Genomic DNA, 63,488 nt, shown 5'->3' with positions numbered 1-63,488 from the left:
CTGATATTTGCAGACTCTATACTGACAGGGAATGTCCCACAGGATTGGCGCATGGCATATGTGGTGCCAATATTCAAAAAGGGGCCAAAAACAGACCCTGGAAACTATAGGCCGGTAAGTTTAACATCTGTTGTGGGTAAACTGTTTGAAGGTTTTCTGAGAGATGCTATATTAGAGCATCTCAACAGAAATAAGCAAATAACGCCATATCAGCATGGCTTCGTGAGGGATCGGTCATGTCAGACTAATTTAATCAGTTTCTACGAGGAGGTAAGTTCTAGACTTGACAGCGGCGAATCAATGGATGTCGTATATCTGGACTTCTCCAAAGCATTTGACACTGTACCACATAAAAGGTTAGTATATAAAATGAGAATGCTCGGACTGGGAGAAAACATCTGTATGTGGGTAAGTAACTGGCTCAGTGATAGAAAACAGAGGGTGGTTATTAAAGGTACACACTCAGATTGGGTCACTGTCACTAGTGGGGTACCTCAGGGGTCAGTATTGGGCCCTATTCTCTTCAATATATTTATTAATGATCTTGTAGAAGGCTTGCATAGTAAAGTATCAATTTTCGCAGATGACACTAAACTGTGTAAAGTAATTTACACTGATGAGGACAGTATACTACTACAGAGGGATCTGGATAGACTGGAGGCTTGGGCAGATAAGTGGCAGATGGGGTTTAACACTGATAAATGTAAAGTTATGCACATGGGAAGGAAAAATGCAAGTCAACCGTACATACTAAATGGTAAAACACTCGGTAACACTGACATGGAAAAGGATCTAGGAATTTTAATAAACAGCAAACTAAGCTGCAAAAACCAGTGTCAGGCAGCTGCTGCCAAGGCCAACAAGATAATGGGTTGCATCAGAAGGGGCATAGATTCCCGTGATAAGAACATAGTCCTACCACTTTACAAATCGCTAGTCAGACCACACATGGAGTACTGTGTACAGTTCTGGGCTGTAACGAGGGGACATCCTCTGCGCCTGGAGGAAAGAAGGTTTGTACACAAACATAGAAAAGGATTCTTTACGGTAAGAGCAGTGAGAATATGGAACTCTCTGCCTGAGGAGGTGATGATGGTGAGTACAATAAAGGAATTCAAGAGGGCCATGGACGTATTTCTGGAGCTTAATAATATTACAGGCTATAGCTACTAGAGAGGGGTCTTCCTCTGGATCAACTTGCGGGATAACAGGCCGAACTGGATGGACAAATGTCTTTTTTCGGCCTTATGTACTATGTTACTATGTTACATAGTCTCTGATAGGGGCACGCAGTTTGTTTCCAGATTCTGGAAGGCTTTCTGTTCTCGCTTGGGGGTTCGGTTGTCATTCTCTTCTGCTTTCCACCCGCAGTCGAATGGCCAGACAGAGCGCGTCAATCAGAATCTGGAGACATATCTGTGCTGTTTTGTGGCGGAGAATCAAGAGGATTGGTGTTCTTTTTTGTCCCTTGCTGAGTTTGCTTTAAATAACCGTCGTCAGGAGTCCTCTGATAAGTCACCATTTTTTGGTGCATATGGGTTTCATCCGCAGTTTGGGACTTTCTCGGGAGAGGGGTCTTCTGGTTTACCTGATGAGGACAGATTCTACTCGTCTTTGTCATCTATTTGGCAAAAGATTCAGGATAATCTAAAGAGCATGAGTGAGAGATATAAGCGTGTGGCAGATAAGAGACGTGTGCTTGGTCCGGACCTGAATGTTGGTGATCTGGTGTGGTTGTCTACCAAGAATATCAAATTGAAGGTTCCCTCCTGGAAGTTGGGTCCTAGGTTTATTGGGCCTTACAAAATCCTGTCTGTCATCAATCCTGTTGCATACCGTCTTGATCTTCCTCAGACTTGGAAGATCCATAATGTCTTTCATAAGTCCTTATTGAAACCTTATGTTCAACCCATTGTACCCTCGCCTTTGCCTCCTCCTCCGATTATGGTTGATGGGAATCTTGAATTTCAGGTCTCTAGGATTGTGGATTCTCGTCTTGTCCGCGGTTCTCTTCAGTACCTTGTTCATTGGGAAGGGTATGGTCCTGAGGAGAGGATGTGGGTCCCAATGACGGACATTAAGGCCTCTCGGCTCATCAGGGCTTTCCATAGGTCCCATCCTGAGAAGGTGGGTTCTGAGTGTCCGGAGTCCACTTGTAGAGGGAGGGGTACTGTCACAACCAGACAGCTGAGAAGCTCTGACAGAGGCCTTTCAGAACCTCCTCCTTGACTTTCTTTGTTGTGGTATTCAGTTCCTCATCTCGTTAGCCTCTCTCAGCTGTCATGTGTTGGACTAATTGCTTCCCTTTAAATTCCTCCCCAGAATGCTTTTCTGGGCGGCTTATACTTCTTCCTGGAGTGTGTGTGCATGCTGATCTTGTTCTCCTGTCTGCTACAAAGTTAAGTGTTGAACATTTATCTGTTATTTTCTGTTTGCTGGATCCCAGGTGACCCTGACTCCCTCCGTATCTTGTGTAGGGAGCCGGTGGTCGTGTCCCCTCACTATTGTAGGGTGCTCAGGGGTTATATAGTCAAGGTACGTGGATATGCAAACTTCCACCATTCGGATCTTTGCATAGGCTGAGCAGCCAGGGAAAGTGCCAGGTCTTCTGCAGGGGTCTCCCTTTGGTTCCCTAGCTTTTGGATCCAGCGAGTCATTTATGCATGTTGCTTTGCCTTGTTTCCTGTACACCGTCTGTGACACACAGATGGTGTTGCAGAAAGCTGGAACTTATAAATAAACATCCGACTGGCTTGATCCCAAACTAAGGAGCATATTGGTGAGCCCTATAAAACCCCTAGAGCTCTCCCTGACTGCTATGCCCATGCAAAGGTCTTTATGGTAGACGATTGCATGCCCACGTACCTAATACTGTGTGACACCTGAAAACCCTATAATAGTGAGGGGACACGACCACCGGCTCCCTGCACTTAATACGGACGGAGTCAGGGTCACCTAGAATCAAGCCTGCAAAGAAACACAAATAAAGGAAAAATACTTATCTGAAGAATCAGCAGCCACAGCCTCCAGCAGTGAACACCTCACCCATGAAGTAGTATAAACCGCAAAGTGAGGCAGTATGGGAGGGAATATAAAGGGAGAGAATTAGTGTAAATAGGTGACAGCTGGGAGAAGGAAAGAAGATGACAAAGTGAAACCAAAACAAAGAATGTCATGCAAGAGGTAAAGAAGAAGGTCTGCCAGACCTTCTCATAGAACTGGCGGTGACAATCAACCTCTGCTATTCCAGCAGGCATGGCTGTCAGAGCGCTGATCCAGCATTTTCCTGGGTCCCTGCTAGGCTTATCTGTTTATCCTGGAGCCTCTCCTTGGGAGCATGTGCATTACTCTTGGCCACAATGGAGAGTAATTGTTACAGCAGAGGTCCGTACCCACTGCCACCTTCCTCCTCCTGACGGACACAGCCCCAGAAGCACTCATCTGGCTCTATTGTCCTCTGTCCCAGTGGTCCAGACCTGCCGCTGACCCGCTACCCCAGTGGGCATAGCCACCAGATAAGTGCTACTCCGTCTACTCCACACAGGCTGACACCTTCTTCCTGCGTGCCTGATCCCCGGACTGATTTTGGATTGCGCAAACTCTGCCTGCCCTGAGAACCAGACATCAGCCAGGATAACTCCCTTAGGATTAGACTCAAGCCAAACTGTTCTGTAGGCACAGTGGATCAATATCCACTATTTCACATTGCCTGCCCTGACCACAGCTTGTTTTCTAAGTACTATTTTGCCTGATCCCTGAGTCCCTTGACCCCCATGGATCAGCAGCCACTGCTCAGAGACTAATCTAAGAGGTAATGGCCTGGTGGTTCCCCTGCAGCAGGGTCCACATCCCTGTACAGAGGTTAAAGGTTGAAGACCAGGGTGGCAATGTCATTAACCCCAACCAAATCTTCTTCAGTTGCAATATGTCAAAACTGGTCTATCATGTAAGATCGCTTCCAATGACAATCTCTACCCGTTTCAAAGAAAGAAAAAAAAAAAGACATGGAGATACAGTCTATCCAGTCTGACAATTTTCTTCCATTATCTTGAATTTGTCTAACTTGTTTTTTAGCTCTGGCACAAATGTTAGACAATATTTGATATACTGAGTATGTTGCATGAAGACACTGGTCCGTCATCGTTAAATGGGTACAAGCCACAATATTCAGCTCCCAATAGCCTGTCTACACTTGATGTGACTCAAGTGATACATTCAGAGGAGGTTCAGAAAGTACTGCAGATGACGTTGTTCTGTGAGCTGCAATGTATCTTATCTATAATGTACACATGTAGCATTAGGCAGCTTTTAGTCCAGGGCAGTTATCAAGAGTCTTGCATGGTATATCCCAGATACTGGATAATACGTAAGTATAGTGGTGAGTAACGTTCCTCACTGGATCTCTAGGTCTAAAACTGTTGTACACACAGCAAGTGCTCTGAATAAACATTATCTAAATTCTAAATTTCTCCCCATATCTCCTTTTGTATTATCTTATGGGAAGCTCCTAAATTCAGAGGAGCCCAGGAGCAGACAAAAACTAAAAAAAGATCATTAGGGTGGGTTTACACATGGCTGATTTTATTTATTTTTTTGCAGAAATTTCTGCAACTGTGCCATTCATTCTGAATGGAACGTGCAGAAATCCGTGTGCTTTTCGGGAAGAATATCGGGATAACACTAGTTCTCGATAACTGCATCATGTAAATGCAGCACCGATCACCCAACAAACGAGCAATAACGAGCGCTATTCCCCTTTCACCCCCATCTGAAAGGCACTTTAAACAAGTGATGGTCAGCGCTCGTTTACTGGCATGCATCTGTCCATGTAGGAGGACCGGGAATCTTCCAAATGTATTGACATGTATGTTGAAGGATCCACAATGTATTGCCGTGTAATAAGAGGATCACACGGCTCAGGTGGAAGGATGTCACTTTTGCATAATATAAAGTCCTTCTTGCAATGCCTCTCTTCCTCTATAGGGGCGCTGCAGGAGATCTGAACACTTGATGCCGGTCTCCTCAACAGATCACATCTGATTGTTGAGAGTCTAAGTAACAAAAATGGGACTGTACAAGCAATATTATTATAATGCTACATTGTGCTTCCAGGCTGGTCACTAGTTTAGGCCACCTTACCAGTTTCAGGCTGTCCTGTGATTATTGCATACATGTTATTATTTTAGATTGACATGCCAGTAAATATGGTCAAATGGACAATGATGGACATTTTCTAGATGCCTGGGTGCTGGTCTCATACGAATATATGAAAAATAAAAATATATCACTCCCACTTTCTAATATGTCATGTCTACAAGAGATTCCCCAGTGACGCAGCTATGAGCACGACTCCACCCAGACGTGCTTACAGCTGCTGTAGTAACTGATAACACGGTGTGAATGACAGATAAGAACATACTCCAACCTCTAGGAACTAACAGAACGCAGTCATCTGCTGAGCTGCAGGTGGGCTCCATAGGAAACATGAAGCAAGGTAAGAAGACAGGTACTTAGGGAAAATGGGTTGGGGTTGTGATAGCGGCATGCTATAGTATTCAGAGGCACAAGGACTTAGGGGACTTTCACACTAGAGTTATTCTTTTCGGTATTGAAATCCGGTAAAGGGTCTCAATACCGGAAAAAAACACATCTGTTTTGTCCTAATGCATTCTGAGTGGAAAGCAATCCGCTCAGTATGCATCCGGATGTCTTCCGTTCCGTCCCTTGTACGGTATTTGACATTACAAAATACCACAGCATGCTGCAGTATTGTTTCCTGGACAAAATCCCGGAACAATACCGCACTTGCCGGATCCGGCATTAATTTCCATAGAGATTTATTAATGCCAGATCCGGTACCAAGTGTTCCATAAATTGCCGCATCGCCGGATCCTGCTTTCCGGTCTGCGCTTGCGCTTTTGATCTTTGTAAAAATTTTAATACTGAATCCGTTATTCCGGATGATACCAGATGAGATGGATCCAGTATTTCACTGGATCCGTCTAACGGATCCGGAAAAAAGAGCTTTCCGTTTGTACACGGCTTGCCGGATCCAGCAGGCAGTTCCGTTGCCTGCCAGATTCTAACAACGCTAGTGTGAATATTAGGCTCCTTTCACACTAGCGTTCGCTGGTCCGCTTGTGAGCTCCGTTTGAAGGAGCTCACGAGCGGACCCGAACGCAGCCGTCCAGCCCTGATGCAGTCTGAATGGAGGCGGATCCGCTCAGACTGCATCAGTCTGGCGGCGTTCAGCCTCCGCTCCGCTCGCCTCCGCACGGACAGGCGGACAGCACGTGCGGAGGCGTGCGGATCCGTGCGGATCCGTCCAGACTTACAATGTAAGTCAATGGGGACGGATCCGTTTGAAGATGCCACAATATGGCTCAATCTTCAAGCGGATCCATCCCCCATTGACTTTACATTGAAAGTCTGGACGGATCCGTCCGAGGCTATTTTCACACTTAGCTTTTTTTAGCTAATATAATGCAGACGGATCCGTTCTGAACGGAGCCTCCGTCTGCATTATTACGATCGGATCCGTTCAGAACGGATCCGATCGAACTCTAGTGTGAAAGTAGCCTTACCCTTACTTTAAAATCTCTCAATCAGTAGAAACTTTTTTCGAACTACAGACCAGAGAGTGATTTGGCTGCAGTAATGCAATATATAATAATATAGCCAAAATGTCCATATACATTACAGGGGAAATGAACCGAAGCATCATAATAACAGAAAAACACATAGAGGTTCACCAGCTTAGCCTTGTATGTGCCAACTATGCTTTTTTGTTTGGGGTTTCCAAAAATTAAAATAAGCTGTTAGGTCTAATTCTAGTTAAGGGGTTGTCTCACTTCAGTAAGTGGCATTCATCATGAAGAGAAAGAAAACTTACTAATGTACTGTGATTGTCCATATTGCCTCCTTTGCTGGCTGGATTCATTTTCCATCACATTATACACTGCTCGTATACATAGTTATGACCACCCTGGAATCCAGCAGAGGTGGACGTGCTTGCACACTGTAGGAAAAATCTCCGGCATCTGTGGTGGCCGGGATTGTGGAAACATGCATAGGCACGTGTGCGCAGCAGCTCCCATCCAGGCCACTTCGTATCTGCGCTGTAGTGATGGTCAAGACCCCTGGAAACGAGCAGTGTATAATGTGATGGAAAAATGAATCCAGCCAGCAAAGGAGGCAATATGGGCAATCACAATACATTAGTAAGTGCCTTGTATTAACTCTGTCTACATGATAAATGCCATTTGCTTGGGTGAGACAACCCCTTAACTAGAACTAGACCTAACAGCGTATTTTAATTTTTGGAAATCCCTAACAAAAAAAGCATAGTTGGCACAGCAGAACAATTGTTGCATGGAATAAAAAAGCAAAGTGTACATGAGATTTCTCTAACACTTTGCTGATATTGTATTACGCTGCAACTTTTCCACACGAAAATCTGCGTGGAAAAACCGCATGTAATCCACATCGTGTGCAGTTATCCTAAGGAAAATGGGTATAGGAAAAAAATTCTTTGTGACTGTTACTTAAAAACATTTCTGCTTCCTGACCATGACATTTAGCTGGTTTCAATTTTTGTTGAACAGTCTTACAGGGAACCGGTCACCACAAAATGCAAGCTGCAGAAATGTTATAGAGCAGGAAGAGCTGAGCAGATAAATTTTTAGATATAGGGAAAAGATTCAGTATAAGGGCTTATGCACACGACCGTATGTATTTTGCAGTCCGCAAAAAATGGATCTGCAAAAAATACGGATGACGTCCGTGTGAATTCCGTATTTTGCAGAACGGAACAGCTGGCCCCTAATAGAACTATCCTTGTCCGTAATGCAGAAAATAATAGGACATGTTCTATTTTTTTGCGGAACGGAAATACGGACATATGGAATCGGAATGCACGTGGAGTAACTTCCGCTTTTTTTGCGGACCTATTGAAATTAATGGAAAAACTAAACGGACACGGAAAGAAAATACGTTCGTGTGCATGAGCCCTTACTTGTAATTCATCCATTTAAGGCTACATTCATATGACTGTATGTATTTTGCAGTCCGCAAAATGCAGATCCGCAAAAAATACGGAGGAAGTCTGTGTGACATCCATGTTGCATCCGTTTTTTTTGGGGGGGGGGATCCATTGTAACAATGCCTATCCTTGTCTGCAAAGCAGATAGGAATAGGACATGTTCTATATTTTTTGCGGGGCTACAGAACGGACATACGGATGCGGACAACACGCAGTGTGCTGTCCCCATTTTTTTGGGACCCATTGAAATTAATGGGTCCACATCCTGTACGCAAAAAAAAGAAATGGACACGGAAACAAAATACATTTGTGTGAATGTAGCCTAAATCCCTGCTCTTTCTGGGCTTAGGAGTCATATGGGAGGTCCTGCTCCAAAGACAGCTACGTCTGTATGCACACTTATACAAAGAAGGCTGTCAATCACTGATTAGGACCGCCCACTGGACTCCCAAGCCCAGAAAGAGCAAAGATTTAAATGAAAAGATTACAAGTTATACTGAATCCTTTCCCACAAAACTATATATCAATCTGCTCAGCTCCTCCTGCTCTATAACATGCTGTCTGATCTTCAAACGCCATGTTCAATGTGACAGGTTTCCTTTTAGTATATGTTGTATCTTGTATTTTATCAGATCGGCCTGTGAGATGTGACCTTCAAGTGTTTCAAAATAATAGTGATCATCGGACCATTGCCCTAAGTAAGGAGACTTGCCTTTTTCTCAGACGAGGGCAAGAATTCACCATCAGTTTGAAATTTCAAGACCTAACTTTAAGACAGGAGGATCTGAGCAAGTTTACCCTCATTACAACAACAGGTGTGTAATAGCACAACCAATCCAGCATTACACTGACCAACAATATAAACACAACACTTTCAGTTTCGCTTCCATTTTGCATGAGCTGAACTCAAAGATCTGAAACATTTTCTACATACACAAAAGACCCATTAATCCCCAATATTGGTAACAAATCTGTCTAAATCTGTGTTAGTGAGCACTTCTCCTTTGCCAAGATAATCCATCCCACCTCACAGGTGTGGCAGATCAAGGTGCTGATTAGACAGCATGAATATTGCACAGGTGTGCCTTAGACTGCCCACAATAAAAGGCCATTCTGAAATGTGCACAGTTTTGCCTTACAGCGGGGGGGGGGGGGGGAGGGGGGGGCAGAAAACCAGTATCTGGTGTGGCCATCATTTGCCTCACGCAGTGCAACACATCTTCGTCGCATAGAGTTGATCAGGTTGTTGATTGTGGCCTGTGGAATGTTGGTCCACTCCTCTTCAATAGCTGTGCGAAGTTGCAGAATATTGGCAGGAACTGGAACACGCTGTTGTATACGCCGATCCAGAGCATCCCAAACATGCTCAATGGGTAACCGGTGAGTATGCTGGCCCTGCAAGAACTGGGATGTTTTCAGTTTCCAGGAATTGTGTACAGATCTTTGCGATATGGGGCCGTGCATTATCATGCTGCAACATGAGGTGATGGTCGTGGATGAATGGTACAACAATGGGCCTCAGGATCTCATCACGGTATCTCTGTGCATTCAAAATGCCATCAATAAAATGCACCTGTGTTCGTTGTCCATAACATATGCCTGCCCATACCACAACCCCACCAACGTGCCAGATGCCATCGAATGTGAGCATTTGCCCACTCAAGTCAGTTACAACGACAAACTGCAGTCATATCCAGACCCCGATGAGGACGACGAGCATGCAGATGAGCTTCCCTGAGATGGTTTCTGACAGTTTGTGCAGAAATTCTTTGGTTATGCAAACCCATTGTTGCTGCAGCTGTCCGGGTGGCTGGTTTCAGACATGGAGGTGAACATGCTGGATGTGGAGGTCTGGGCTGGTGTGGTTACACATGCTTTGCGGTTATGAGGCCGGTTGGATGTACTGCCAAATTCTCTGAAACGCGTTTGGAGATGGCTTATGGTAGAGAAATAAACATTCATTGCATGGGCAACAGCTCTGGTAGACATTCCTACAGTCAGCATGCCAGTTGCACACTCCCTCAAACGTTGTGACATCTGTGGCATTGTGCTGTGTGATCAAACTGCACATTTAAGAGTGGTCTTTTATTGTGGGAAGTCTAAGGCACACCTGTGCAATATTCATGCTGTCTAATCAGCACCTTGATCTGCCACACCTGTCAGGTGGGATGGATTATCTCGGCAAAGGAGAAGTGCTCACTAACACAGATTTAGACAGATTTGTGAACAATATTTGAGAGTAATGGGCCTTTTGTGTATGAAGAAAATGTTTCAGATCTTTGAGTTCAGTTTATGCAAAATGGGAGCAAAACCGAAAGTGCTACGTATATATTTTTGGTCAGTGTATATGTACGAGTCTATTTGACATTGTTGTTCTTTTTTTTTTCTTTGCATGGTTTTATCGTCAGGTCCAAATCCTTCAAAACTAAATAGGACTAAGAACACTTTTAACATTTCCAGCCTTGGTGACAGAAAAACCTGGAGCGCCAGAGTTGTTGACTGTATCCATGGCACGTGGAAGGTATCGATCACTTCACCAGCTGATGCCATCATCGGATATTACTCACTTTTAATCAAAATCAACAGTGGAATCATTGAAGACCTTGGGGAATTCATGATGCTCTTTAATCCGTGGTGTGAAGGTGAGTCTTTGAGACATAGAGAAGTTGGATGAAGACACTTTGGTCACCAAGAATGGGCCACTGAGTACCTACAAAGGGTGCCTCTCTCTGGAGGTTTCACCACTGCATTTTATGGATGAACAATTGATTGTAATGGGCACCATCATTGAAACCCTAGATTGTGGCACATGCCACAATCAATTACGAATATGGGTTCAGAGTCATCATTGAGTATATTTGCACATGCATTGCTAATCAAAGGAAGGGCGCATGTGCAAGAATAAGATTTTCTCGTGAGACTCGCGGCCATTTTAATCTTAGGGAAAATGCAATTTACCTGCTGTAGAGGAACAGACCCTCTACCACAGGTAAATTATTGTGATAAATTTATCGGTAGCAGTACGAACTGATTCACATCATAGGCATGAAGCAATGCTTTCTTTCTCCTGTGGTGGCACTACAAGGAAACTGAACATTTGTTGTTGTGTACCCCAACATAGTATAGCTGACCTCTGAAGGTATCAGCAAGATGACAACTGTGATGAGCTTGTTTTCGGCAGATCCTTCTGACAAGAGAGATTGTAAAAACGTGGACAATCCCTTTAGTGCATAGTCTTGTTCGATATATAAATGTGTTATAGCTATAGCCTCTTTTTTAGATGATCAGGTGTACCTCTATAATGAAGCAGAAAGGCGCGAGTTTGTTCTCAGTGAGGACAGCATCATCTACCTGGGCACAGAGAGTTCTGCTCAGCCTCATCCTTGGCACTTTGGGCAAGTAAGTTTCCAATTAAGCTTGCACACTAAGTTCACCACTTGACAATTATAGTATTTTTAGCAACCTTATAATAAAACACTCTCCATTTTAAAAATGTAAGTTTTACATTTTGTTTATGAAGAGAGCTATAAACAATATAAAGTCATTCGCCAACAAAAATGTGAAATTATTTTTGAATGAATTGGACCTCAGTCGCCCAACATCAGTCTTTCTTACCAATCCCAACACAACCTCATGGGCATGGCTACCTAAGCTGAATGGTATCATTATGCCCTGCTAGGTGCATAACAAAAGTAGGTTAAACCTCACTAACACTGTAACCACTGATTCGCTTCTAAGGTCTAGTTTGTTCATCCCATGGACCTGTGGAACACCAAAAAGGAAGACTTTGAAAGTGATGCGTGAATATTTTCCTCTCTAATCTCCACCCAAAATACATTTGTTTTAGCTGGAAACTGATTTTAACCCTCAATTACCCAAGTGATTATACTGGTCATGAGTTATAAGAACTAAAGCATCTGGAACTGTGCATTTAAATAAAGATGTTGGTTTTGTTAATGTTGAGGTGGACATGACCATATTATTCCACAGTTTGAAGAAGACATTCCCGATATTTGCCTTAAGTTTCTCAATATGAGCCCACGTTATCAGGAGGAGCCAGAAAAACACTATTTGAAGAGAAATGACCCAATCTACATCACCCAAGAAATTGGTGACATGGTGAGAAAAAAATAACTTAGAGCATTAGTTCTAATTACTCCATCAATCCCAAATTTATTTTATATACCTTTATATTGTGTACAGATTGGCAGGTGGGATGAAAGAGACAGAGTAAATTTCATGTGCGAGAATGGAAGACCATCTTATGCATTGCTGAGTAGTGTCCCTATTTTACGTTTATGGTTCCGAGATGAAACTCAGCCTGCTTATGGACATCACTGGGTTTTTGCAGCTGTACTCTGCACAGGTAAGTGTTTTAAACACTTTCACAAACCATAACTAAAGAATATTTTGAGTAAAGCAAAAGTTTCAGAAATATTTTAAAGAGGTCTGTCAGCTATTTTGGTCCTTAGCATCTTGGTAAACTGCTGACAGCAGTAGGTAGATGCTAGGGAAGGCAGTGCAAACATAGCTTTTGTGGAGCTTTTCTCAGGAGTAGTATGAATATGAAGTTTTATTCAGCCAGGTTCATGCAAGTGCCCACAAAGCAGAGCTTCACTGTGAAATGCATTATGGATTGAGCTGCTTCACAGCCCCTCCCTTTTTGCAGATGTAGCATCCAATTAGGAGACCCCTTCAGCTGTCACTCAGCGTAAAGGGGAGGTGCTATAAAGCAACTTAATCCAGAGAGCACTTAACAGTAAAGCTCTGCCTCTTGATGCCAAACATACCTCAAAGTCCACCAAGTCCATTCCATTAGGTCATAATAGCAAAAAAGAACTCTACTAGGTACTAAAGAAGCTGGTTTTGAAGAGTTTGAATAATCGGAATACAGCATTCATTACATGTGACATTTTGTGTTGAACCTGGAGGAACCACTTGCTAAATTAGTATATATTGAGCATTGTTCTTTTTGACCACTTTATTGCAAACACTGAAAGTTTGTGACTTTGGCTAAGAAACATAATTTGCCATGTTGGTTGAATAATTGTGATTGCAACTGTAATTGTTTAAAAACAAAAATCCAAATCCTTCCTCTGGATCAACTTGCAGGATAACAGGCTGAACTGGATGGACAGATGTCTTTTTCGGCCTTATAAACTATGTTACTATGTTACAAACATAATGTATCCTGTGATGTTCCTGTGGATTCAAGATATGACCAGTGGAGGTCCAGCCCCAAGAACTTCCACTGATTAACATAAAAAGGAGGGGGGCCATGATCCCTTTATTTCAACATCTGACACAGCTTCATATAGGCCGAGTTACAGTCCAAAACATGTACACCAGCTTATGGCAGTGAGTCTGGTAAGGGCCACCAAATGCTAGGAAGTCCTACCACCTCTTTGCTCAGATCATACATTAAAAAGGTTTTCCAGGTTCAACATATTGATCACCTATCCTCAGGATAGATCATCAATATCAGCTTGGTGGGTATCAACACTTGGCACCTCACCGATCAGCTGTTTCAGACTGTTTCAAAAACTATGCAGTGTAGTCCACTGTGTAATCTCTCGCTCTGGTATACTGCAACTAAACTTCCATTCACTTGAATTGGAGTTGAGTGGCAGTAGCCCAGCCAGTAACCCGGCCACTGTACTTTGAACGGCGCTTTCTTCTTCCAGCACTGGAGGCTAATTGGCGGGGGTTCCGGGTGTTTGACCACCACTAATCTGATATTAATGACCTGTCCTGAGGATAGGTCATCAATATGTGTACCCAGCCTAGAAAACCTCTTTAAAGGCCTGTCTGAGGGATTACTTCATATCACAATATCACAAGCAACGTACATTGTGTCTGTTATTTAGCCTATTAACTTTCATTGATAACATTTCAAAGGATTCTCCTGGATTTTTTCAGTGTTACGATGTCTGGGGATTCCAACTCGGGTTGTCACAAACTACAACTCAGCCTACGATACGGACCAGAGTCTGCAGAAGGATATATATTATGATAAGAATGGAGCCCGGATTCACAGATCAAGGAATGACAGTCTCTGGTAATGAGTCCTATCTAAAGGCATTTGCATATATAATGGCATAAAAAGTGGGTGTTAAAGGGGTTTTCCGAGTTATTTTTAGACTGATGATCTATCCTCGGATAGGTCATCGAGTGATGACACGTTCATCGGTCACGTGGCCTAGGAGCAGTTCAGAGAATTCAAGTGAATGGGTCTGAGCGCGATATCAACCACGCTGTGGTGAGTTGAGAGAAGGCAGCAGCGTTCACAGGAGCACCAGTGCCTTCTCAAAACAGCTGATCAGCAGGGGTCCCGGGTGTCGGACCTGGCATGAGATGCACCAAAATGCACATGCCACTTAATAATTCAGGTGCACAATCTGCATTCTAAACCAGCTGGGAGCTGGGGCAGTTTTCCGCCATTACATACGCCATAAAACTGGAGTCAGAATTGGTAAACGGGTTGGGCTGCTTAGGGCTTGCCCCATCCCTCGCATTTTCAACAAAAGTGGCGAGTGTAAGGAGCAAACCTGCGACCCCAAGGAATCTTTTCTTCCCTCGGTCTGATTTGCCTGAAAGAAATCACAAAAATTCTTTACCATCTGGACTTTTAAGGAAATTTGGGGCAAATGAAATCAATGTATTCATCTTTACTACTGGCTCAAGAGAAGATATAGCGCCACAGTCATAAACATTGGAACATTCAAAATTATATTTCCAAAAATGAATCCAAAGTTCCCACATAACAGTGTCATGGATCATGTCCAAATAATAGAGGGATGTATAAATAAAACCACAAACCTAGTAATATCACCCTGCAATACGTAAGTAATAGTGTTGATCGAGCATGCTCGGCCGAACACTAGTTCGGCTCAAGCATCTCGATGCTCGGCACATGACGATACTCGGCAGAGTACCGCATGTGCTAGAGCGCGATGCTAGAGACTCCTCCCCGCACTTTTTTTGGATGCTACACAGCCAATAAATGTGCAGGGAGGTACTGGCACGCACTGTAATGCCGTAGCCATGTTGGGTACTGGCATTACAGTGATTGGCTGGCCGGAACGCGTCATTGGGTGCTATAAAGCACCCGATGACACGTGTTCGCCTCAGTCTTAGTCAGGGAGAGCTGAGCATAGTAAGGGAAAGATAGTGTAGGGACTGTTATTGGAAGATTTTTATTACAAAAACTTTTCCGAGACCCAAAAGTCCTTGTAAGGCCTATTGTGTGTGACAGCAGCAATATATGTTTGTAGCTTAACCTGCGCTAAATTGCTCAGTCTTAGGGAGAGCTGTGCATAGGAAGGGACAGACAGTGTAAGGAGTGTTATTGGAAGATTTTTATTAGAAAAACTATTCAGAGACCCAAAAGTCCTTTTAGGGACTATTGTGTGTGACAGCAGCAATATATATTTTTATATAGCGTCTAATAGGCCGATGTGGTCAATTTAATTTTCCGCGCCACATCTCCTGTGTAAAGTGTGCGCATCCCTAATATATCAGTGACATCCAGTGTCTTTTTCCTGAGATGGTGTCCGCTGAGGACAGTTAAATTATCCGCGCCTCATCTCCTGTGTAAAATGTGCACATCCCTAAAATATCAGTGACATCCAGTGTACTTTTTCCGTAGACGATGTCCGTTGCGGACAGTTAAATTATCTGCGCCACATCTCCTGTGTAAAGTGTGCGCATTCCTAAAATATCAGTGACATCCACAGTACTTTTTCTGTAGACGGTGCCCGCTGCAGACAGTTAAATTATCCGTGCCACATCTCCTTAGCTGCGCCATATCTCCAGTGTAAAGTGTGCACATCTAAAAAATATCAGTGACGTCAAGTGTACTTTTTTAATAGACGGTGTCCGCTGCAGACAATTAAATTATTTGTGCCACATCTCTTGTGTAAAATGTGCGCATCCAAAAAATATCAGTGGCATCCAATGTACTTTTTCAATAGACGGTGTCCGCTTCTGACAGTGACATTACCAGTGCCACATCTTCAGTGTAACATATGCACCTAAAATTTTTATCTGTGACATACAGTGTACTTTTTACGTAGACGCTTTGGACAGTGACATTACCGGTGGTACCTCTCCTGTATAACGTTTCCTCATCCCAAATACCTGTGACATTCCCTGTAATTTTTTATTAGCCCCTGGTGACAGCATTGACATTATCTGCCGGATATCTCCTGTGTGACGTTTCCACATCCCAAATACCTTTTAAAAAATATTTTGCGCATACACTTACACATGACATACTTTCAAGCATATATCACATTTAAAATAAAGAAGGCGAGCAGAAAGGGACGGGGAAGTGGCTGTGACGCTGATGGTGCACGCAGAGGCCGTGGCCCTGGGCGCGTTGAACTTGTGCCTGCTGCCAGAGTACAAGAAAAACGGTCGTCCATGATACCTAGCTTTATGTCCCAGTTTGCAGGGTGGCGCAAGACACCACTCTTGAAGTCAGACCAGTGCGACCAGGTGGTCAGTTGGATTGCAGAAGATAATGCTTCTAGTCGGTTAAAGGGGTTGTCCGGGTTCAGAGCTGAACACGGACATACCCTTATTTTCACCCCGGCAGCCCTCCTGAGCCTCGCATCGGAGCATCTCATGCTCTGATGCGCTCCCGTGCCCTGCGCTAGATCACGCAGGGCACAGGCTCTTGTGTTTTCAATAACACACTGCCGGGCGGTAACTTCCGCCCAGCGGTGTGTGCCTGTCAGCCCCATAGAGAGCCACGGTACGTCACCGGAACTCAGAAAAATGCCTTTGCGCTGTGCAATTTAGCGCAGGGCAAAGGAGAGCATCGGAGCATGAACTGCTCCGATGCTCATGTCAGGGGGGCTGCCTGGGTGAAAATGGAGGTATGTCCAGGTTCAGCTCTGAACCTGGACAACCCCTTTAAGCACCACCCTGTCTTCCACCAAGTCCAGTCTTGATACTCCTTCCTCCCACCATGGAGAGTCTGGCCAAACAAGTGATCCCACACTCAGATATTCCAAAGACATCTTTTCCTTGCCATTCCTTGATTTGGCCCTCTCGCCAAGCAAGCTTGAAGAGGGACAGATCTTGTGCCCTGATTCCCAAACTCTTGAGCATCCACAGTCACAAAAAGAATGGCAATTACAGTTTAATGAGGTGGATGATGATAAGACATAGTTGCCAATAACTCAACAGCAATTACTGTCTCAAGAGGTTGAGGAAGAGGATGAAACACAGTTGTCAACCAGTGAGGTTGTGGTTAGGACAACAAGTAAGGAGGATGAGCAGAGTGAGTAAGTGGAGGAGGAGGTGGTGGTGGAGGAGGCGCAAATACCCAGCCACCCACCCACAGGCCATAGCACTAAATGTGCAACTTTCCAAATTACTGGCCCTAGAAATGTTGCCATCTAGACTTGTAGACACTGAGGCCTTCCGCAGCCTGATGTCAGCGGCCATCCAGCGTTACTAAGTCCCCAGCTGCCACTATTTTTCAAGGTGTGCCGTGCCCGCCTTACACCAACATGTGTCACGCAACATCACACATGCCCTGACCAACGCATTACTGGGAAGGTCCACTTAACCATGGACACATGGACAAGTGCATTCAGCCAGGGATGCTACATTTCCCTGACGGCACACTGCGTGAATGTTGTGGAGGCTGGGAGAGAGTCATACCCTGGGCTGGCACAGGTGCTACCGACGGCAAGGATTGCGGGCCCTAAGTCGATCAGGGTTTTTACTAGCACCTACGTTAGTGGCTCCAACCCCCACTTCTCCTTCTCCGCCTCCTCCTCCACTTCCACCTCCGAATTATCCACATGCAGCACCAGTCAGCCATCAGTCGGTAGCTGGAACCAGTGTAGCAATGCAGTGTGAAAGCGGCAACAAGCCGTGCTGAAGCCGGTATGCTTAGGGGACAAACAGCACACCGCCACAAAGCTGTGGCAGTGGATAAGAGACCAGACTGAGCTGTGGCCCTCGCCACTCAACCTACAACCAGGCATGGTTGTGTCTGATAATGGCCGTAACTTGGTGTCAGCTTTGGAGCTCGGCAAGCTGACACACATCCCATGCCTAGCCCACATCTTAAACTTAGTGGTTCAGTGGTTTCCCAAAACCTACCCCAATTTGCCTGAGCTACTGGTGAAGGTGTGCCGCATGCGTGCACATTTCCGCAAGTCATTGACAGCTTCAGCCAGTTTGTCAGCGCTGCAGCAGTGCTTAAAATAGCCAGCTCACCGGCTGTTGTGCAACGTGAGCACCCGCTGGAACTCGACGTTCCACATGTTGGCCAGGGTTTGTGAGCAGCCGAGGGCAGTAGTGGAATACCAGCTGCAACATAGTCGTCGCCTTTCCAGTCAGCTTCCAGTATTCACAAGCGAGGAGTGGGCATGGATGTCTGACCTCTGTGAGGTTTTAAGAAACTTTGAGAAATCAACACAGATGGTGAGCGGCGATATTGCTATTATCAGTGTAACCATCCCACTTCTGTGTCTACTCAAGCACTCGCTGCTCACAATTAATGCCGACGCTTTGCATGTGGAAGAGGTGGAAATGGGGGAAGACATTACACAGGGTGAAAGCCAGACCACCCTCAGTTCGTCTTCTCAGCGCGAATTATACGATAAAGAGGAGGAGGAGCAGGAGACAGTTACCTCCGCTACAGAGGGTAGTACTCATGGAAGTTTAATTCCATCTGTTCTGCGTGGGTGGGTAGAAGAGGGGGAAGAGGATGAGGAGATTGAGAGTGATCCTCCTGATGACGACAGCAAAGTCTTGGCTGTTGGTACTTTTGCAAACATGGCTGAATGACCAAACAAAAAAAATCCTATAGCTGGAAGATGATAAAGATGGTAAATGGTCACAAATTTTGTCTGTGTTGGGTTATTATCTAATATTATCTTATAGGCATTTCCATGTATGGAATGAGTGCTGGATGCAAAGAAGAGATCTCTGGAAAGAATACAGCGGATGGCAGGTTCTTGATGCAACTGCACAGCTGAAATACAGCGGTAAAAACATACACATATTCAATTTAATTAATGGGGTTTTCCAGAAGTTGAAATACCTTTGTTGGAAGAACCCAATCTCTCAAAGGAACCAATGCAGCTTTGGAGGGTTTTCTACTTGGTGCAAAAGAACAGTCACAGACGGATGATAAGTGGATCTCCTTTACTGTAGATGAACTAGCATTAAAAAAAACACACTTTCGGGGATACTCAGGTCTTCTTCATCAGGTTACACTTGAGCAAGTGGGAATTAGTGGGACCTGAGTATCCCGGTTATTTTATTTTTTGCTGATTCATCTACAATAAAGAAAATCCATGGGGCAACCGCTTTAAATTCCATTTCTAACTTGAACAGGACAATGTTTTCTCAAGGAAAGCAATATGTGATAGGTCTCTTCTGCCAGAACAACTATGTCACGTCCAAAGACAATGGGGCTGTTCTACTGAATCCAGGATGCTTTTTAAGAAATGTGATACAATAATATATGTTCAGCTCAAACACTATTGCATATGTAATAATACACTACACTGCAATCAAGAACTTGTGGTAAAGGTATCTTTACAATCGGCTATGTTTCACTTACAGGTGAGCTGTATTGCAGCGGTCCTGCCCCAGTAAGAGCCATCAAGGAAGGTCAAGTGGAGCTAAATTATGACACAAAGCTCATCTTTTCTAAGGTGTATACAGACACAGTGGTCTTGGTAAGGGATTCTCAAGGACGTTTTAGAAAGGCATATAGCAAGATCAGACATGTTGGAGATGGAATCAGCACAAAGAGTGTCGGAAGTGATGCTCAAGATGATATTACCCTAAACTACAAGTATCCGAAAGGTGCGAGGTATTTTTCATAAATTAATAAAATGAATGTATGTATTATTATTATTATTATTATTTCATCTGAAAATATCATCTGCAATGACTGAGACTGCCGAATTGATGTACAGGGTTCCCGGCTACATGAATAGCTGTTGTGCAAAATGAAAATGATAGGGAACTTCAAAAATCTAGATCAGGTCCCAATTGCCAATGAACCATATCAGAAGCAAGAACTGGTGGAGGTCTGTGAGCTTGATTGGCAGGAAGGCGCCTATACCAATACCCATACTCATTTAGGTGCAGAAGATTTCCACCTCTTACAAAAACAATTAGAGGTAGTTCATTTGACTTCAGATAAAAATGTCTCTATACAATAATAACTTTGTAAAATACAGCGCATTATTATAAGTTTTCACTGTTTTCAAGTCAGGTGGTTGCTACTGGAAACAGTCAACATAAGTACTTCCAGACATCTTATAATACAGTAGGACTCTTTTTCCTATATCCCTTTACTATACAGTAACCCATGTAAAGATGTCACTTCCAAGAATGCAAATCACCAGAAAGAAACTGAGCCAGTAAAGAATGCTAGATTTCAGCTGTGAAGCCTGCAGAACCGTCAATGCAGCTCTGGACTATATAACATGCTGTAATTCAGAATCAATAAACAATAGCGCTCCCTGTACACATTACATTATTGTTGGCTGGAGCTGCTCCTGACGCTCCCCTGATACATGATGTTGAGGGAGAGAAGGATTGGAAATGTTGAATTTTAACTCCCGTTCTTTTGTTATCCCAGTAGATAAGCCCCTGCCAGAAATATCTGGTAGAAGCTTTCTCTCCTCTCCCCACTAAGAACAGATGCCAAGTGAGTATGTATATGGGGGAGTCGGGAGAGATAGCGGTTGGCCAATCATTGGCCAAACAGTCAGCGGACAGTTGCTGAAAGTGTATGGGTACCTTTAAAGGAATCTGTCAGTTCCTGTATGCTGCCATGACTGGGGGTAGCCTAGTGCAGTGACATACCTGATGACTACTTTTAAAGTACTGGCCTCCTGAAGACGGCAGCGTCCACCAGCACTGGAAGAGAAAGGAGTCTGATGCCGTACACTGCCACCATTCGACCCTGCCTCCAGATGATGATTGATAGTCTTTTTAGCATGATTTATTTAGTAACAGGCTTTAGTATAGATCAGAATGTATCTAAAATGAACAATACAAAGAACCTTAAAGGGGATCTCCACCTTTTGAACAAATTTCAGGTCCCCCTCCTCCCCGCTGGACATGTGGAGTGAAGCCTATATACCTTCTCCCAAAGCTCAGTTTTGACTCCTTTCATTTGCAGTGCTCCAGTTCCCACTTGTCAACTTGTGGAAGGAGCAGATAAATATACTTTAAAGTCATACTTTTTATTACTATTGGTAGTTTAGCTTAAAGGGGTTGTATAAGACTAACAAAAATGTGTCTTTCTTCCAAAAACAGCACAATTTTTATCCATGGACCGTGTCTAGTATAACTGTTCAGCCTCATCCAATTGAATGAAGCAAACAAAGAGGTGGCTGCTCTTCTCATCACTGAAGTCTATTAGAGTTGCCATAAATGCATTACATCTTTTTCTAAGAAGTTTCTGCCTGTTTAGCATTTTGATAATTGCTGAAACTAATATTTAACCTCATTCATAACAGGTTCTAAAGAAGAACATGAAGCCGTAGAAAGAGCCAAGCAGCTAATGCTTAAATACCATGAGGACACCGATAATAACTTGATGTTCCTCAGCCCGGTCATTTTGTCCATTACATCCAAGAATGAACAGCTGTATGGAGAAGACATTAGTCTTAGTGTGATAGTGAGCAATGTGAGCGGAGAGGAGAAGGATCTCGAGCTTGTACTTGGTGCTCAGTCTGTACATGACTATGGCATCACATGGACACAGTTCTGGAGTGAGAAGTTTCATTTCCATCTTTCCTCAGGGGAAGGTAATTTGGATATGTAGATAATTCTACTTAATCATAAACGGTGCAGAAACATTCGTTTGTAATATTATGAACATTTCTGAATTTGATAGTAAATTTGGACAAAGGCTGGCAAGTCACAATCCTTGGAATTTGTTCTTGTGGTTCCTTGCAATGCTAAAGCCTTTTTTTTTATGGGCAGTCCCAGGCAAGGTAAAATGCTTACTACCTGCATGATCTTACAGAAATTAGTGTCTCTGGAAGGATGAATTACTCTACGTACAAGAAAGAACTTCTGGAGAACAACCTGATGAGGATTACTGCTCTGATGAAAGAACCAAAACATGACCACGGCTGCTATGCTCTGGCAGATCAAGATGTGACTATTTGTAAACCATCCCTGGTCATTCAGGTAGGTCCATATTCCTAGCTAGCAAAAGGGAAGAAAAATTTACTTTTATTTGTTTCACTTAAAATACCCAATGTGAACAAAGACAAACAAATATATAAGTATATATACTCGGGTTTCATTTCAAATATGAGGATGCTGGGGTCGTCTACTCGTTCCCTAATCTCCTATTTAGCATATCCGCTGTAAAGTCTGCCCTAATACTGGCATCAGTGGAGCACTCACCATTAGAACCGTGACCCCAGCCTGTCCTCGAACCTATACCCTACCCTAGCATGCACCCTAATGCTATTGAAATACCATCTAAGCTCCTCCTCCGACACGTTTCGCCTGATTCGGCTCATCAGGGGGTGTGGTGGAGCAGGTCAGGGCAGTGTGGCTAGCCAGACCACAGCCTCTATGACAGGTTAGCCTAGGGTTTAGTCATAGATATTCTCTGCAGTGGCTGAAAGATAATGTCCCGATTCATTGACAACCCACCACTATTTACTTACAGTTCCCCAAGGCAGGATATTTGATATTGGGTTAATTAAACCATGCAACAGCTTTGACCTATATCGTTCTCTTGGGTGTATATAATACAACATCACATACCCAACCTAAAAAAGCTTTTCCATTTTCCTACTCATCTACTAAAGCAATGTTTCTTAGATCTCTTCTTTACTATAACAGATAGCCCAAGGTAGCTGTACAGTTTCAACCGATAACAGCCATGGTTGCTTTATCCAACCCCCTAAAGGAGACTCTGAATGAATGTTTGATAAGAACATCAGGCAAAGGACTGCTGCACTGGAGAGAAGATCTATAGGTACTTAAATGTTGACTTGGGTCTACAGACTTTCCAAAACCAACTCAGCAATGCATTGTGTTACATCTGGTATATGATAACTAGTATTACCGATAACACTATGTAAAACTACTACTTTATAGATGTAAAGATGTGTTACCTGGAGACAAATTACTCTACCCACTTACCTTCATTCCAACACAAGTTGGTGACCAGAGGCTCTATGTACAGCTTCACAGTGACAAGCTTGGAGTGATCAATGGATTCCAAGGCCTACAAGTGTTATCCTGTGATGTTCAAGAGTGTAAGTAACTACTCACTTTGCTACCTAGAGATATATTAAAGATGGGTTGGTCACTTTCTGGTTATTGTTGACCAGCGTGTTTGTGAGATGATTATATGTCACTTACTAATATAGCCTTTATTGAAATTCTGCACCATTTTCTATATTTGCCCCCTTGTTTACAGAGTCTTTTGTGCTGTCCACACAGAGGTCCTGTCCCTAAGATGGCCGCTGGTGGACGGTCATGTGAGCAGGCAAATCACCCCCATGTGATGTCTCCTCCATTCAGACACACTGCACCTGCTCTAAACTCTCAATAGAACAAGTACAGATGGCAACATACTAAATCATCAATAATGATGAAGCAAATGTGTGACAATATATAACAACACCAAATAGACAAAGGGACACACATATAAGAAAATCACAAATTTGTATTAAGTAATTAACATTACAGAAGACATAAAAATAATAATAATAGCAGCAGTAATGCAGACAAGCGCTATGACAAGCAACTCATTTGCCGGATAGAGGGTGTGCCGGATTCTAGTACAGGGGGAACATAAATGCCGGCAAGATTAGAACAATCCCCACTTAATTATAAAGAATCCCTATTAAATACATAAGACTACACTAATATGAGAAATTATGAGGGCCAGCTAGAAAGCACCTCCAACAAAAAAGCCCATAGGCAGTATAACAACAAACATTAGTAGTAATAGCAAGCATGTAAAAACAGCAACATATTACGTAAGATAAATGGGATCACCCGAGGATCAGGCCCTGAACTGAGAAAGAGCGCACCACGATGTACGTTTCGCTTCGCTTCTTTAAGGGGCATATATAGTTGTACTCACTAACCATCTAATAGACCCTAGTTAATGGACATAGAAAGCAGTTCAGCTGTGCACAAAACAATCATTGTATACCAAGCAGGACCTGGTAAAAGCTAGACCAATCAGCGATGGCCGCGTCATCTCGCGAGACAACGTGAAGATGACATCAGCCATCGCATGACCCGCCAAAACCAAGTACAGATGGCAGGTGCAGATTTGCCTGGTCACAAATTGAAAGTACCTAGGCGATCATTAGTGCAGGACATTCTTCTATAATCCAGGACAATTAGCCATTACTGCTGTGGGAAGCCATTTTTCATCCACTTATTACCCAATGAATACAGAAGACAATTTGGTTGTTGTATTGCTGCCATTGTAACGATACTGCCGGTAATATTACCTACCCCAAGTATGCATGTGTGCTAAACAGGGAGAAAGCCGCTGCCACACCAAAAGCATTGGATTTCCTCATGCCTGGCCCTTCCCTCTCCCAACATGTGCCGTGGGGGAGAGTCAGGAGGTCCCACCAAAATTGGGAAGTTTAGACAACATTCATCTAATGTGTAGGGCATGCTGTAGATATAAATGTATGTTCATCAATAAAAAATTAACAAATCCCAAATGTTATTAGGGGACTATTATTTATGCAAGCTGGAAGACAATTGAAGATTTTGAGATCCTACAGTAACTTCATACTGTTTTTCCTGCTGCCCCCTGTGGTAATCTAAGCTTCTGAATGCTGGGGAGGAACCTTATAATTTAGTTCAAAAGCACATTTCAGGTCCATCACAACTGGAGGTGGTTTCCAGTTCATAACATATATTTAAAAAAAAAAGCTAAAAGGATAGTAGCTGCCGGTCTTCCAAATATGGAGAAGTGGATAGCAGTAGGGTAAAGTGCCCATTGGAAATGAAGCTGAAGTGAGATTCCTTGCCATACAGTTCAGGTGTACAGTATATGTCCATGATATCATGTAGAAGTCACTGGGAATTGAGTCATTGTAAAGACATGTTCCTTTTGACAGGGTCTACTCACCACTGGGAGGAATTCCATAAAATGACAGAAGACAGCTCCAGGGATCAATCTTATGATGATGCTCTTCTTTCTCTCGGCATCCGAACATTGGAAACAGTCTTATTTGGGCAAGACGTACCTATTACTATGAAAGTGTCCAACCACAGCCAGAGAAAGAACAATGTGAGCGTGTTCCTCTATGCTCAGTATCTGGATGACAATGGAATTGGATGCCCAAACTTCTGGAACGAACGGTCTGAATTGTCTTTACAGGCAAACCAAGGTAACTTCTCAACAGGCGGGTGCCTAAAACCTCCACAGCATTCTCAAAGAGACACTACTCTGAGGCCACAGAACATTAAAGGGTCACTGAGTTTTCCGAAAACTTTTTATATGTCATAGAGAAATATCAAACGTTTGGATCGGTGGGAGGGAGCCTCATTGCTCGAAAGAGGAGAGAGGAGGGGTTGCATTTCACACTCGTGAGATGGGCTTATAGACTTTCTATTGAGTCAGTCTCACTTGCTCTCCTGCAGGCCAGGAGAGAGCATGATATTTCACAGCTTCTCTCTCCTCATTCTACTGATCGTGTGGGTCTCAGCACTTGAACCCCCAGTGATTGTCTCTATGACAAAAGTTTTCTGAAAACTCAGTGACCCTTTAGGCCCCTTTCACACGGGCGAGTATTCTGCGCGGATGCGATTCGCGAGTTGAACGCATTGCACCCACAAGAAAGTGCGGATGTGGTGCGATTTTCACGCACGGTTGCTAGGAGACGATTGGGATGGAGACCCGATCATTATTATTTTCCCTTATAACATGGTTATAAGGGAAAATAATAGCATTCTGAATACAGAATGCATAGTTAAATAGCGCTGGAGGGGTTAAAAAAAAAATTTGAACTCACCTTAATCCACTTGATCACGCAGCTGGCATCTCTTCTGTCTTCTTTCTTTGCTGTGTGCAGGAAAAGGACCTGTGGTGACATCACTCTGGACATCACATGATCTTTTACCATGGTGATGGATCATGTGATGACCGGAGTGATGTCACCACAGGTCCTTTTCCTGCACACAGCAAAGAAAGAAGACAGAAGAGATGCCAGCTGCGCGATCAAGTGGATTATGGTGAGTTAAATATTTTTTATTTTATTTTTTTAACCCCTCCAGCGCTATTTTACTATGCATTCTGTATTAAGAATGCTATTATTTTCCCTTATAACCATGTTATAAGGGAAAATAATACAATCTACAGAACATCGATCCCAAGCCAGAACTTCCGTGAAGAAGTTCGGGTACCAAACATGCCGATTTTTCTCACGCGATTGCAAAACGCATTACAATGTTTTGCATTCGCGCTGAAAAATCACGCATGTTCCCGCAACGCACCCGCACATTTTCCCGCAAACGCCCGTGTGAAAGAGGCCTTAAAGGGATTCTTCCAAGATAAAAACTTCCACAAGACAGTGTCCATAGTCCCGAATTCCTCAAATGAATGGAGCAGCAGTTGAGCACATGCACCTGCATGTTGCTGCTACTCCATTCATTTTCTACGCGGCAGCCAGAGGTGCGCCATTTATTCAGGGAACTCTGGACCTCATTCTCATGATCGGCGGGGGTCCCAACTGACAGACCCCAAATAGTCTCATATCTTGACACAGCTCTGTTGTAGAGAATCTGTCATCAGGCCCTTATAGAGCTTAGATTTTGATAGTGTTGTGCTTTAGCAGGTACTATTGCGCCCCTGTGTCGCTACGAAAGTCATATGCACGTACAGCACCACTTGGTTGTGGCTGCAACCAACTGGTGCTTTCCAGGCAATCAGACATCATATTGGTGCTATATTATATAGTGAAAGATTCCCATAGTTGGTAACTGTCCCAAATTTGCCGGGACTGCCCCTGATTTTTAGAAACCGTCCCGGCAAATTTGTGTTGTTTTGGGTCGAATATAGGTGTATCTAATACAAACTCCAACCATAAGTGGGTGTTCCCAGGGGGTGTGGCTTAGATGCCCCGATTTTACCAACTGAAAGGTTGGTAAGTAAGGATTCCTTTGAAATAAGGTTTTCTGGTCTAAAAAGTCACGTTTCAAATTCCATTTTAAAGGAATACCGAGTTGATATTTGGGATTCACCCTTGTCTGTGGGCCAATGTAGAGGGTGTCTTCAGACAGCATTTTTGGCTGTGGAGGTCCTGGCATGTCTGAGTATTACAGTGTCCAGATCCTATGGTTCTCTAATGGGCCAGTCTGACCCGATTTACTTGCTATATATGCAAGTGAATGTTCATCAATCATAATAAAGGACCTCTTATACATACCTAATGATCCCTTTACCCATTTCTCACAATAAATTAAATCCCCACTGTACGTTACGTGCATTAACTCATCATTGGTGACTGCAATTTTCTGCCCTTAGACAACACAGTGAAAGCTCAGATTCATCGCCTGGAGTATGCAGTGTCTCCATCAGAAACCAACGTGATCCGACTCATAGCCCTTGTTAAAGATGTGATTGGCACACATTGTGTAAGCAAGAAGCTGATAATACTTAAACCAAAGGTGGAGATCAAGGTAAGCAGTGGCTGCTATAAATACGTTTATGACACTCCAGAATGGGAACATATTAGATATTAAACTCTCCACCTATCGACAGATGCCAAAGGAGGCGTTACAGTACCGTCTCATCACAGTACCAGTCAGCATCACAAACCCACTGGAGGAGAAACTAGAGGGCTGCGTTATAACAGTATCTGGACAAGGACTCATACACAAGGAAAGATCATATAGGTAAGTGGATCTGGTCTAAGACTGACCAAAGATCGCTGTGTATAAGTGCCACCTTGCAAGTAGCTGGGTTCACTGAGCGATTCGCAGGTTAACACAACCACATCCCCAGAATCGAAAAAAAAAATCCAACGCTGGTGGAAATCATGCAATATATTTTTGCCTCAGCCTTATGCCTCCTCCACACGTCAGTGATTTGGAACCAAAACCAGTTGTGGCTCTAAACACAGAACAGGTGCAGATCTTTCCCTTAGACCTTATGTCTGTGGAGGCTCCAATCCTGGTTTTGGCTCACAAAGACTGATGGAAATCGCTGACCAAAACACTGACGTGTGAATGAGGCTTTATTCTGAGATGCTCACTGGACAACTCAGTGTCTTTGGTTTTCCACCCATTAGATATTGGTGATCTATCTTTCCGATAAGTCATAAATATCAGATTGGTGGAATTTTGACACCCAGCACCCCCACCAGTTACCTGTTTTTGGCAGCCACCCAAAACTAAAAAACAACAGTGCCAGAAGCAGTGGACCGTTCTGATAGTAAAGACCTATCTGGAGGAAAGGCCATCAATACCTAAAGGATGGAAAACTCCTTGAAAGGGAACCCGTCACCTCCTATAACCATCCCAAGCCGCCAGCAGTCCCTGCATGTAGCCAGAAGCGTGTTTCTGATGATGCCTTTCTTCCTGAAGGCAGATGCAGCAAAAGTACTGAAAACGTTCCTTTATCCCCTGCCTGGCGCACTTCTCCGCACATGCTTGAAGTCAAGGTTGCAGCGGCCTCCTTACTTCAAGTCACGGTAACCGCGTCCCCTTCGCTGTGACTGACAGCTGACAGTTCGGCTGGCTTTGCCGGACTCTCTGCATAAACGCTGTCAGTCACAGCGAAGGGGCAGGGAAGGGGGCACAGTTACCGTGACTTGAAGTCAAGGAGGCCGCTGCCACCTTGACTTCAAGCATGTGTGGAGAAGTGCGCCAGGCAGGGGATAAAGGAACGTTTTCAGTACCTTTGCTGCATCTGCCTTCCGGAAGAAAGGCATCATCAGAAACACACTGCTGGATACACGCAGGTACTGCTGGTGGCTTGGGATGGTTTTGGGAGGTGACAGGTTCCCTTTAAGCTGTAAATTGTGTATTATATACATCTATCTAGTTATAATAAAAAGATTTCCACCCAAAGCTGACGGTGTCTTGTTTTGCCCAATTCAAATTTCACTATTTTGCACATTGGAATTTAACACTCATTAAGATGCATACACATATATATTAATGCCAAGAATGGCCTAGACCTAAACCGTGTATTAAAACTTCACTTTTAATTCGACATAATGATAAAACGGCTGTGAGCCCTGGCTCCATAGAAGTGAATGGGGCTTTAGTGAAAAACACATTGCATCCGCAAGCAAGTACGGATGCAATGCGTTTTTCACTGATGGTTGCTAAGAGATGTTTGTAAACCTTCAGTTTTTTTATCACGCACGTCAAAAACGCATCAAAACGCATTGCACCCGCGCGGAAAAAACTGAACGCAATCGCAGACAAAACTGACTGAACTTGATTGCAAAATGGCGCGAGTTTCACTGAACGCATCCAGAGCCAATCCGTCATGCTCGTGTGAAAGGGGCCTTAGTGCGAGTTCCCGTTCTGTCCTCCGCTCCTGACAGGATCGCACAGAGTTAGAATTGTGCAGTAGGCCGTCTGAATGAGGCCTAAGGCTAAGTTCACAAGGCAAAATCAGAGGCAGAAAAAAAACTTCTACCGTTTTACACTGTGTGCCCAAGTTTTTACCATTAAGGTCAATGGGGAAACTGTTGTTGTTTTGATTGTGGGTTTAGCAGCTGAAAATGCTGCTGAATCAGTGGCAGATTTCAGCCGTGTGAACATACCCCTAAGGCTAGTTTGTGTTTAACTTATGTTCTTCATATACACACACCAGTAAGCATTGTCTGACGATATTCACAAGCTATTTCCTAACTTTGCATCATCGTTCCGATTTAGATGTGATACTATTGACCCAAATACAACTGGTCACTGCACCATCACCTTTTCTCCAAGCCAAAGTGGAGTCCGAAAACTGCACGTGAGATTTGACTGCAGACAGTTTCGTGATGTGACGAGCTGCCATGATGTAGATGTTCTCCAAACTGATATTCTACCTGTCAAGTGAGGACGAGGAAAAAGCGACCATACAGAACAACCGTCTGCAATATCGTCCTGGACCTAACCTATATAGCTCTGGATCTGAATACTTTTGTAATGTCATGTAATTAAATATTTAGTAAAGCCACTGAGCTATTCAATAAAATGTATCTGTATAGCGACACCTGCTGCTTGTTCTTTTTCTTATTTCTTTGTCCTGCTCACTGAGAAGGTCGCACATGCTCAGTTTCATCCTTCAATGCCTCCTGAGCTGTGATAGGGAGAGAGCTGCAGCAGAAAGGACACAGCCCCTGAGCCGTTGCAGAGAGGACACTGCCCTTGAGCTGCCATCTTGATATAAATCTAGCAGAGCAATGAATGGGGAGATCTCTGGATCCATGTGAGGTACAGAGATGGTCCTACTTTTGTTAGAAAGAGATTGTCATGGACTGAATGATTTTCATTTTTTACATCAATAATAGGATAACTCCTTTATTATGATAGGCCATAACATTATATTTTGAGGTGTCCAAGTAGTGGGAACGGGACAGGGGTCACAACAAAATTTCTCCTGCACAGTGGTGCTCCAGATCTTCATGTGAACAGGTCGTAGTTCCCTGTAAAGCAGGGTGGCCGGGAGTGCTGTCGTCCTGAGGAGCAGTGCTTTACTAGAGAAGAGTCAGTCATTCTGACGATAGGTGGGGGTTTCAGAAGTCACACCCCCAATGATCATTACGTGATTGAATAACTATGGTCTGAAGCATCTTTAATATGCTGAAAAATGTATTTAAGGGGGATTCCCATCTTAGACATTTCTGTTATATTCTGTGGATAAACATCTGATAGATGTGGTCCCACCTCTGGATCTCCAGAACAAAGGTCTATTGACCCCTGTCCCAGATCTGCTGTGAGTGGCATTAGGAGTAACTCTACAGTTTATTTGCATGCCATTTTGTGTGTTAGTGGACCATTTTGCATATAGCTTAGCTCTTCAATAATAAGTATTAGGAAATGGCATTTATAGCAAAATCTTACTGTATCCATAATGGCAAATATGTTCCATGTGTGCGTCATGTGAAGATCCTGAGTCATAGGAACGCTCTGTACAAAACAGAAAGGCTCCGTCGCGTCTAGAGCCGCTCCCCCACAGACTACATCGTGTCTAGCGTGCCCCCTCCCCCATCACAGACTCTGTTTCATCTAGTGCAGCGAGGTGGATGAAATAGGATTCAGAGAATGCTAAAAAGATTTAATTATTTTTTATTTTTTTAAAGATAACGCCTGTGTCTTGCGCCATCCCCCACTTCCTGGCTGGCTGTGTGAGGGCTCTTTCACACAAGCGGGTGCCGTGCGGGTAATCCGCTGCGTGAAAGAGAGCCAAGCCCCGCACTGGACAGCAGAGACACGGAGCACTAACATGATTGATAATGCTCCGTGTCTCTGTGACCTTTTTACTACAAAATCATGGTGACAACTTTATCTCACTGTGATTTTTGTAGTAAAAAGATCACAGAGAGGCACGGAGCATTATCAATCACGTTACTGCTCCGTGTCTCCGCTGTCCAGTGCGGGGCTTGGCTCTCTTTCATGCAGCGGATTACCCGCACGGCATCCACTCGTGTGAAAGAGCCTTGAGATGTCCGTGTGCGGTCCATTCTCCCAAACAGAAACCTAAGGGACCCCATTATAGCCAATAGGATCTCTTAGGCTCTGTTATTGTGGGTTATGTGCCGTGCAGAGGAAATACATAACAGAGCAGAAAAACGGAAATAAATAGCGCTGATGTGAAAGCGTCCCGAGGCTAAATTTGCTAAATTACCAGTGGAAAGGAAACGTTGAGCGAATAGTCTGATCATGCAATATTTCAACCGATTCTACTGCAGTTTGATTGTCATGTCGACACATTCCTACGGGTGTCACCTGCCATCTATCCAGCTGTTTGGTCACATTATACGGATATAATCTTATATTAGTAAGTTTCTCCAATAAGACACAAAAGATGAGAAGGTTTTCTCTCTCTAAGGATCTGATGAACACAACAAGATGGCAATGAGAATTTCAGCTACACAGGTCCAGATATTAAAGCCGAGCTTTATTGACACCTGTTTCTACAATAAGAAATATGAGGCTTCCATCCACGGCACCAGACGTTACCCTACAAACCCTGCACTAAATGACGGGCTGGAAACAGTAGCAGTTTCTCCTGACAACTGGGCTCTCATGAGGACGTGGTGCCTGGGGAGCATCGCAAATCATCCGGAGGAGAAGAGAACACAAAATAAAGCTAGATAAATAATTTTATTTCAGCATGATACAGCGGGCCTGCCTGATAGTTCCCTTAAAGTGCTCCGGGCATGTGAGCTATAGCCTATAGGTATACACAAGCTGCCCCGCTTGGTCTTCAAGCGGTTGATGTCTCCTGATACATGAGACAATCGATGAAGATGAGGAAGCTTTTTCGATATGGAAATAAACAGGTCTGTTTGCACGTGAGAAGTCATAAAACATCCTAGATCTTCCTGCTCCTCAGTCCCATTTCCTTACTTTACTTGGAGGCGACAATGACGTGCATGATCTTATTCCAGCATTGATGTGCGCAAATGTCAGAGAGAATCCTGGGTCAGGCCTTTCACTTTGTTCATATTGTGGTCAACGGCGTTGTGGAGGAATTGGACCCAGTTGGATTCTGTGTCAGGGCAAACATGGCTGGCACTGGAAGAAAAATGTATTAAATGGTTAATCAAGGTCAGCAATTTCTGTAAAATATCCTTATGGCACCTCGATGTGCAAGTTCTTCTATTGTGTTGCCTGTGCTAGAAAGACGAAAGCTCAATTTTGAACGGTTTGCCAAGTGGTCCTCTGATAACAATGGGCTGCTACAGGACAGACATTAAACACTTCAAGAGAGCAGTAAATCTGGGAGGGTTGCCTCATCTCAGATATTGATGGCATATCGCTAGGATATGGTGGCCAGAGGTGGGACCTATCTCCAGAACAGGGTTTCCAAAGTGAACTGAGGCCAATCGTGCATGCTTAGCCACCTTCCGTTCACTGCTGCGGAAGTTCTGAAAACAACCGGGTGCTGGCTCAGCCATTTCCGGCAGTCCCATAGAAGTGAATGGAGAGGTGGCTGTGCATGCGCGGTGCACTCTCCGTACACTTCCCTGGGGCTTCTGAAAATAGCCAAGCATCCTCACTTGCCTGTTTTTGGAACTCCTAAAGAAGTGAAAGGAAAGCATACCATGAATGCGCAGTGCGTTCTCCGGTACTTTCGAGGGCCCGTTCTGGAGGTAGAAGCAGGTTGCTATCTGACATTGGTGGCACATCCTAGTAATATGCCGCAAATGTCTGAGATGAGACACCGCTTTAAACTCTGATGTTTAAATAAACAATCATTTTCATGCGATACACATCTTATACTATGATCCACCCCCACCACGAGCACTTTTACCCCCCCAGTTTATCTCCTTGGAAGATGACTGCTGCTGCTCAGCGCGGTGGACCAGAATATTACCTGTCACTAACATTTAACTCCAACTTTTTGCGCCCTTTCAATTAAAGGAGTTCTCTGAGACTTAGGGCTCATGCACACAACTGTATGTATTTTGCAGTCCGTAAAAAACGGATCCGCAAAAAATATGGATGACGTCCGTGTGCATTCTTTATTTTGAGGAATGGAACAGCTGGCCCCTAATAGAACAGTCCTATCCTTGCCCGTGATGCAGACAATTATAGGACATTTTTTTGCGGAACGGACATACGGAAACGGAATGCACATGGAGTCACTTCCGTTTTTTGGCGGACCCAAAAAAACTGAACGGATGACCTGGAAAACCCTTTTAATTAGGAGTAATACCTCACCAGGACGGCACTCTCCAAGCTCTAAGCTTGCGTCATAGTTGATGACATCTGGGACAGTCCTGTCATCTCGTAGCAAATTTCCCACCTGTACACTGAATGCAGAATGCTACGCAGGAGCAGAATTCACACCTTTTCTCTGTCCTCACTGTTGCCAGGCTTGTGTAATCCCGACAGATGCTGTTACCGGCGATGGATGGGACAACAACAAGACCAGACAATAGTAGAGGTATTGATTTAAAGGGCATCTGTCAGCAGATTTGTACCTATAAACCTGGCTGACCTGTTGCATGTGCGCTTGCCAACTGAAGGCATCTGTGTTGGTGCCATGTTCTTATGTCCCCGCATTGCTGAGAAAAATTGTTTTAATATATGGAAATGAGCCTCTTGGAGCCTTGCCATTACTCCTAGAGATGCCTTCAGGTGCCAAACGCACCGGTCAGCCAGTTTCATAGGCACAAATCTGCTGACAGATGCCCTTTAAGTGTCTGCTCTGCATTCATTGTGAAAGCAGAGGAATTGCTGTGTATGTACAGGGGGTGGCAGGCTGTCAATCAATTGCATGGAGGAGGAGCGATTAGCGCTGAAGATCATGAACACAACACCCAGCGGAGACCTCTCTCCTAATCAGCATACAGTGCAGGCAAAGTAGGGACCAAAATTGTAGAGGTACAGGGGGGTGTTTGGACATAATTAGCATGATTTTTAAACTGTGCCTAACCAAATACTCTGTTTAGGGAGTCAAATGTTGGTAACAGGTTCCCTTTAAGTATTTTACGCATTTTACTGGGGATGTGGTAGTGTTAAGTTTTTATATATGGGCACCAGGATAAACACATTTTGTCTCCCTACTGAAGCTTCTCTTTAATTTTAAAGTTAAAGGGGTTTTAGGTCTCTTCCAAGGCCATGTGACGTCACTTTCATCAGTCATATGACCTAGATGCGGCTCCGTCCCATTCAAGTGAATGGGTTGAGCTACAACACCAACACAGCCACTATGCAATGGACGGTGTTGTGCTTGGTTAACAGCGAGAAGGCCACGGCGCTCAACGGAGCCACGCGGTCTCCTCAAACAGCTGATCAGCGGGAGACCCTGAAGTTGGGACCTCGCTGATCTAATATTGACGAGGAGGAGTCAAAAAACATCAAAAAGAGACCTTGTTATTTCAAGCACTTTCTTCAGCACAGAGGATAACTTCGCAGCCTGAAAAATGGAAGAAAGAGAGAGAAAAGAACAAGTCGTAAATAATAGGAGACAAAAAATCCTGTAACTAAAATACACGAGCACAGGGATAAAGGCAGGAACATAGGTGAGAACGCAAGAATGAAAGAGAGAGCAGAGCACAAGGTATTATGTAGGGGCCAATGAGGAGGACTGAAGGCAGGGAGTACAGAAAGCAATGACTTACATTTAGCCGCACTGCCAGCTGGTTCATAGGAGGGTACATGCTAAGGGCCAGTTCGTCCACACTAGCCAAAGGGAGAAGAATATAAAAACAATAAGTGTCCTAATAATTATAAAGGCCCCAGAGGCACCAACACAATTTACATGGGACTGCAAATTTCAAATAAGTTACATATGAAAAAAAATTGTATAAACATTTCACAAATATATGCATTTTCTTTGCTCTTGGAGTCAAAATGATTTTCCCATTTTCAGTGTCAGAACACAATACTGGATTCGCAAACAATACGACCACGCCTTGACTATCAGTGCCAGCCAGACACCCCGGAGAGAAGGATCACTGTATACATTATACTCAAGTGGTGGATATACAGACGTGGACAAAATTGTTGGTACCCTTTGGTCAATGAAAGAAAAAGTCACAATGGTCACAGAAATAACTTTAATCTGACAAAAGTAATAATAAATTAAAATTCTATAAATGTTAACCAATGAAAGTCAGACATTGTTTTTCAACCATGCTTCAACAGAATTATGTAAAAAAATAAACTCATGAAACAGGCATGGACAAAAATGATGGTACCCCTAACTTAATATTTTGTTGCGCAACCTTTTGAGGCAATCACTGCAATCAAACGCTTCCTGTAACTGTCAATGAGACATCTGCACCTCTCAGCAGGTATTTTGGCCCACTCCTCATGAGCAAACTGCTCCAGTTGTGTCCGGTTTGAAGGGTGCCTTTTCCAGACTGCATGTTTCAGCTCCTTCCAAAGATGCTCAATAGGATTGAGGTCAGGGCTCATAGAAGGCCACTTTAGAATAGTCCAATTTTTTCCTCTTAGCCATTCTTGGGTGTTTTTAGCGGTGTGTTTTGGGTCATTGTCCTGTTGCAAGACCCATGACCTGCGACTGAGACCAAGCTTTCTGACACTGGCTAGTACATTTCTCTCTAGAATTCCTTGATAGTCTTGAGATTTCATTGTACCCTGCACAGATTCAAGACACCCTGTGCCAGACGCAGCAAAGCAGCCCCAGAACATAACAGAGCCTCCTCCATGTTTCACAGTAGGGACAGTGTTCTTTTCTTGATATGCTTCATTTTTTCGTCTGTGAACATACAGCTGATGTGCCTTGGCAAAAACTTCGATTTTTGTCTCATCTGTCCACAGGACATTCTCCCAGAAGCTTTGTGGCTTGTCAACATGTAGTTTGGCATATTCCAGTCTTGCTTTTTTATGATTCGTTTTCAACAATGGTGTCCTCCTTGGTCGTCTCCCATGTAGTCCACTTTGGCTCAAACAACGACGGATGGTGCGATCTGACACTGATGTTCCTTGAGCATGAAGTTCACCTTGAATCTCTTTAGAAGTCTTTCTAGGCTCTTTTGTTACCATTCGGATTATCCGTCTCTTAGATTTGTCATCAATTTTCCTCCTGCGGCCACGTCCAGGGAGGTTGGCTACAGTCCCATGGATCTTAAACTTATGAATAATATGTGCAACTGTACTCACAGGAACATCTAGTTGCTTGGAGATGGTCTTATAGCCTTTACCTTTAACATGCTTGTCTATAATTTTCTTTCTGATCTCTTGAGACAGCTCTTTCCTTTGCTTCCTCTGGTCCATGTCGAGTGTGGTACACACCATATCACCAAACAACACAGTGATTACCTGGAGCCATATATATAGGCCCAATGGCTGATTACAAGGTTGTAGACACCTGTGATGCTAATTAGTGGACACACCTTGAATTAACATGTCCCTTTGGTCACATTATGTTCTGTGTTTTCTAGGGGTACCATCATTTTTGTCCATGCCTGTTTCATGAGTTTATTTTTTTACATAATTCTGTTGAAGCATGGTTGAAAAACAATGTCTGACTTTCATTGGTTAACATTTATAGAATTTTAATTTATTATTACTTTTGTCAGATTAAAGTTATTTCTGTGACCATTGTGACTTTTTCTTTCATTGACCAAAGGGTACCAACAATTTTGTCCACGTCTGTATGCTACAGTAAGATAAAAGGGTGAAAACTGATATAAGCGCCCCTCCAAAGCCTTTCCTGAGATTTTGAGGCTAACTTTGTAAAAATAGAAAAAGTAATAAATGCAAAAGAAAAAATGTATAATAATAATAATTAATAATAATAATAAAGGGGTTTCCTGGGTTATGGATACTAATGACCTATCCTTAGGATAAGTAATCAATGTCAGATTGGTGGGAGTCCAGCACCCAGGTCGATCAGTTGCAACAACCACTGGCACCAGCACAGAGGGCAGAGCAGGAAGCACACCTCCGTCCACTGTGTAGTGGCAATGCCCAGTTACTGTAGCCCAGCAATCATTCACTTGAATGGAAATTCTGCTTCCATCTCCGTCCTCTGTGTCAGTTTCAATGTCAGTGGCTGCTGTGAACAGCTGATCAGAGGGGGTACAAGGTGTCGGACCTCCGTCGATATATTAATAACCTATCCTAAGGATAGGTCATCAAAATCTATAGCTCAGAAAACGCCTTTACAAAAAAAAAATATATACTTTAACGGTCCAAACAAGACTGAAATATGAGCAAGAGTTTAAAAAGCATATATATATATATATATATATATATATATTTATTTTAACATATGAGTGTTGTCATTAGACAGTAAATAATATAAAGCGGTCTCTTGATACCTGGGGCTGACCTCCTGGGTAATATCTCCCAGGTCATCTAGCTGTGCCACTTGTTCTGATGTCTCCACCTTGCCGTGGGCCTTTAGGGTACCAAGCACCTTCTTCAGACAAGCTTTAGAAGCCTTCATTAGACCTAAGCAGGGGGCTATAAGTCCGCGATCAGCTTCTGACCAGTATGTGTCCTGGTTACCCCGAGCACCCATATCATCATCGTCTAAGACGTCACTGAAAGGATCGTCTCCCCCTGCCAAAGCCTGCAAAGAGAAGACACCTCATATACTAAGATTAATTAAACAGAATTACATTTTGGTTATCTAGTCTTTTTAGACGCTGAAGATATTTTTGGAATCGTATATTCTATGGGATACACAAGGATACACCTAGGCTGCAATATTTGGTGTAAAAGCCAGATGGCTACAGAGGGGACGTCATGTATATAAAGGAATTTCCTTGCTTAGGTTCTCACGTGTTAGAGTATCTTAATTGTGAAGACATATAGATTGCTGGCAGAATCCTATTGGCTCGTTTGTATTTTTTCAGGCTGTAAGGATAACACCCAGGGTTTTGCTTACTAAAGGCAATCTTCTGCCGTTTGGGGTCAGAAGAGAGAGAGAGACTCAAACACCATCATAAGTCATGTCTTCTCATTCTTTTACCCCTAGACGGAATTTTGAGATTTGGAGCATCATAAACAACATGGTTGGATCCCTTGTTTGGGAATCATACAAAAATCCTACCATGACACGTGATAAGAACGGCTTATACAGAAATGTGTTTGCGTGGGCACAATTAGCAATCACCATCAGGATGCGGCCACCCATGGCTGTTGGCAGACAGGTAAGAAGTTATACATCCCTTACTCCTCTCTTGCTGGATAATTAGAAAGGAGAGAAGAGAAAGAAGTGCTGTGTACACTGTCAGCTGTGGTTGCAAATTCCAGCGCCTAACTGCAGCAGGAAGAGCAGCTCTGAAGCACTAAATGCAGAAATACTGTACAGAGTAAGGCTACTTTCACACTAGCGTTTTTTTTGCGGATCCATCATGGATCGGCAAAAACGCTTCCGTTACAATAATACAACCGCCTGCATCCATCATGAACGGATCCGGTTGTATTATGTCTTCTATAGCTATGACGGATCCGTCTTGAACACCACTGAAAGTCAATGGGGGACGGATCCATTTTCTATTGTGTCAGAGAAAACGGATCCGTCCCCATTGACTTACATTGTGTGTCAGGACGGATCCGTCTTGCTCCACACCACATTGTGGACAGAAAAACGCTGCTTGCAGCGTTATTCTGTCCGCCATAAGAGCGCAACCAAACGGAACAGAATGCATTTGGTACACTCTGTTTCGTTCAGTTCAGTTTTGCCCCATTGACAATGAATGGGGACAAAACTGAAGCGTTTTCTTCAGCTATTGAGATCCTATGAAAGAACTCAATAGCGGAATTGAAAACGCTAATGTGAAAGTCGCCTAAGAGAACAGGAATATTCATGCGTGCATCTAACATTTCACTTTATAAACTTTTTAAGACAACACAGAAGGTTATTACATCAGAGGCACAAAGGATAAATCATTCTCCCCTAGGCAATGACATTCAGCTCTGTCTGATAAAACCCAAAGCAGAAACGTGTTTCCGTTCTACATCTACGAGATAAAAAGTTGTATGACTGAAGCAGGTATTCGGTAAATGCAGGGCTTTTTTTCTGGCGGAACGCACCGGAACGGCGTTCCGCTACCTTTTGACATCGCAGCCTGCCATGCTCCAACATCGCAGGCTGCGATGTATCAGCGGGGAGGGACTGGGAGGAGGAGCTGGGGGCCGGTGCGTTCACTGTGCTCCGGCCCCGTCGCTCCAGTACAATTATAAAATGTGTAATTAAATTAATAATGATTCATGCTGCCCCCTCTGTAGTATAACATTCAATATATCCTACTCACAGGGTTACTGTTATATCGTAATGCAGGCCGGCCGGGCAGACGAGCGGCAGCGTGACTGACTGACGTCACGTGCCTGCTCGGCCTACTTTATGAATGAAGCAGGAGGCGCAGGCACGTGACGTCAGTCAGTCACGCTGCCGCTCATCTGCCCGGCCGGCCTGCAATACGATATAACAGTAGCCCTGTGAGTAGGATATATTGAATGTTATACTACAGAGGGGGCAGCATGAATCATTATTAATTGAATTACACATTTTATGACTGCACAGGAGCGGCAATGGGGGGTCTGTGGATGGCACTGTTATGGGGTGGGGAGGGGTCTGTGGATGGCACTGTTATAGGATGGGGATCTGTGGATGCCATCTACAGATCCCCCATAACAGTGCCATCCACAGATCCTCCACCCCATAACAGTGCCATCCACAGATCCTCCACCCCATAACAGTGCCATCCCCAGATCCCCCATTAACAGTGCCATCCCCAGATCCCGCATTAACAGTGCCATCCCCAGATCCCGCATTAACAGTGCCATCCCCAGATCCCCCATTAACAGTGCCATCCCCAGATCCCCCATTAACAGTGCCATCCCCAGATCCCCCATTAACAGTGCCATCCCCAGATCCCCCATTAACAGTGCCATCCCCAGATCCCCCATTAACAGTGCCATCCCCAGATCCCCCATTAACAGTGCCATCCCCAGATCCCCCATTAACAGTGCCATCCCCAGATCCCCCATTAACAGTGCCATCCCCAGATCCCCCATTAACAGTGCCATCCCCATCTGGGGGGTTTCTTTGCTGGGCTGGACTTTTATAGCCCTCCCAAATTTTACTTGCATCCCTGTTCTCTAAAGGGGCAGTTTTAGGGGGCGGTCCGTTCCACCACCTTTTCTCTGCGAAAAAAAGCCCTGGGTAAATATGTATAGCTATATGCACACACACCCTACGTAAAGATGAATAACAATTAATACAATGCAGTAGAGTACATGCCAGCAGGATCAACCCTATTAACCCAGCCATGATGCCTGGTCGGGCTGGCCCTGCTGTACAGAACTTTCTTTCCCTATTGCAAATATGAAAATTAGGACTTAAGTGCACCAAGGGTGGGCTCTAGCCACTCAGTGCACTTTAGCTCCTCCGCTCTGCTTACCTGGACACTTTCCCTCTACTTGGTTGACATAGTCAGGCATTCAGGTGAAGGAGGAAGTGTTCGGGGAAGAGGAGCTAAGGTGCACCAAATGGCTAAGGCCTGCCCTTGGTGCACTTAAGGCCTAATTTGCTCCTAAATACAGCAACGGATCAAGGGATGAAAAGTACGTTTTTAATCAGCAGGGTCAGTCCTACTAGATATTATAGCTGGTTTGACAGGGTCGATCCTGCTGACAGATGCCCTTTAAACATATCCTATAACTGGTATTGGAGAAAAGCAGACTTACCTCTTCCATCTCTTCTAGCGCATCCTTCACAACGCCCAGATAACCTGATATTATCCCAACTACGGCTGCACGGTTATCTGTGAAGGTAGGATGGAGATGGACAGTTTAACAGGACGTTCCCACTGAGAACCAGGACTATATCTATAGGCTTGAGATCCAACCTGATCATCTGCTGGAATGCAGACGAGCGTGTCCGGATGCGTTCAGTGAAAACTGCGCGATTTCTCAAACAAAGCCATTCAGTTTTGTTTGCGATCGCGTGCAGTTGTTCAGTTTTTTCCGCGCAGGTGCAATTTGTTTTACTGCGTTTTGCACGCGCGTGATAAAAAACGGAATGTTTACAAACGACATCTCTTAGCAACCATCCGTGAAAGATCGCATGCAAGCAAGCAAGTGCGGACGCGATTTTCATGCAGCCCCATTCATTTCTATGGGGCTGGCATTGCGTGAAAAATCGCTTTATACAGAACATGCTGCGATTTTCACGCAACGCAAAAGTGCTGCGTGAAAACAACCGCTCACAGACCCATTGAAATGAATGGGTCCGGATTCCGTGGGGGCGCAATCACACATTGCACACGCAATTGTCCAAGACAATGAAAAACTTCCCCAAAGCCAGCATTTGTGTTAAAACAATAAGCTCCTGTATTCAACCATTTAACCCCCTCCTACATCCAGCGCTCCTTTCATCTCCAGTCTATCTTTACATACCCCACGTGACCGCTGCAGTCAGTCATTGGCCGCAGTGGTATGCGGCAGGGGAGTAAATGGTTAAGTACAGAATTTTGTATTATTGTAACACAAGCCTTGTCCTCGGAGAAGCTTTGTCATTATCTTGGACAATCCCTTTAAGTTAGAGCCATTTGTTGACTTACCTTTAGGGATCTGTGCAAAATTATCACAGGCTTCCCATACGCTGCCTGTGGATACGAGCTGCGCCTGCGACAAACTAAAATGAGATCAATGTGAGGAGAAGGCTCAGTAACCATGGGGGCCAATGGTGACTCCTTACGAAGATGTCAATCACTTACCTCTGAATGCGGGCGCTCAGGATGACATCAAGCAGCTGCATGGTGCCTTCTATCACATCTGCCACCGCTTCTCTCACTGTCTTGCGTAATGTGGTACCTGGGCAAAAATGAAACCTATTCTTAGCATTTTCATAGCAGAAAACATTCGGCCCGTTTTGGGTTCTGTTCGATACCAGCGCATTCCTCGTCCCATCCCATTTTCATGATTCTCACACATTTTCCCATTTCCTTACTAAAATTGCAGCACCTATAGAGATGCCCCGTGTAGGATCACGCACACAACCGTATTTGTTTTGTGGTCCACAAACCGTGGAACCGCAAAACATGGATGCCGACATTATGCGTCCCACACTATTGTAAGAAGGGTGCCACATGGGTCCTTATCTGATCCGCAAAAAAATGCAGATGCGGACAAAATTACAGTCATGTGCATGAGGCCTAAAAATAATAAAGAGAACACGAATAGGCTCCATACTGGGGCTCCACAGCAGCTGCATGGTCTGTTTCTTTTTTATTTGCAACCTCAACATATTTTAAAGGGTTTTCCAGTCAGTCATATGGATGATCTGTCCTCAGTACGAGTTCAGTGGGGGTCCGACACCTTCACTGAGCAGTTGTGTCTACTGTGTAGTGGATGTGATGGCATCCATTCCCTGGTTAGTCGTCACCACCGCAGGCTGAAAACGGATTATTGGTGGGGGTGCCAGGTGTCGAACCCTTACAAATCCGATGACCTTACCTGAGCTGCTATTAACAACATTTAGAGCTGTGCAGTACAGTAGCCAAAAGACTGGACAGACTCATCAGCTTCTATAAGAGAATGTCGAGGGCATACTTTGTGACCTGTACAGAGATCATTGTACTGGGAGAGGGAGAAGATCAGCTGTGACCATTATGAATGGCAGAAAGAGGTGTTCTCTTTCATTGCAATCCTGCCTATTATGATAAGGAGATGACTGCTACAGAAGGGTTAGCATAATTGTATGCTTAGTGGCCAGTGTGAAAAGTGCAAGACTGGGTAGGCCAAAAATGGCAGCGGGTAAATATAGATGCACATCTAATCAGAACGCTGATTTCGGCATTTCTAGGGACATATTGAATTTTTTTCGCCACATAAGAGTCCAAAGTGGGGGACAAATGTCACTGCGTCTTATATGGGGCGAATACCAATGAGCGCTTCCATTACAGAAACGCTCATTAGTACCGGAGGACCGTGAAGCGGTGAATGCAGCGCTCCCCGGGCTCTGTACTCACCGCTTGTCCTCGCGCCAGATCACAGCCGACGGCAGGAAGAAGAGAGGGGGCTGGAGGTAAGAGCTGCAGCGTCCAGAGCAGCAGAGGCAAGTGGAGTTTATATTTTATGTGATCTGTGGCTGGGGGCTGAATAAAAGAGATATGAGGCATGGGGCTGATATGAGGCATGGGGCTGATATGAGGCATGGGGCTGATATGAGGCATGGGGCTGATATGAGGCATGGGGCTGATATGAGGCATGGGGGCCGTAATTAAATTGGAGCTCTTATCTGAGGGTCTTATTAACATTGGGGGGGTCTGACTGGGGTTGTGAACTGAGGTCTGATTAACATTGGGGGTCTGATCTGAGGTCTAATGAAATTTTTTTTTTTTCTTATTGTCCTCCTCTAAAACCTAGGTGCCTCTTATAGGGCGAAAAAGGTGGTAATCCTCGACTGCTCACCTTGCTCTTTTGGGAGAGAATAATACAAAGTGGAAGCTGCCAGAATAGCATTGAGAAGCCCGTCACTTAGCTTCTGACAGTCCTGTGACAAAAGGAAAAAGTATTACTTACAAATCTACTAATAATAATTACAGTGAAATGTGTCCTACCCGGAGACCTCACAGCATTGCACCCTTCAAAGGGAACCAGGAAGCACCACTGGGACCTCTGCCATTCAGCAGTTTGAGAAGGCACCAGCTCTTCCTAGGCCAGTGATGTCATGTACATTGGTTCCATGGCCTAGGCGGAGGTCAGCCCCATTGAAGTGAATGGAGCAGAACTGCAATACCAAGCACAGGCACTACACAATATGTGGCGCTGTGCTTGGTGAGCAAGGAGAAGGCCGCGGAACTCACCGGAGCACCACTGCCTTCTCAAACAGCTGATTAGCGGAGGTCTCAGGTGTCAGACTCCTACCGATCACCTATCCAGAGGATATGTCATCAGTATAAAAGCCTCGGAAAACCCCTTTAATGGCAGCACAATGTTAGTAAAATGTACGCTGTACACAACAATAATGCCACCTGCAAGTATCACACTGATGGAGGGCACAATCTTTCACACCACTGATCGCTCATCAGTGGTCTAAGAAACTGCTTTTGTGCAAATGAGCCTATAACCCACATAATACAATTAAGTTTTACATTTTCATTTACTAGTATTTTATGGTTTAAAGGGGCTGTCCCACAAAAAATATTCAACTTTTTTTTAAACCAGCTCCTGGATCTGAATACTTTTGTGATTGCATGTAATTAAAAATTTAGTATAGCCAGTGAGTTATTCAATAAAATGTATCTGTATAGCGCCACCTGCTGTCTGTTCTCTTCCTTATTACTTGTCCCACTGAAATGCTTGTACCAGCCCAATCTTCTGTTAAAAGCTGTGGCGGTTACAGGGAGAGAACTGCAGCAGAAAGGACATGCTCCCTGAGCTGCGATAGGGAAGGAGCTGCAGCAGAAAGGACATGTCCCCCTGAGGTGCAGCAGAAAGGACAGCCCTTTCAAGAGAGTTGAAGCAGAACATTTGGACAATGAATGGGGAGATCTCGGGATCCATGTGAGGTACAGGGCTGGTTGATGTCCGGTTTTACACCAATCATAGCATAACCCTTTTGAGTGTCCCAATTCAGAGCACATATTAAAAGGGTGGCCTCGGATGTGGTAAATTTTTCTACCGCAAATTTGGCCACAGCTGCAAAAATCTATATGCGTTACATGCAGATTATGATGCAAATTTGCCACAGACTTTTGGGGCAAATCGTGGAACAAAAACGTGCTACATGAGAATCCATACCAACCCTCCAGCAACTCTCTCTCCCTGCAACACAGCAGCCAATCCGCAGAAGTCAAACCAGTCAGCTGTACAAATTCCTCACAACCTCGGACAGACTTCGAGCTGCGGTTACCACTAATTGCCAGGCCTCTCCTGCGGCTCGGAGGTACACATGCGATAGCTCCCTTCAAGTCCCAGGAAAAGCATGAAATCTACAAACTGCAAACAGCACATGGATGCAATCTGTATGCTGTCCACATCCATGCGGCCGGCCCGCAAATTATTGGACCTCACAGATTTTTGTCCGTTTTGTCTTTTGCAGAGACAAAAATAGGCTTTTTTTTACAATGGGTCGCGCAAAAATTGCAGGATGCACACTGACCGCATCCGTATTTTGCGGATCCCCGATTTGCAGACCGCAATATGCATATGGTCGTGGACCCCCGCTGGTCAGCTGATTGAGAAGGCACCGGCGCTGTCGCCTTCTCACAGTTTACCAAGCACTGTGCCGTACATTGTATAGCGGTTGTGCTTGGTATCGCGCTCAGCCTCATTCACTTATATGGAGCTGAGCTGCTCCTAGGCCACGTGACCGATGAACATGTCGTCACTGGCCTAGGGAAAGTTGTGAGAAGGCATCGGCGCGCGCAGGAGCGCTGGTGCCTTCTCAAACAGCTGATCGGCGGGGGTCCTGGATGTCAGACCTCCACTGATCAGGTACTGATGACCCATGAGTAAAATCTCAGAAAGCCCCTTTAATTGTAACATCTGTAATTGCTATAGGATGCCAATTACATTCTGGCGCCAAAATAAAAGCTGACGTTATTAACTGGGTGGCAAAAGAACAAAGAAATCTACTGCCCAAAAAAGCTTCATGGTTGAAAACTTGATTAGATAAGTGGTGACAGAAGCCAGAACCCACCATTACCGACCAGAAATCAATGGCACTTCCACCAGTGGACTCACCTCTTCTGATGGCAACGGGGGCTTGGAGTAAGCCAGGCTGATTTTGGTGGCTTCCTGAGAAGTGGCTTTAAAGGCTTGTTCTATAAAGAAGCGGCACATTTATAAGGGTTTGATATAAAGCATACAATTCTCAATAAAATTTATGAGAAAATGTGTAAAATGAGATGAAGTCTGTGTAAAGGGCCATGAAGATTACAGACATCCTGGGTCTATCTTTGTCCTGCAGGTCGGGCCACCGCCCTTCATCTTGAGCCCCCTCCTTCATGTAGATGCCAGAAGAGGCTTTATATCTGACAACTCCATTCCCATGATCACGTTTATTCCATTTTTTTAATAAAAACTCTACGTTACTAAACCTGCCCTTTTTATTTTAAACTGTCCATGTGGAGCAAGCAGAGCAGCTTACATTACAGGGTGTCTGCTATAGGACAGAGCCCTCTAAGGCTGGCTTCAGACAAACGTGTGTGTGGTCCGAAAAACGTGGTCCATGTGACGGCTGCATTTCCCGTAAAACCATGGCTCACTTGACCTGAAACCACTGAACTGTGCTCACATGAGGCAGTTGGTTAGTCAAGCCGAAGTCGGTCTGTCTGGGTGGTCTGTCTGAAACTGTCTAACGGAGGCACCTACAAGACACCCCAGGAGGACACAGTAGGAGCACTCGTATTCTCTGTATGGTCCCTATTAAAGGGACTGATCATCCAGAGGGTAAGGCATGCTATATGTATGTTGCCTGTCTCCAAGAACTAAAGCAAGCCAAGGATGCTCAATGTGACTTACCTTTAGTCACCATCATGCACTGACACAGTTTTGGTGATCGCGGGGTGCCGATATGTGTAAAGGCCGGCTGGGATCTGGCGTAGCCCCCAAGCCAGCTTAGAGTATTTTCCAGCAGGCTGCACCTCTCTAGCGCAGCCTGCTGGTCAATGTTAGTAAAGCATTCACATTAAAATGCACTATTAAAAGCAATCAAAAGATTGCCTGTTATAGTCCCCTTGTAGTGGTAAAAAAAACACCTTTTCTGTGAAAAAAATAGCAAAAAAAAAAATCTTCCCAATATGTTTGGTATTGCCGCGTCCGTAACAAAACGCACTACATAAATATCATGTAAACTATTCTCTACATTGAACACTGTAAAAAGAAAAAAAATTACATAATTGATCATTTATTCTTAGTTGCCACTGAAAAAAAAAAAGAACTTAATAGGGGTATTCCGGTAAAGTAACTTACTTTTTGAAAAACTGCAAGCTGTGACCCCACCAGAACCCATACCTGTACATATAACCAGAGCTTCAATTTACCCTGCACTCCATTTGTCTAGCTTCTATGTGAACATGATCTTCCCTCACAAAACTTCAAAGACTACAATCCCCCCAATCCCTAGCTTTCCTGCTGTGAGTGTTGCTGTTTACTGATTGGCTGCCTGATATACAGTCCGGTCACGCCCCCTCTACTCAGTAATCAGCAGCACAATGACACGCCCTTTGTTTCACAAGACAATTAGCTAGAGAATTGATAGCAGCACACTGAGCATGCCCGACCTAACTACAGGTCGATGCCATGGTAATGTATGAGGAAACACAGGAGGTAGCAGAGGAAGAAAACTACTGAACGGTAAATATGTGAAATATACATTATATTAGGTGATTGATGATGAATTAGTCTACAACATAAGTTATATTTATGGCAACCGGAATACAAGCCATCAAAAGGCGTAATTTACTCCAAAATGATGCCTATAAAAACTACAAGTCAGCCCGCAAAATCAAGCCTCACACAACTCCATAGAAAGAGAAATAAAAAAGTTATAGGTCTTGGGATGCAGCGATGCAAAAAGATTTTCTTCCTTTTAAAAAAAAAGAGGTTTTATTCCACAAAAGTAGTAAAACGTAAAAAAATAAAAATATATGTATTTGGTATCACTGTAATCGTACTGACCCAGAGTATAAAGATATTATGTTATTTATTTATACCGAAAAATGAACGCCGTAAAATTTTTACGTAAAAACTCAGTGGCAGTATTGCTGTTATTTCCTATATCTCTCCCAGAAACAGTTAATAAAAGTTAATCAGAAAGTTATGTGTACCCCAAAATGCCGCCATTAAAAACTACAACTTGTCCCGCAAAAAAACAAGCCCTCATACAGCTATATAGACGGAAAAATAAAAAAAAGTTATAGACGACGATGTTATAGACGAGGGTTTTTATACGTGTGTATTTTTATTTTATTTTTAACACAGTGTGTTCCAATGGATCTACATTGGTAAAGTCTTTAGCCCAACAACGGGTTGAATTTAAAAATGTGTGTTCTGTATTTGCACAGCGCGCACGTGTCCCTTTTTTTTTTTTTTTAATCATCCCAATTTCAGCAACATAAAACTGCAAAAGAAAAAAAAAAAAAGAAAAAAACTGTCCCAATTTCAGCAACATAAAACTGCAAAAGAAAAAAAAAAAAAAAACTGTTAGGCCTCTTTCACACGGGCGAGATTTCCGCTCGGGTGCAATGCGTGAGGTGAACGCATTGCACCTGCACTGAATCCTGACCCATTCATTTCTATGGGGCTGTGCACATGAGCAGGCCCCATAGAAATGAATGGGGTCTCGTGAAAATCGCAAGCATCCGCAAGCAAGTACGGATGCGGTGCCATTTTCACGCACGGTTGCTAGGAGACGATCGGGATGGGGACCTGATCATTATTATTTTCCCTTATAACATGGTTATAAGGGAAAATAATAGCATTCTGAATACAGAATGCATAGTACAATAGCGCTGGAGGGGTTAAAAAAAAAAAAATATTTAACTCACCTTAATCCACTTGTTTGTGTAGCCGACTTCTCTTCTGTCTTCTTTTGTGAGGAATAGGACCTTTGATGACGTCACTGCGTTCATCACATGGTCCATCACATGATCCATCACCATGGTGATGGATCATGTGATGAGCGTAGTGATGTCATCAAAGGTCCTTTTCCTCACAGAACAAGACAGAAGAGAAGCCGGGCTGCGCGAGCAAGTGGATTAAGGCGAGTTAAATGTTTTTATTTTATTTTTTAACCCCTCCAGCCCTATTGTACTATGCATTCTGTATTAAGAATGCTATTATTTTCCCTTATAACCGTGTTATAAGGGGAAATAATACAATCTACACTACAACTAACCCAAACCCGAACTTTTGTGAAGAAGTTCGGGTCTGGGTACCACAGTCAGTTTTTTATCACGCGCGTGCAAAACACATTGCACCCGCGCACTAAAAACTGAACATCGGAACGCAATCGCAGTCAAAACTGACTGCAATTGCATTCCTACTCGCGCGGGTTTGCCGCAATGCACCGGGACGCATCCGGACAGGCTCGTCTGCAAGGGGCCTTTACAGAGGACCTGTCACCTCTCCTGACATGTCTGCTTTAGTAACTAGTTGCATTCCCCCTGTAATAAGAATTCCGGAGCATCTCTTCTTAGGCTCCATTCACACATCCGTAACGTGTTTTGCAGATCCGCAAAACACGGACGTCGGCACTAATAGAATATGCCTATTCTTGTATGCAATTGCGGACAAGAATAGGTCATGTTCTATTTTTTTTTTCAGGAACGGAAACGGATGGGTCCGCAATTCTGTTCCGCATGAAATTGCGGACGTGTGAATGGGGCCTTAAAGACTCTATTATTACTGCTAGTTGAAAAATGCATTGCTAGCAGTCTGCTGCAATAAAGATCCAGCTGGGTGTTACCAGTTGGGGGTGTGTCCCTGCACAGTCTGACACTGGCAGCACTGAGTGATTAGTGTCAGACTGTACTGGGACTGCTAGCAATTCATTCATAACTTCAAGCAGAAATAATGCCCAGGCACCTCATACAGATTATACTTACACCCACGTCGCTCCTGATCTTCGCACGGAGGCGGCGGCGGCCTGCTATTAGCTTACATGCTAGGGAGGCTCGTCCCTGTCGTGGCCTGCTATTGGCTACGCGGGTGCTTGGGACCGGGTAAGTATATTGTATACGAGGTGCCCAGGCATTGGGGGGCGGAGGGGGGTCATTATAGGGGTTGGATAACCCCTTTAAAAAATATATATACAACGGGAAACACAATATGGAAACCATTGTTTTTACATTATTTTTTTTTGCATCTTTTACATGCTCCTCACCCAATGTATTCCAGAAGAATGCAGGATTAAAGTTATTGTTACTTTCCTTGGATTCTCCATCTGTAAAACACAAACAGGACACGACAGATGAGTATATACAGATGACGGACCCCCACGGGCAGATTTACCATTGAGACAGCACCCTGGTCCTTCTCCCACGTGGCACTGCTGAGGATTTCTGCCACCTTGCCCCCAAAAAACAAGAGTAGAAGTGGTAACAGAGGGCACAGCGGCCTGAGTACTGAGATGGTAAGCACTCCTAAATATTTCCTTAGGGGGTGTCCCCCTTTTTCTACTAGGATCGTATGGTATAATGAATCTCCCAAAAACAACGTAAAAAAAGACTGCTCCACTCCAGTCACTTCTGTGGGACTGCTTAAATAACCGAGCACTGTGCTCAGCAGTCCCACAGAAGTGACTGGAGGGCTCGCATGCGCAGGGGACTCGGAGACCCCGCTTTCATCATTGGAGCGGGTACCAGCCATGATATATTTGTCTAATGCAGGGATGGACAACCTGCGGCTCTCCAGCTGTTGTAAAACTACAATTCCCACCATGCCCTGCTGTAGGCAGTCTGGGCATGCTGGGAGTTGTAGTTTTGCAACAGCTGGAGAGCCGCAGGTTGGCCATCCCTGATCTAATGGATAGGTGATAATTGTTGTTTATGAGACAACCCCTTCGCGACTCCCAGGTCTTTAAAGAGAGCACACCCTCCGGAGCAAACACAGCACCATAGCTACCAGGTGTCTCTAATCGGCGGTAATGCCGATCGCGGACATTTAACCTCTCAAATACCATGGTCAAATGTGATCACGGCATCTGAGAGGCCAAAAACCGGGAAGCGCATGCTTGCCAGGCAGGAAAGCCTCCGCCTGGCTGAGATCAGGGAATATGTTCTATTGCAGTAATAAACCAGAGGCTATGGCTACTTTCACACTTGTGGCAGAGTGATCCGGCAAGCAGTTCCATCTGCACGCAAGCGGACAGAATTTGCATCCAGATCCGTCTTACAAATACATTGCAAGAACGGATCCGGCTCTCCGGATGTCATCTGGAGAAACGGATCCGTTATATATATTTTTTCACATTTTTACGGGTCTGTGTCAATGCCGGAAGGACAGATCCGGCATTGCGGTATTTTGAATACTAATACACTTGAATGTAAATTAAAGGGACACTGACAGGGCCAATAAGCATATTGAGGTCTATATATGTCACTACAGGTCTTATACAGGGTATTACAATCATCTAAGTATCCCCCCTGTCCACATTATACAAACAGTAAACTTTAAGTTTTATAACCTGCTCCAACGGTCTGCAATCTGCACAAGGGGCGGTGTTTCACTTCTCTTGCGCCCAGCCAGCCTCCCCCAACTGCCGCTTTGAAGCGCTGCCCAGCTCATGAATATTCAGTTTGCTGGGCGGCTTCTGCGGTCCCCGCTCTGAAGCGCTTCGCTTAACAGTGCCCGGCGCATGCGCCCGGATCTTGTGAAGTCCGGTACAGTAAGCGCCGCCCAGCTCATCAATATTCACTTCGCTGGGCGGCGCTTACTGTCCCCGACTTCACAAGATCCGGCGCATGCGCAGGGCACTGTTCAGAGCGGGGACCGCAGAAGCCGCCCAGCAAACTGAATATTCATGAGCTGGGTGGCGCTTTAAAGCGACAGTTGGGGAGGCTGGCTGGGCGCAAGAGAAGTGAAACGCCGCCCCTTGGGCAGATTGCAGACCTTGGAGCAGGTTATAAAACTTAAAGTTTACTGTTTGTATAATGTGGACAGGGGGGATACTTATATGATTGTAATACCCATTATAAGACCTGTAGTGACATATATAGACCTCAATATGCTTATTGGCCCTGTCAGTGTCCCTTTAATGCCCGATATGCTGCGGTATTTCCTCCGTCCAAAACGCTGTTCATTGACTGAACTGAAGACATCCTGATGCATCCTGAACTGATTACTCTCCATTCAGAATGCATGGGGATATGCCTGATCAGTTCTTTTCCGGTATTGAGCCCCTAGGACGGAACTCAATGCCGGAAAAGAAAACCGTTAGTGTGAAAGTGCCCTATACTAGGTTTGTAGGCTTATTACTTGTATTTAACAATTCAGGCCTGCAGGTGGCAGCACTGCATTGGAATATACAGATTCTTGTACAGTATATTGTAATAGACAGAATTCCATTACTTTATACAAATGGTAATCTAATGATTGCATGTTGGAGTCCACTTGAGGGCCTAAGAAAAAAAATAATAAGTAAAAAAAAAAAAATTACATTTAAATATAAAAAAAAAATATATATATATATATATATATATATATATATATATTTATATACATATATATATATATATATATAAAAATTTGAATCAACCCTTTCTCCAAAATAAAAAAAACAATAAAAAAATAATTATAGGCATCGCCATAAAATATAAAAAAATAATTATCCCATATGGTGAACGGCGTAACTAAATGGACGATTCAGCGCTTTTTCATCACGTCACCTCCCACACGAAATTGAAAAAAAAATCACATACTCATACACACCCAAAATGGTATCAGTACTACAGATCGTCCTGCAAAAAATGAGCTCCCACTTATCTCCGTAGACACAACTATAAAAAAGTTATGGGCGTCAGAACATGCCAATGAAAAGGAAAAAAAAAATTCAAATTTTTTTTATTTTTTCCAGTATTAAACCACAAGAAAAACTATACAAATATGGTATCGCCGTAATCGTCCTGACCTGTAGAATGGAGGGAACAGGTGGGTTTTACTGCGTTGGGAATGCTGTAAAAACAAAACCCATAAAACTATGGTGGAACTGCGTTTTTTCCAATTCCACCACACTTGGAATTTATGGCGCGGGGAATAAAAAAAATGGAACACAAAAACGGAAAATCACCATGTCAGAAAGGGGTTAATAAATGAAAGACTCCATCCACAAAGCACAGTTGAGAGAGGTATCAAGATCTCTGCTTGCAGTCACAGAATAAGAACCTTCATCTTTTAGTCCTAGGCTGCACTGTCTGCATATAAGACCACACTGCTCTGAAGCACAGCAAGCAGAGATCTTGGAAGCCACAAGGTATAGAATGGAAAGTATACCGTCATTATAAAGAATAGCATTTATCTGCTGAAACCGTCTACATAAAACATTATTAATAATGTAATATAGGTCCTTATAGCAAATACATTAGTAACAGATAACGATGATGGGCACTCTATGCACTGGATATGACAGTAGTTGTTATTAAACGCAGCCGAAACCGCGTCATGTGACTGGCACACATGCACCGCCCCGCCATGTCTCATACATGGACGGAGTAAAGCGGGAGGACTACGGACTCGCCTCGCAGTTTCTCCTGTATAGCGCGAAGATTCTCCAGCAATTTCCGCAGCGGCTCCATATCGGCCCGGAACTATAAGGCACCTGTCACAGGCACCTAGGGAAGGGTTTGACTGTAACACCCAGATAACGCTACCATAGAGCGGCGCAGACGAGGCGGTAACCATAGAGACGCTGTTGGGAAAAAAAAAAAAAGATTTGCACCGCCCTCACCCTGTGGAGGACTGAAAACCGTGTCATTTATTCAATGGCATAGGGACATTCTGCCCACTTTACCCTGGCTCCCTTGGTCTCAGAGTGATGCCATAGCACTGCCCTTCTTGTGCCCTGGTGGAGAACGTCGTGTGAATGATGAGGCTGAGTTACATACCTGCATACCTTCCAACTTTTTGGATGGTCACAGACGGACCCTTATGGTTCAATGTGCAAAAGATCAATTTTCCTGCTTATCTGAACATTTCTATCGTTTGTTTTTGTTTTTACACAATAGCGCCATATTTTGAATCTGAATATAGAAATTTCAATTGCATCAACTAATAAAATAATATACAAGGAGTGCTCTATAGGGTTGCCACCCAGGCGGTATTTTAGTGGCCCTGCCAATGCCGGTAATTTTTTTCCTGGTATTTTCCTATAAGGACTGTTACTAATGAGTAGGGATGAGCGAACTCGAACTGTATAGTTCGGGTTCGTACCGAATTTTGGGGTGTCCGTGACACGGACCCGAACCCGGACATTTTCGTAAAAGTCCGGGTTCGGGTTCGGTGTTCGTCGCTTTCTTGGCGCTTTTGTGACGCTTTCTTGGCGCTTTTTGAAAGGCTGCAAAGCAGCCAATCAACAAGCGTCATACTACTTGCCCCAAGAGGCCATCACAGCCATGCCTACTATTGGCATGGCTGTGATTGGCCAGAGCACCATGTGACCCAGCCTCTATTTAAGCTGGAGTCACATAGCGCCGCCCGTCACTCTGCTCTGATTAGCGTAGGGAGAGGTTGCGGCTGCGACAGTAGGGCGAGATTAGGCAGATTAACTCCTCCAAAGGACTTGATTAACTGATCGATCTGCAGCTGTGGATCATTGAGCTGCTGATCCTCAATTGCTCACTGTTTTTAGGCTGCACAGACCGTTTGTCAGTCTCATTTTTCTGGGGTGATCGGCGGCCATTTTGTGTCTTGTGGTGCGCCAGCACAAGCTGCGACCAAGTGCATTTAACCCTCAATGGTGTGGTTGTTTTTTGGCTAAAGCCTACATCAGGGTGAAGCTGTCACACCAAGTGCATTTAACCAGCAATAGTCTGTTCATTTTTTGGCCATATACAAAATCAGGGGCAAGCTGCGCCTGTCACCAAGTGCATTTAACCCTCAATGGTGTGGTTGTTTTTTGGCTAAAGCCTACATCAGGGTGAAGCTGTGACACCAAGTGCATTTAACCAGCAATAGTCTGTTCATTTTTTGGCCATATACAAAATCAGGGGCAAGCTGCGCCTGTCACCAAGTGCATTTAACCCTCAATGGTGTGGTTGTTTTTTGGCTAAAGCCTACATCAGGGTGAAGCTGTCACACCAAGTGCATTTAACCAGCAATAGTCTGTTCATTTTTTGGCCATATACAAAATCAGGGGCAAGCTGCGCCTGTCACCAAGTGCATTTAACCCTCAATGGTGTGGTTGTTTTTTGGCTAAAGCCTACATCAGGGTGAAGCTGTCACACCAAGTGCATTTAACCAGCAATAGTCTGTTCATTTTTTGGCCATATACAAAATCAGGGGCAAGCTGCGCCTGTCACCAAGTGCATTTAACCCTCAATGGTGTGGTTGTTTTTTGGCTAAAGCCTACATCAGGGTGAAGCTGTCACACCAAGTGCATTTAACCAGCAATAGTCTGTTTATTTTTTGGCCATATCCCAGTCTAATTCTGTCACTAAATCCATACCGGTCACCCAGCGCCTAAATACTAGGCCTCAAATTTATATCCAGCTAAATCTGTCCCTAGTGCTGTAGCTGGGCGAGTTATTTAGTGTCCGTTCAAGCACATTTCTTGTTCTGGGTTGAAATGCAATTCCCAATTTAGCAATTTCATAATTTAGTGGTTCCTGCTATATCAGAGCTATTTGAAATCTATCCCAAAAAGGGTATATAATATTGAAGGTGCACATTGGGTCATTCAGAATAACTTCACACACACCCGCTACTGTGTATTTCCAAGTCTAATTCTGTCACTAAACCCATACCTGTCACCCAGCGCCTAAATACTAGGCCTCAAATTTAAATCCCTCTAAATCTCTCGTTACCGCTGTACTGTTGTTGCTGGGCAAGATATTTAGTGTCCGTCAAAGCACATTTTTTGTTCTGGGTTGAAGTACAATTCCCAATTTAGCAATTTCATAATTTAGTGGTTTCTGCTATATCAGAGCTATTTGAAATCTATCCCTAAAAGGGTATATAATATTGAAGGTGCACATAGGGTCATTCAGAATAACTTCACACACACGCTTCTGTGCATTTCCAAGTCTAATTCTGTCACTAAATCCATACCGGTGACCCAGCGCCTAAATACTAGGCCTCAAATTTATATCCCGCTAAATCTCTCGTTACCGCTGTACTGTTGTTGCTGGGCAAGATATTTAGTGTCCGTCAAAGCACATTTTTTGTTCTGGGTTGAAGTACAATTCCCAATTTAGCAATTTCATAATTTAGTGGTTCCTGCTATATCAGAGCTATTTGAAATCTATCCCAAAAAGGGTATATAATATTGAAGGTGCACATTGGGTCATTCAGAATAACTTCACACACACCCGCTACTGTGTATTTCCAAGTCTAATTCTGTCACTAAACCCATACCTGTCACCCAGCGCCTAAATACTAGGCCTCAAATTTAAATCCCTCTAAATCTCTCGTTACCGCTGTACTGTTGTTGCTGGGCAAGATATTTAGTGTCCGTCAAAGCACATTTTTTGTTCTGGGTTGAAGTACAATTCCCAATTTAGCAATTTCATAATTTAGTGGTTCCTGCTATATCAGAGCTATTTGAAATCTATCCCAAAAAGGGTATATAATATTGAAGGTGCACATTGGGTCATTCAGAATAACTTCACACACACCCGCTACTGTGTATTTCCAAGTCTAATTCTGTCACTAAATCCATACCGGTCACCCAGCGCCTAAATACTAGGCCTCAAATTTATATCCCGCTGAATTTGAATACAATACATTGGGCCAAATAATATATTTGTTGTTGTGGTGAACCATAACAATGAGAAAAACATCTAGTAAGGGACGCGGACGTGGACATGGTCGTGGTGGTGTTAGTGGACCCTCTGGTGCTGGGAGAGGACGTGGCCGTTCTGCCACATCCACACGTCCTAGTGTACCAACTACCTCAGGTCCCAGTAGCCGCCAGAATTTACAGCGATATATGGTGGGGCCCAATGCCGTTCTAAGGATGGTAAGGCCTGAGCAGGTACAGGCATTAGTCAATTGGGTGGCCGACAGTGGATCCAGCACGTTCACATTATCTCCCACCCAGTCTTCTGCAGAAAGCGCACAGATGGCGCCTAAAAACCAACCCCATCAGTCTGTCACATCACCCCCATGCATACCAGGGAAACTGTCTCAGCCTCAAGTTATGCAGCAGTCTCTTATGCTGTTTGAAGACTCCGCTGGCAGGGTTTCCCAAGGGCATCCACCTAGCCCTTCCCCAGCGGTGAAAGACATAGAATGCACTGACGCACAACCACTTATGTTTCCTGATGATGAGGACATGGGAATACCACCTCAGCATGTCTCTGATGATGACGAAACACAGGTGCCAACTGCTGCGTCTTTCTGCAGTGTGCAGACTGAACAGGAGGTCAGGGATCAAGACTGGGTGGAAGACGATGCAGGGGACGATGAGGTCCTAGACCCCACATGGAATGAAGGTCGTGCCACTGACTTTCACAGTTCGGAGGAAGAGGCAGTGGTGAGACCGAGCCAACAGCGTAGCAAAAGAGGGAGCAGTGGGCAAAAGCAGAACACCCGCCGCCAAGAGACTCCGCCTGCTACTGACCGCCGCCATCTGGGACCGAGCACCCCAAAGGCAGCTTCAAGGAGTTCCCTGGCATGGCACTTCTTCAAACAATGTGCTGACGACAAGACCCGAGTGGTTTGCACGCTGTGCCATCAGAGCCTGAAGCGAGGCATTAACGTTCTGAACCTGAGCACAACCTGCATGACCAGGCACCTGCATGCAAAGCATGAACTGCAGTGGAGTAAACACCTTAAAACCAAGGAAGTCACTCAGGCTCCCCCTGCTACCTCTTCTGCTGCTGCCGCCTCGGCCTATTCTGCTGCTGCCGCCTCGGCCTCTTCCTCCGCCTCTGGAGGAACGTTGGCACCTGCCGCCCAGCAAACAGGGGATGTACCACCAACACCACCACCACCACCTCCGTCACCAAGCGTCTCAACCATGTCACACGCCAGCGTTCAGCTCTCCATCTCACAAACATTTGATAGAAAGCGTAAATTCCCACCTAGCCACCCTCGATCCCTGGCCCTGAATGCCAGCATTTCTAAACTACTGGCCTATGAAATGCTGTCATTTAGGCTGGTGGACACAGACAGCTTCAAACAGCTCATGTCGCTTGCTGTCCCACAGTATGTTGTTCCCAGCCGGCACTACTTCTCCAAGAGAGCCGTGCCTTCCCTGCACAACCAAGTATCCGATAAAATCAAGTGTGCACTGCGCAACGCCATCTGTAGCAAGGTCCACCTAACCACAGATACGTGGACCAGTAAGCACGGCCAGGGACGCTATATCTCCCTAACTGCACACTGGGTAAATGTAGTGGCAGCTGGGCCCCAGGCGGAGAGCTGTTTGGCGCACGTCCTGCCGCCGCCAAGGATCGCAGGGCAACATTCTTTGCCTCCTGTTGCCACCTCCTCCTTCTCGGCTTCCTCCTCCTCTTCTTCCACCTGCTCATCCAGTCAGCCACACACCTTCACCACCAACTTCAGCACAGCCCGGGGTAAACGTCAGCAGGCCATTCTGAAACTCATATGTTTGGGGGACAGGCCCCACACCGCACAGGAGTTGTGGCGGGGTATTGAACAACAGACCGACGAGTGGTTGCTGCCGGTGAGCCTCAAGCCCGGCCTGGTGGTGTGTGATAATGGGCGAAATCTCGTTGCAGCTCTGGGACTAGCCAATTTGACGCACATCCCTTGCTTGGCGCATGTGCTGAATTTGGTGGTGCAGAAGTTCATTCACAACTACCCCGACATGTCAGAGCTGCTGCATAAAGTGCGGGCCGTCTGTTCGCGCTTCCGGCGTTCACATCCTGCCGCTGCTCGCCTGTCTGCGCTACAGCGTAACTTCGGCCTTCCCGCTCACCGCCTCATATGCGACGTGCCCACCAGGTGGAACTCCACCTTGCACATGCTGGACAGACTGTGCGAGCAGCAGCAGGCCATAGTGGAGTTTCAGCTGCAGCACGCACGGGTCAGTCGCACTACAGAACAGCACCACTTCACCACCAATGACTGGGCCTCCATGCGAGACCTGTGTGCCCTGTTGCGCTGTTTCGAGTACTCCACCAACATGGCCAGTGGCGATGACACCGTTATCAGCGTTACAATACCACTTCTATGTCTCCTTGAGAAAACACTTAGGGCGATGATGGAACAGGAGGTGGCCCAGGAGGAGGAGGAGGAGGATGAGGAAGAGGGGTCATTTTTAGCACTTTCAGGCCAGTCTCTTCGAAGTGACTCAGAGGGAGGTTTTTTGCAACAGCAGAGGCCAGGTACAAATGTGGCCAGCCAGGGCCCACTACTGGAGGACGAGGAGGACGAGGATGAGGAGGAGGTGGAGGAGGATGAGGATGAAGCATGGTCACAGCGGGGTGGCACCCAACGCAGCTCGGGTCCATCACTGGTGCGTGGCTGGGGGGAAAGGCAGGACGATGACGATACGCCTCCCACAGAGGACAGCTTGTCCTTACCCCTGGGCAGCCTGGCACACATGAGCGACTACATGCTGCAGTGCCTGCGCAACGACAGCAGAGTTGCCCACATTTTAACCTGTGCGGACTACTGGGTTGCCACCCTGCTGGATCCACGCTACAAAGACAATGTGCCCACCTTACTTCCTGCACTGGAGCGTGATAGGAAGATGCGCGAGTACAAGCGCACGTTGGTAGACGCGCTACTGAGAGCATTCCCAAATGTCACAGGGGAACAAGTGGAAGCCCAAGGCCAAGGCAGAGGAGGAGCAAGAGGTCGCCAAGGCAGCTGTGTCACGGCCAGCTCCTCTGAGGGCAGGGTTAGCATGGCAGAGATGTGGAAAACTTTTGTCAACACGCCACAGCTAACTGCACCACCACCTGATACGCAACGTGTTAGCAGGAGGCAACATTTCACTAACATGGTGGAACAGTACGTGTGCACACCCCTCCACGTACTGACTGATGGTTCGGCCCCATTCAACTTCTGGGTCTCTAAATTGTCCACGTGGCCAGAGCTAGCCTTTTATGCCTTGGAGGTGCTGGCCTGCCCGGCAGCCAGCGTTTTGTCTGAACGTGTATTCAGCACGGCAGGGGGCGTCATTACAGACAAACGCAGCCGCCTGTCTACAGCCAATGTGGACAAGCTGACGTTCATAAAAATGAACCAGGCATGGATCCCACAGGACCTGTCCGTCCCTTGTCCAGATTAGACATTAACTACCTCCCCATAACCATATATTATTGGACTCCAGGGCACTTCCTCATTCAATCCTATTTTTATTTTCATTTTACCATTATATTGCGATGCTACCCAAAGTTGAATGAACCTCTCCTCTGCCTGTGTGCTAGGCCTAAATATATGCCAATGGACTGTTGCAGTGGTGGCTGACATGAAGCCTGATTCTCTGCTATGACATGCAGACTAATTCTCTGCTGACATGAAGCCAGATTGTCTGTTACGGGACCTCTCTCCTCTGCCTGGGTGCTGGGCCTAAATTTATGACAATGGACTGTTGCAGTGGTGGCTGACGTGAAGCCTGATTCTCTGCTATGACATGCAGACTGATTCTCTGCTGACATGAAGCCAGATCCTCTGTTACGGGACCTCTCTCCTCTGCCTGGGTGCTGGGCCTAAATTTATGACAATGGACTGTTGCAGTGGTGGCTGACGTGAAGCCTGATTCTCTGCTATGACATGCAGACTGATTCTCTGCTGTCATGAAGCCAGATTGTCTGTTACGGGACCTTTCTCCTCTACCTGGGTTCTGGGCCTAAATTTATGAAAATTGACTCTTACAGTGGTGGGTGACGTGAAGCCTGATTCTCTGCTATGATATGAAGACTGATTCTCTGCTGACATGAAGCCAGATTGTCTGTTACGGGACCTTTCTCCTCTGCCTGGGTTCTGGGCCTAAATTTATGAAAATTGACTCTTACAGTGGTGGGTGACGTGAAGCCTGATTCTCTGCTATGATATGAAGACTGATTCTCTGCTGACATGAAGCCAGATTGTCTGTTACGGGACCTTTCTCCTCTGCCTGGGTTCTGGGCCTAAATTTATGAAAATTGACTCTTACAGTGGTGGGTGACGTGAAGCCTGATTCTCTGCTATGATATGAAGACTGATTCTCTGCTGACATGAAGCCAGATTGTCTGTTACGGGACCTTTCTCCTCTGCCTGGGTTCTGGGCCTAAATTTATGAAAATTGACTCTTACAGTGGTGGGTGACGTGAAGCCTGATTCTCTGCTATGATATGAAGACTGATTCTCTGCTGACATGAAGCCAGATTGTCTGTTACGGGACCTTTCTCCTCTGCCTGGGTTCTGGGCCTAAATTTATGAAAATTGACTCTTACAGTGGTGGGTGACGTGAAGCCTGATTCTCTGCTATGATATGAAGACTGATTCTCTGCTGACATGAAGCCAGATTCTCTGTTACGGGACCTCTCTCCTCTGCCTGGGTGCTGGGCCTAAATTTATGACAATGGACTGTTGCAGTGGTGGCTGACGTGAAGCCTGATTCTCTGCTATGACATGCAGACTGATTCTCTGCTGACATGAAGCCAGATTCTCTGTTACGGGACCTCTCTCCTCTGCCTGTGTGTGTGCTGGGCCTAAATATATGCCAATGGACTGTTGCAGTGGTGGCTGACGTGAAGCCTCATTCTCTGCTATGACATGCAGACTAATTCTCTGCTGACATGAAGACAGATTCTCTGTTACGGGACCTCCCTCCTCTGCCTGGGTGCTGGGCCTAAATATATGCCAATGGACTGTTGCAGTGGTGGGTGACGTGAAGCCTGATTCTCTGCTATGACATGCAGACTAATTCTCTGCTGACATGAAGCCAGATTGTCTGTTACGGGACCTCTCTCCTCTGCCTGTGTGTGTGCTGGGCCTAAATATATGCCAATGGACTGTTGCAGTGGTGGCTGACGTGAAGCCTCATTCTCTGCTATGACATGCAGACTAATTCTCTGCTGACATGAAGACAGATTCTCTGTTACGGGACCTCTCTCCTCTGCCTGGGTGCCGGGGCCTAAATATCTGAGAATGGACTGTTCCAGTGGTGGGTGACGGGAAGCCAGATTCTCTGCTATGGAACCTCTCTCCAATTGATTTTGGTTAATTTTTATTTATTTAATTTTTATTTTAATTCATTTCCCTATCCACATTTGTTTGCAGGGGATTTACCTACATGTTGCTGCCTTTTGCAGCCCTCTAGCTCTTTCCTGGGCTGTTTTACAGCCTTTTTAGTGCCGAAAAGTTCGGGTCCCCATTGACTTCAATGGGGTTCGGGTTCGGGACGAAGTTCGGATCGGGTTCGGATCCCGAACCCGAACATTTCCGGGATGTTCGGCCGAACTTCTCGAACCCGAACATCCAGGTGTTCGCTCAACTCTACTAATGAGCGCTTCTCATTAATGCAGCCTTTGCCAACCCCCCACTTATGGTAAAAAAAAAAAGAAAGAAATCACCTCCTCCATTTGATGGCACAGCGGTGAACACTCGCTACTGACTGGATGTGCAGGACAGGAGCTGCGAGACGTCATCAGCGCAGTCCTGTCCTGAGCCTCCAAGTCAGCAGCGAGTGTTCACCGCGGTGCCATCATAGAGGAGGTGATTTCTTTTATTTTTTTTGCACAGAGAAGAAATGGGGGCATTACTATTACTGGGAGGCACTAATGGGGGCATTACTATTACTGGTAGGCACTAATGAGGGCATTACTAGTACTCGGGGCATTACTAGTACTAGGGGGGCACTAATGGGGGCATTATTATTACTAAGGGGCAGTAATAGGGTCAATACTATTACTGGGGGCACTAATGGGAACATTACTATTATTCGGGGGCACTAATGGGGCATTACTAGTACTGGGGGCACTAATGGGGGCATTATTATTACTGAGGGGGCAGTAATGGCATTACTATTACTGGGGGGGCACTAATGTGGGAATTACTATTACTTTGGGGCACTAATGGGGGCATTATTATTACCAGGGGTATTACTATCACTGGGGGGCACTATTGGATCATTACTATTACCGGAGGCATTATTATTATTGGGGGATACTAATGGGGGCATTACTATTACTGGGGGGCACTAATGGGGGCATTTCTATTA

The 63,488-nt window shown here is 44.8% G+C and overlaps 2 protein-coding genes across 2 annotated transcripts; one reads left to right on the top strand and one right to left on the bottom strand.

Moving 5' to 3' along the window:
* Positions 1–5,392: 5,392 nt before the first annotated feature.
* Positions 5,393–30,257, top strand: LOC122942378 (protein 4.2-like). The gene is made up of 17 exons (XM_044299955.1): positions 5,393–5,494; positions 8,674–8,856; positions 10,450–10,683; positions 11,322–11,440; positions 12,032–12,160; positions 12,245–12,407; positions 13,961–14,099; positions 18,950–19,053; positions 19,637–19,882; positions 21,553–21,843; positions 22,065–22,231; positions 22,905–23,028; positions 23,152–23,319; positions 25,159–25,431; positions 27,567–27,721; positions 27,804–27,937; positions 29,933–30,257. Exons 1-17 carry the CDS (start codon positions 5,401–5,403, stop codon positions 30,099–30,101), a joined length of 2,892 nt encoding a protein of 963 aa, XP_044155890.1. The 5' UTR covers positions 5,393–5,400; the 3' UTR covers positions 30,102–30,257.
* Positions 30,258–32,146: 1,889 nt separating this feature from the next.
* Positions 32,147–53,997, bottom strand: CCNDBP1 (cyclin D1 binding protein 1). Its single transcript, XM_044297674.1, has 11 exons — positions 53,889–53,997; positions 50,538–50,597; positions 46,394–46,473; positions 44,117–44,198; positions 42,421–42,517; positions 42,265–42,338; positions 41,390–41,466; positions 38,011–38,264; positions 35,341–35,401; positions 35,089–35,135; positions 32,147–32,785 (listed from the first exon to the last, which is right to left on the bottom strand). Exons 1-11 carry the CDS (start codon positions 53,944–53,946, stop codon positions 32,677–32,679), a joined length of 999 nt encoding a protein of 332 aa, XP_044153609.1. The 5' UTR covers positions 53,947–53,997; the 3' UTR covers positions 32,147–32,676.
* Positions 53,998–63,488: the final 9,491 nt, after the last annotated feature.

This window comes from Bufo gargarizans, chromosome 6 (assembly GCF_014858855.1).
Source record: "Bufo gargarizans isolate SCDJY-AF-19 chromosome 6, ASM1485885v1, whole genome shotgun sequence".
Lineage (NCBI taxonomy): Eukaryota > Metazoa > Chordata > Amphibia > Anura > Bufonidae > Bufo > Bufo gargarizans.
This window is presented reverse-complemented; position numbering and strand designations above follow the sequence as displayed.

What these genes read in the sequence shown, in the direction of transcription:
- LOC122942378 (XM_044299955.1), top strand. Translation starts at nt 5,401, where the DNA reads ATGACAGATAAGAACATACTCCAACCTCTAGGAACTAACAGAACGCAG. An exon ending in ATCCTTGGCACTTTGGGCAA is followed by an intron (nt 11,441 to 12,031) that starts GTAAGTTTCCAA and finishes ATTATTCCACAG; the next exon opens with TTTGAAGAAGACATTCCCGA. An exon ending in CCATCTTTCCTCAGGGGAAG is followed by an intron (nt 21,844 to 22,064) that starts GTAATTTGGATA and finishes ATGATCTTACAG; the next exon opens with AAATTAGTGTCTCTGGAAGG.
- CCNDBP1 (XM_044297674.1), bottom strand. Translation starts at nt 53,946, where the DNA reads ATGGAGCCGCTGCGGAAATTGCTGGAGAATCTTCGCGCTATACAGGAG. An exon ending in TATACAGGAGAAACTGCGAG is followed by an intron (nt 50,598 to 53,888) that starts GCGAGTCCGTAG and finishes TGTGTTTTACAG; the next exon opens with ATGGAGAATCCAAGGAAAGT. An exon ending in CTGAGCGCCCGCATTCAGAG is followed by an intron (nt 42,339 to 42,420) that starts GTAAGTGATTGA and finishes ATCTCATTTTAG; the next exon opens with TTTGTCGCAGGCGCAGCTCG.